Source organism: Aythya fuligula, chromosome 3 (genome assembly GCF_009819795.1).
Source record: "Aythya fuligula isolate bAytFul2 chromosome 3, bAytFul2.pri, whole genome shotgun sequence".
Taxonomy (NCBI): domain Eukaryota; kingdom Metazoa; phylum Chordata; class Aves; order Anseriformes; family Anatidae; genus Aythya; species Aythya fuligula.
In genome coordinates this window covers 42,035,305-42,106,154 of record NC_045561.1, presented here as the reverse complement: position 1 = coordinate 42,106,154, position 70,850 = coordinate 42,035,305, and the positions used below count along the sequence as shown (strand labels likewise).

Genomic DNA, 70,850 nt, shown 5'->3' with positions numbered 1-70,850 from the left:
ACAAAAAATGGCCACTGATTGCAGGCACAGCGGGAGAGGGGCTATTTTGTGTGAGGACGCAGGCGGCGGGGAGGCCTGCTGTCCGCTGCACACCCTGCACGGGTCCACGCAAACAAGATGGGGCCTGGCCCCATGGGGAGAGCAGAGACCCGCTTTGGGAAGGGGGGACAGCACTTGGGATCCGAGCTGTTGGGCTTGGAGGCCTGCTGCTCTGCGGGGAAGCCAGCAGGGGAAGAACGAAGGGCAAAACAAGGGTATTTGAGCACACAGAGCCCTCTTCTTGCTGCCTCCTGGGAAGCCACAGCGCTGGTGATTTATGGGCAGTACTGGTCCTGCTGGAGATGGGCTTTGTTTGGCACCACAAATTGTCACGCTGCAGGGGGGGGTGTCACAGAAATGCACACTTTGTTTGCTAGTGTGTGCTGCTGTTGCCCCAGTATTGCCCCATTATCACTTCTTCGCCAGTTGTTTTTGTGAAATTCAACAGAAATACACTGATATTCCAGGCAAGAAAAGCATTTTAACATCTAATTAACTCTGAGTGTAGGAGTGGGCCTGTCAGACTCAGGGGAACATGATATAGGTCTTTAAGCATGTGCTTAAGCACCTTGCTGAGGGGACAAAGATGACAGATCTTCTTTGTAAGCCCCTAGCCCCTCTCCTCCCCACATACATTGACATCAGTGAGTGCAGGCAGGGAGGTGTATGGCCTGAATTATGGAAGGCTAATGCACAGATCACAATTTAATATGCCATTAGGCCTGCCTCCTCCACGAAACCAATCTCTCACCTCTACAGAAGTTAGGTGGTGAGGAAGGGAAGCAAACAATCCTGCCAATTGTTAGTGGAAAAATGAATAAAGAGGAGAATGGGACCTGCTTATCAGAGACCCACATTTTGAGAGGAAAATTCCCTGAATCCTGAGGAAGGAAGGAAGGATGCCCTGCAGAGCTTCAAGTACCCATCTGACAGCCCTGTCCTGCAGGAGCTGTGGTAGGGTGCTGGGCCCCTTCCTCTTGTGAAAACTGGGCCCAGAGAGCTGCAAGTGGATGTAACAGGAGTCCCCGGGCTGCAGCAGGACTTTGAAGCTGTAATTAAACAGACTTGGTCTTAACAAATCTGACTGGCACAGAGCGCTGTGTATGAACTGTGATTTTAGAAAGGGGAGGAATGACTCCGAGACCAGAGAACCGAAGTTTGGAAGAGTCTGAGGCAAGGTTTTCTCTCAGCCCCCAGTCAGACTGGGGGCCATCTGAAGTTCAGATCTCACTTTTGCACAAGTGTGCAGGTGTTTAGATCTGCACACCTTATATACAGCAAAGGATTTGGCTAACTTGCTTTCACCTTCAGGAGAACTTTGATTTTGACTCATCTGGGGAACAGCTGTGTGATTTATTTAAATTTTTTTAATGACTGGAAATCATCATTAATTGAAGCACCTTCAAGGACTTCCCTAACACCAGTGAAATTAATTTGCCCTCTTGCCTCCCTGGTCCAGTTTCCTAACTCGGTAGGTCCAATAATCACATGCAACATATCAGCACCTTGGAACAAGGTTCCAAAGAGATGCAGGGCCAAATTATCTTTTGGGTAATCTAAGCTCCTGCCATTACATAAAGGGATTCATATCTCAGCTTTCATATGCGCTTTTAGCTCTTGTCCTGGCCTGTGAGAGCAAGCTGAACGCAATCCTACCTGCTTGTGTTTATGGTGAGGTGTCTGTTTTCCCTTCAAAGGTAGAGCTCGCCAGTGCAGAGCTCTTGTGGGACACCCACTGGTAACTGTGTGCTATCACAGCTCCTTCAAGTAATTTGGGAAGCAGGCTCTCTCCATCCTCCCATATAATCTGCTTGGGTGAGAAGTGGGATGCTCAGCCCATCGAAAGAAATGCAACCATGATCCAGCTACAGCATGGGGAGGGAGAGAGCATAAACAACACGGGGTCACAGAAGGGTGATCTAAATTGCCCTAAAGCTGTTCTGTCAGTCTTGTAAACCTCTGGGAAGGAGAGTTGCTAGTACTTAGTCTCTACTGTGTCAGACGAAGGACATCTGCAGCAAAGAGCCTGTAACCCTGAAGTCCAGGTCTGTATTATGGGGCACACTGAGGTCATTAAAGTTGCTTTAGCAAAGTTTCCTAAATACTCAGGAAGTAATTACTCTGTCTGTGCCTGTGGTGGCTCAAGCATAAACTGATCTATTACACTAGTTAGTGTCCATTGTAGTAATAAAGGGCATACACCTATTTTCATAAAAACAGTATACTACATGTGATTGGGAAACAATCTTCCCACAGTTTGTGGTGTTTCTCTCCAATGGGTTTCGGAGTTTATAAGCACTGAACATACACCATCACACTTGAACCTCCGAGGAAAAGGATTTTTCTGCAGGCTATGCTCACAAAATTTTTTGACAGATAGGCTACATGCTGGATTTGACTTTCTTCATAGAATGAGCTTGCAGAACTACTAATATTTTTAAGTAAAAGGTAGTCCAGTTAAAATATGAGTTGTGCAAGAGAAGTTTAAGGAGTGTGTAAAATATGAAGATTGGTGTTAGGGTCCTGCATGACTGTGTTAAGAGTACAAAGCTGCATTATGAATGAGACTGGTTAAGCTCTCATTAGGAATTTCAGTCCAATATTATAGTAAAATGACAAAAGGCCGTGCAGGCTTGGTGATGAGAAGTCACTAAAATGAACACCATTCACTTAGCTGTAAAGAATTATCAACCATGAGACAGCTGAAGCTAGGACAAGCAACTTTCCACACCCCTGCAGGGGGTTGCAGTCTAGCAGAAAGTCTGAGGCAGATCAGTAGTCACATACTGGTACACACTTCTAAAAAAAGCAGACAGATGAGAAATCAAGATCCTCCGCAGGATGCCTACTGATGGTGGAGAAACACTGCAGGAAAAGAAAACATGAAGAATTATGAGACTGATGGTACAAAGATCAGAAAGCACATAAGAAAAGCAGTACCAAGCAAGGAGTTGTGACATGTTGACGCTAAAATTCAAATCATTTGTTGCAGCACCTTCATTCCCAAAGGTACTACAAAAACGTCCCCAAGCAAGCTGCAAGGCAGTACAGATTTAACGCCCATACCTGCCCTGGCTTGCTGAGGATTCAACTGACAAAACTCCACCTAGCGAGAGGATGGGGCACACTGCACATTGAACATTCAGTTAAGTATGAACATATCTAAGGGCAAAATCAGCTCTGGAAAGTAATAAACTATATGACATTACGTTGTCCTGTTGTTGGTAAGGCCTCATATATTGAGCCCAGATCATAGTAGACTGCAGCCCCTTCTCAAATTTTAATCAGATACTATTTTGAGAAACATTATTTTTAAATTTCACTTTATTATGCTATGTGCTGGCTTTGTAAGAACATAACTGACAGTGTAACTAGCATCTCTTGGCTTTTTAGCACCTTGCTGCCTCATGTATCCACCTCACAAATATTAACTGACCTGAAGCTCTTCAACATCACTGGAGATTTATTAATGGACTTGGACTTTGAAAAAGGCCATCAACATTCTCCTTCTGATGATGATGTAGTAATAACGGAAATACACCACCGGTGTTGTATGTCCAAAAGGTTTTAATATATGGTCCTCACTGTTCAGAAAAGTTATTGCATTAAATTCTAATACATAAATTCATCTGAATTAAAAAAGAAATAAATCATATTACACATCATAATTTTGTCACAGCAGCTAAAGGAAACCAGATTTTATATGCAATTCTCTCAAAAGAAGCAGTAACTAGCAAAATTACAGCTAGCTCTTCCCCAAATCAACAGAACTGCTATTGTATTGTTCAGTAGTTACTGCAAATCCCAATTTGAGCCACACTACCTCCACAAGCGAGCAGCTCAGGAAAATAAAAGTGCCATTCCAAATTATTGTCTGCAAATCTGAAACGCATTTATTAAACAAAGACTTTCAGCATGTGTTGGCTTTATCTGTTAACTGAATTAACACACAGAGTGGGGCTAATGTAATTTACACACCATTTTCCTTAAGCCATTGTTTTTCTTTCCACATGACTTGAATAGATTTGCAAGTTAAAAATTATCAGTGCTCCTTACAGCAGCTTACACAATTCAAACGTGTGGATTTCTAACAGGCACGTGAAAATGACATTTGATCACTAAAGTGAAAGGTCAGATCCCCTGATCCATTAAAGCCAACATCCACATAAGCCTACTGCCCCATGGATAACAGCAGATACAAGATCAGGAAGACCTGCATGCCTTAAATAGATTAATGCCCTCCCTTCTCCCTGTCTTCCAAAATGCCCATCATCACACAGAGTTCTCACTCAAAATCCACTTGAAAATATTTCCCAAATTAAGTGAATCCAGATTGCTACCTTTGCCTATTTGAAACAGTTGATGGAAAATGTATTACTTTAATACAATTCACTAGGTTCTGGTATCAGAGAGTCCACTAGTAGAAAAAAAACACCTTTTTGGTGCTCTCTTGAAGCTCACATTCACACGAGTGCTAGCTCTCCCCAGCCCTGTACTTTAAATCAAAACTATAGTTATTACAGTGGTTTTCAAACAGTTTTAGCTCAGAGCAGTGAGATACACCTTACAAAACACTGTTTTTTGATTTTCTAGCAAAACACTCAGAACTTTGGAGAGCAAGCAAGCAGACACTTTGCAAAATCTGACAGCTCAAAAGGCATCCAAAGATCAAGAGAATTAAAACTAGTCACCAAAGCAAAGGCTGCATTAAACCAGAAGTGTGAAGACATGGCAAAATGACACACCTCCAGTATAAGCAATGACAGAGGCAGAATGTTTTACTAGTGGTTTCTTTTCTTTGCTCACACAGTCACAAGGTATTCATTATCATGATACAAATTGCAAAAGTGTTCATTTGAAAACAAGAGGAATAGGGTACTCAATTATTCCAGTTAAGACCGCTTATTGAGTCTAATATAACGTTAAACTGCTGCGATTTTCTCGCAGTTAAGGTCTGCACTAAAAGGGAAGAAGTTTATGCAGTTTAGAAGGTGATGCTGACAGCTTCCTAAAGGCAGGCTTTACATAAGACTTGGCCCATTTTATTTCATAATTTGCCACATACTGAACAAGACAGGCATCACCACTCAATCCCAACAAGAAAACATTCACATAAACTTCCCCCACCTACACTTGAGCTCACAGCCAGATATAGTCCTTGTGTTTTCTGTAAAAAGGATTGTTATTGCTGTATTACAGGAAACAGGAATATTTTCAGGAGAGTTAGGGTGTGTATTTTGAAGATGAAAGTCCTAAACCCAGGTTTTTTACCCCCTTTTTTTTTAATCCTCTGCTGCTTCTGTACAGCAAAACTAGAATCCCGTTTCTTCCAAACGGAGCAGCACCTTATGATCCTCTCCCTGCTCTGAGTGTATCAAGAGCATTTATGCCTCTTTGCTGTGGTTTCTATCAGCAGGTAATGGCCCATAAATTCATTTATGACAGCACCTTGAGCAAGAGTGCCTACCTCAACACATGGAGCTGGGAGGACCAAGGAGGTCCATGAAAAAAACAAGAAAAACAAGGGGAACGCAAAGGGGAAAGGAAGACAACTATCCTCATTTGTTCTCTGCACGGGTCATATGTTTCTGACAACAGCAGGTTTGTTTTCAAAGAGCTGTAATTTAAGTTGACAGGCAAGCTTATTAGAGGAAAAAACCCCTTCACCCAAACACAAAAATCTATCCAAATGAGTTTAATTTAGATCTGTCTCTGGAATGAATGAAGAGGTTTTGCATGTGGGAGAAACTGAAGAGTCTGCATTGCTACCAAAGGAATCACAATGTGCAAATCCACGTTATCTGTAGTGCTGAGTCACATCTAGATGGTGGATGTGCCTTACCAAATACCACACCCTGGGAGTGTTTCAGCACTTCCCCTTCCACCAGAACACTGCATTAAAAAAAGAACTCAGACAATGTGACAAGAAGTGATCTTTTCCTGCTGCACAGTTTACATACATTTAAGACTTTCACAAACATTTGGCCAAAAATTGTACACCACAGTATTTCCCAAGTCACAAACACTACACCAACCATTCTTACAGGATATGCAGTCCAAGCAACCCCAGCGCTACCTCTCACTCCCACACACCCTCCCAAAAGAAGTGTTGAGCCCTTTTAGGCTTTGACTATAATTTTGCTGCCTCTGTAAAGTTGCAGCTAGCCTTCTTCATTTCTCAGGGACTCAAAAAGCCATTTAGTTCATCTATTCATTGTACAACATTTTCAGTAAGCGCCTTCACACCCTGTTAATAAGAAGAGTTAGTTTGCTTCACACCACAGAGGTGGTACTTTCTGGGTTCACACGCATCAACCTTGAAGCATTTCTCAGATCCTGGAGCTGCTTGGCTGGCTTTCCAACTCCTTCCTCAAATCTTTTTTCCACAACAGGAAGGACAGTTTCATAAAGGAAGGACGCATTCTGCCTAATGAATGCTTTCTTCTCAGGGTCCTGTTCACATCGTAAACTGTAATCAACGTGCTGCACAGCCACTAGGATGATTTCCACAAGACTCTCCAAAAGAACCATGTGTAGCTCTGGAAAGTAAAGCTTTAACGCTTCCTCCAAGAAGGCCATAGTCTGCTTAGTGAAAGCCACCACAGTATAGCTGAGGTTGACCCAGCAGTCATCACCAGTGTACTGGTCGAAATTCCCCACCCCGCAGCTCCTCATCTCCTCTCTGAGCTTCCCCAGAGCCTCCGGGGTCATGAGGTTCATCCTTCTCCACATCTCCTCAGAGTTGCGGTGCTTCGTGGCCTCGATGATGATATCCTTGTAGCTCTGTAAAGCACCTTTGATATCCTTTACCAGGAGGGCGTGAATGATGAAGGTGAGATCCAGTCCAATCTCGCTGAGCTGCTTGCAGTGCTCTTTGGCGACCTTGGGTATTAATGAAAAGCAAAGCATTAGTAGTTTGCATGCCCCCTTTACACTCTAAATGTTTACTTCGTTTTTATTGTTCTCAGAAAACAGGGAAGCATTTGTCATCTTTCATTTACTTCTTGTGCCAAGAAAATCCTTATTAGTAAAGAAATCAATGAATGAAAGACAAGCCATGCATGTCAAAAATACTCTGGACAATTACTTTACAACTCCTTCCCTCCCCCATCAGTAGCTACTATAAGTAAAGACACCATAACCTGAGAGAGCTGGTCCCACAATAAGATTAAGGAAGCATAGTCCAGAGCAGGCTTGGAAAACAAACAAAAAGCCTTCAAAATACTCATCATTCAGATGTGTTTTTACAAATTTTAGGATCTCCTACTGGTCAAAGGCAAATTAAGAAAGAACACATTCTGTGTTTCTGATAAGGGCAGCATTTTTCTTGCTGTGCATTCTCATCGTAACATTTTCTTCTGATAAACTGAAAAAGGCACAAACCAACCCCACATGCCTATGAACCGTTCAATGCAGGAAACCTCTCCAGCAACACTCTGTCAAAACATTTCTAGGGTTAGAAATGAAGGCTTGCAAACCTTATAGCTTGCGTTCAGGCCAGCTCGTCACACCACCCTGTGTGGTCACACCTACCTTCACGCACTCCGCTGCAGTCGACAAGCTCTCTTTGCTGTCAAACACCTGCTTACTGAAGGCATCTACGAACATCCTCATGGAGGAGCGGGCCCACACAACGAAGGCAGAGTAGCAGCCGTTGTTGCCAGCGAAGTCCGTCTCGAACTCCCTCGCCGTCTCCAGAAGGCTGGTGAAGAAGACGTGGCAGAGTTTGTGGATGTAGAGCAGCGTGGCGCCCTCGATGCGCAGCTGCCGGATGGCCGTGTGCACCGCAGCCGCCCGGTTCTTCAGGAAGAGCTCGCACGCCTTGGTGGACTGGCCCAAGCGGATGAGCTGGGACACGGCTCGGCGGGTGGCCCGCGGCCCTCCTCGCAGCGAGCGGTCTGGGGACAGCTCGAACACCAGCACGTCCGTCAGCTGCCGGACCCGCTCGTCCACCTTGGCCCGCAGCTCCTTCACGGGCTGGCTCACGGGCTTGTCCGCCAGGTACTCGTTGAGTTTATCTAGCAGGTCCACCGCCCCCTCGAAGTCCCGCTGAGCGATGCAGACGTCCAGGTCCTCCGGCAGCTCCTGGATCCACTCGAGCGAGAGGTCGACCGCCTCTTCCTCGGCAGAGGGCTCTTCCTCCTCTTCCTCCTCCTCCTCCTCGAAGGGGTTGGTGGATTCAGGGGGCGTCGGGGCGGGCCGGGGCATGGCCTCCTGCTCCAGCCGCCGCTTCTCGCTGAGGGCCCGGTTGCGCTTGGTCTCCTCCAGCACCTCCAGCCACTCCTTCTTGATCTTGGCGTTCTCGGCCTGGAAGATGCGGCTCTCGGGGAACATGAGCAGCTTGAACATGTCCTTCATGGGCGGGTTGTCCTTGACGTTGACCACCGCCAGCCCGTCCAGCGGGTAGAGGGCATCGTAGCGGTAGGCGCCGCGGCGGTTGGGCAGGGCGGTGGCCACCAGCAAGCAGTCGTTCATCAGGAAGGCGTGCACCCGCTGGATCTGCGCCATGTGGTCGGCGTCGTACTCCAGCAGCTCGCCGTTGTACACCAGGAACTTGCCGGGGCTCTCGGGCAGCAGGTCGCGGCAGCCCTCCACCTTCTCCAGGAGGGTGGTGAGCGTCCGCTGCCGCCCCTCCTCACCGCCCCCCGCCGCCTCCTTGCCCGACAGCGGCAGGAACGGGTCGGAGGGCCCCAGGGCGGGGTCGTCGCGGTCTGCCTGGAGGAGCAGGGCCTGCGTGACGGCCTCCATGATGCCCTTCTGCTCGGTGAGGATGTGGCTGAGCTGGTACATCTCGCTCTCCAGGTAGCTGATCTCCCGCGCCGTCTCGATGAACTGCCGGTAGTTCTGGTAGACGTTGCGTTTCAGGCTCTGCGCCGTCTCCTCGCTCAGCGCCTGGATGCGCTGCCGGTGCTCCTGCAGGTCCCGGTCGCCGTCCGACTGCTGCGACAGCTGCTTCACGTACTCGCCCGCCACGAAGCCGCCCGACTCCAGCTGCCGCCGCAGCCGGCTGCCCCCCCCCCCGCCGCCGCCTTCCCCCAGCGCCATGGCCCCGCTCCGCTCCGCTCCCCTCCCCTCCGCTCCCCTCCGCCGCGCCTGCGCAACCAGCGCCGCGTACGCCACCTGCGCAGCGCCGCGGCCGCCCCTAGCGCTACGTAGCCCCGCCTACGCGCGCAGCGCTGCGGACGCTGCTTGCGCACGCTCCTTGCGCACGCACGCCGCCTGCGCCACAAGCGGGCGGGGGAGCCGGCAAGATGGCGGCGGCTGTGGCGGAGGGGGAGGACGGGGACGGGGACCTGGCGCTGGCGCTGCAGCTGCAGGAGCTGTGGGAGGCTGAGGACGGGGAGGGGGCGGCCTCCGCCCAGCCCCCGGCCGTCCCCGAGCCGCTCCGGCCGCTGTCGGTGGTGGATGAGGCGTGGGAGCTGCTGGACCCCAGCCCCGACGTGCGCGGCCTGTTCGTGCAGCTGAACGAGGCGCTCTTCTGGGGGCGCCTGGCCGCCGTGGAGGTGGCGTGGAGCCCCCGCATGACGCTGTACGGCCGGGAAGGGGACGGGGAGCGGGTGGGAGCCGCGGGCAGACCCGTGTCCTGCTGGCAGGGGCCGTGCCGGGCACCCCCCGGTCCCTGCCGCAGGGTTTGGGGGGTCCCGGGTGCGGGCGGCAGGTGTGCGGCGCAGGGTGCCGGAGTGCTGCCCCCGCTGCTCTTTAATTTGGGGTGTTGGGCTGCTAGACGCATAAATCGGTGCTGACGCCAAAGTTAGAAATGGTTTCTGAGCGATCAATCCACCGCGTAAAGGTTCAGGGAGAGTCGAAAGGAGAGGGAGGGTGAAATCGCAGCAGCCCCGAGTTCGAACCCACAACCCCTGCTTTAGATGTTTCTCTCCATCTGGAGTTTTAATGAAAGCAGTGCTTTACTTCCTCAGCGTGTTAGCTTGGAAAATTCTTTGTGTATATATATATATATATTTTTTTTTTTCAGGATTGCCAGCTTTGAATTAAGGGTTTGCGAGAGATCTAATAAATTATATGTTGTCTTGGTAGTTCCATCACAGCTTATTAAGAACAACTTGTGAGCTCTTATTCCTTGCTTAATGACGTCGAGTTCTTTGAGTAACTACCAAAAGTGTGTTTCATATTCAAAGTTACTTAGCGTGTGTTGGAAAGGGCCAGCATTTTAACTCCCAGTTCTCAACTTACTTCACGTAGAAAATCCTTATTAATAAAGAAATCGTAGAAAAGCACATAGCTTTCAATATCTTGTTTCTATGTCTCTTTCAGATGTGCTGGAGTGTGCAGATATGAAGGAAAAGGTGGAATGTGTTCTATTCGTTTAAGTGAGCCACTCCTTAAGCTAAGACCAAGAAAGGATCTTGTTGAGGTATTTGAAAATTGCTCATGAATATGCACATAGAATGCAGTGCGTGTCACACCCCACATTTTATATTTTGTAATGTAATTTTTATATACAAAGACTTACAGATCATAGAACAGTGGTCAGTATTGCTGTGTTTGTGTTGCTTGTGTGGGCAACGTCACTTTAGTTGCATGCTCCTAAATGAGCAGCTCTGAGTAGGAGTCTAAAGTCACTTTTTTTAAACTGATGGGAAAAAAAAAACACTTCTTTGCTTTTAAATTATTCTCTAATATTGAAAGCAGAATAGTCTTAAAGTGCAAGGAGGAAAATGGCTGTAGCTTCATTTTTTAGGCCAGTAGCATAAAACAAGGATGTAGAATATGACTGTAAATATAATTTTGTGCTGCTTGTTATGCATCTGTCAGACTGCTTATTTGAGTTGGCTTGACATTCAGATTTGCTCAATAAAATAGAGTTTCAACCTTTTTGTAAGCATCTCTTTGGTTGTGGAGGGGATGACCCCTTCAAGGATCTGACTGGGGCTTGAGGATAATTTCTCCTTTTTGGAATGTCCCTTATTAAATATTGTATGGAAATTGAGTTATTCTACCCATCGTATTATGTACTGTGTTTTTATGACCCAAACTTAACACACAGATGCGTGAAAATTAGATCAGTACCAATATAAACATAAAAGAGTAAAATACTTCAGCTTAATTCTGAAGCTGTATGTAATGCTTTTTAGTTAACAACTAATAATTTTCATCGTTTCAGACGCTGTTACATGAAATGATCCACGCCCTGCTTTTTGTAACTAATAATGACAGAGACCGTGAATCTCATGGGCCGGAGTTCTGCAAACACATGCGTCGCATTAATCGCTTGACTGGAGCCAATGTCACAGTAAGCCTAACCCACTTGATACAATACAATTTTTTTTCTGAATTTGGTAACAAGTTTTTCGATATTCCGGATGTGGTTTGAGTAATCTAGTTGTTTTTCCTTCACACTCTGCGGTTGACACCATGACAAATTTGCATTCAAGTCTGAAAATTTCATGGTTATTTTGTTGTTTGTTGTTGCGTGATGGAGGGAAGAAGTTGAGGAAGATGCAGTGAGTTTTGAGTCATGTAATTACCATACGTGCCCTTTGTACAAATTTCCCTTTAAAGTTTGTTTTAACCTTGAAACAACTTACGAGTTCAGAGACAGAGTAGCTCCACGCTCAGGACAGTATTTGTGGAAGAGCAGTCTGTTTTAGTTGGGATTTATATCAGTAGAGGCTGATGAGTGGATGATACTTAAAATTTGTGTCCCTGGTAAAATCAATTCAGATAATAGCTGGAGCGAGAATGCAACACTAGTATTGTTTACAATCCATTCTAAACAATATGTTGTTTAGGGTGAAATTATAGATACATATTTTTAAAGTGGTTTTATTGTAGTCCAAGCAAGATAGCCAGGACATGTTTCTATATGTCTTGTCATTTTTAAAACTCTGTTTTAATATTATCTAAAGATTCAGCAAGCTTCAGCTCTTTTAACCGATAAGGTTAAAATCACAACAGTAACATATCTTGGGGATTAGAATGTAAAACCAAGCAGTGGGGAGCAGGGAAAAGTTGTTTCTCACAGTAGTGGTTAGAATAATTTTTTTTCAGAGTGGGGCAGTAAACTTCAGTGGTACAATGCAAGGGCTTTTCAAATCACAGAGCACTTGTCAGTGTTCAGGTCCCCTAGGAGAAAAAATCACGTTTATTTTGTGAGGAAGGCACTTGGAGAAGGACTTTCTTTCTACTGTGTCTATTCCGTTAGCAGATATATTTTTCCTTCTGGACACATTACTGATGTGCAGAAGTACTTTATCCTTGACCCGTATTATGAAATAATGGAATGCTTGTGTGTGTATATGTGAAGTTTGTAGAGATAACGACTGATAAAATCAGAAATTTTTGTGTGACTGGTGCTCCTTTTTGTTTTTCTAAACCTAGATCTATCACAATTTTCATGATGAGGTAGATTTATACCGCCAGCACTGGTGGCGATGCAATGGCCCCTGTCAAAACAGAAAACCTTATTTTGGGTATGTGAAACGTTCAATGAATAGAGCACCCTCTGCGCGAGACTTCTGGTGGGCGGAGCATCAAGAGAAGTGTGGAGGTACATTCATAAAAGTGAAGGAGCCAGAGAACTTCTCTAAGAAATCCAAGGAAAAAAATGAGCCAGCAGAACTTCCAAATTCCAAGTCAACTAACAAAGGTATTTAAAATATCGTTTTCTTTTCCAAACTGTTTCTGTCTTAACAGTTCCTTGAACACATACAGGTCCACCCTTATGTGAACTTTGTTACTATTACATAGCAAAGAACAGAGCCTATTTTATATGTGCATTTCTAGGCTCTTTCTCAAGTGTTTGCAGAAGATTTATTTTGCTGCACTGTTTTCAAGCAGCGAACGTTTCACGTGAAGCACAAAATTCTAAGCCTGTGGTTTGTATATGAAAAAGTTACTAGCTTTTCTTTTTTGCAGACAAGAAACGCGTGGATGCTAAGAAAGATCTGGTTCCTTTTAGTGGAAATGGCTATCGGCTTGGAGGAAGAGAAGGTGGTCTCTCAGAAAAAAACATAAATTTCATCAGCAGCATTAAAAACAGTGAAAAATCCGATTGGCAGCATCGACCAGCAGGAAGCACAATACCAATCCCTAAAAATGAGATAAAATTTGAAAAATCACCCCGTAACGGTATCTCTTTTCCTTTCTGTGCTGATGATACCAGTAAGAAGGTGAACTTGGCTTCGAAGTGTGATTTCCCCAAACTCTCTGTTGCTGATACAAAAGCGTACAAGAATGTTGGCGGATCACCTGTTAAAGTTTCTCGTGTTGTGGAAGAGCAATCAAAGCAAGGCTCTGCAAAAGGCAAGAGGGCTTTGCCATGCTATAATAACAGGCCACCAAAACAAACTTGTTTTGAGCAGACAACAACGGGTCAGGTAGCATCTGAGAAGAAGGGCTTGGAAAATAGAGTGCAGCAGTGGCCAAAAAAGGAAGACAAAACTGCCTTTGAAAACTATTTCATAAAAAAAGAGAGTACTGATACTACTTTAAGCATAAATACACCCATGAAAACCAAAGCTGAATCTACAGTGTCCTCCTCTGCAAGTTCCAGTGCTACTGAACGGAGGGAAAAAACAGTCAGTTGTCCAGTTTGCCAGGCTGAGGTTTTAGAGCCTAAAATAAATGAACACCTTGATTCTTGTCTTGCATAAAGCCTCTCGGACAGCTACCTTGAAAAAAATAAACCAAGGCTGAAAACACTGCTTGAAAACTAGTTTGCTCAGGGTTTGCTTAGCTGTAGTTGTTTCTCTGTGTGCCTGTCCTGAACTGCAATTTGAACTACCATCAGCATGCTGAAGAGTAAGTTCTGCGGAGCTGCACATCTGCACTGACTAAAAAACTAGCTGCTAGCTGTGCTCCAAAAACTAATGCTCATATTTTAGTAGGTGGATGCTTGTGCTAATGTTCGTATTGCACAACCTGGGTATTGCAAGAGGAGGTGGATACTTGCTGAACTGCAAGTTTTCAAGGCAGTTTTTAAAATGAAGACATTTTAAATCCTGCTAGTTTCTTTGTTCCTAGGACCATTTTTAATGTATTTTTGGCTGTTCTTAAAGTTAACCACTTATAATAGATAAGCATTGTTTACTGTACACCGGATAGTTTTAGAACAGCAAGTATTTTGCTTAAGCCACTGTTAAACTCTCAGGTGGTCTTTCTCACCTCCTTCTCACCTGTGACCTTTTAGAGAAGATAGATGTGAATGAGAAACTCACAGGAAATCCAGAGGGGCAATAAAGATGCTAAGAAATCAAACACAGAATACTTGGTAGATTAGGAGGAGGCTCTAGGCTATAAGGGCTCAGTTAAATAAATAACGCAGCTTTGTTTTCAAGAGGATTCGAAAGCTGGTTATTCTGTTAGAAGTTGCAGTGGTCAAATGCAAGCTAATGAACTTCAATCTTCCGTGTATCTTTTGGCCAAGGATCAGCTATGTTCTCTGTCCACTTTTTTCTGATGTTTTGCACAAATTTGTTGAAACCTTACTACTTCTCAGCACACAGGTATTATGTACATGAGTAACTGCCCCACGTGGGCTGGCTCTGGTAAGTGAAAGTGAAGAATATTGGTAGCAATACTGGTAAAGACAGTTTCTGGCCATGCCATAACAGGCTTCACAATTTTTCATTTTTCAGTTAAGCTTCCAGTGCTTTACAGACCAAAATGGCATTGAATCGACATTACCTGACAGTCTTTGTTTTGCTGATTCAGTAAGTCAGCCAGTTTGGTGTTTAGTATTCATCAGGCCAGGCAGTTGAATGCTAAAGCCATTGTGCTGTAAAGTTCTGAATGCTGAGCAGATGTGTATTCTGTATAAACTTCCTGAAATGTTTACCGTTCTTCTTGCTGCTGAAAGTACTTAACTGGTTAAATAACTAACAGCTCGATTCCCTACTTGTAAAACTGGTTATAATTATTTTTGTTAGAAAAAAAAAAATGCTGTTTCATATGATATTGCTGCTACAACTTTAAATGGCTATATTAGCCTTAGATACAGATTTTATATACAATACTTGTAGTTCTTAGACTAATAAACAAACTGATGTGCAATAGAATTTGGTAAATTACCTTTACTCTTTTGAAATAGTGGTGTATTTTAAAATTTTGATGCTATGGATGTTTAATATGAATCAGTTTGTTCTTGCATATCGTGAATAAATTGTTAATTTTACATTTTCATTAATCCTGGTCTTCACATGACAGTCATGGCCATCTTACATTATCCATCAGTGCTCTCAATTGCCTATCCAGTAGCTGTCTGGTTTAATAGATCCTTTCTATATCGACACTTTCCCTTTTTATACTTCCCTGTATATTCACCAATACCCATTTTTAATTTGGATTGACCTCTGCCATCTCCACTGTATGTTTAGTCCAGTTTAACTTGTGTTGCATTTCATTGGAAAATGCTGATTTTTACACAAACTGCTTCTAAAACTTGATTTGGCACGTTCATTTTCCATACATCCTTCTTAAAACCACAGTGTCTATTCATATTTCCAGTGAAACTTGACACTCACAAGGACAATATTACTCAGAAGTATTTGGATGACTATTGTTTTTTTTTAAACAGCAAGTAGAAAACAAATGCGGGAATTGATCTGTAGTACTTGGTGAATAATATAGCCCATAAAGGGGAAAAATAGTATTAACCCATTGGAAAGTCCCGTTTCAAATACAAAATGTCTTAAAGGTGCCCTAAAATATCTTTAAAAAAAAAAAAAAATCAATTTTGAGTCAGAAAACAGTCTTCATATCCACCCAGCTTTTTCAGCTGTTAACAGTTCATAGCCTCATTTTGGGGTATGTTACTGTGAATGCTATTTCAATAAGATGTAGTTCTTGACTAGTTTCCATTCCAGCATTGTCATAATGAGCACCACACATGCTTTTTAGAATATGCTAGTAAATTTGGGTCAAAGGGAAGAAATCTTGCTTTGTGTATCAGTTGTCTTTGTCCTGAAGGAGTTTGAAAACTGCCTATAAAAACAGACTGGTAGAGTAATGAATATTGAACATATTGTGCTCTAAAGTTGCCTTGAAATTGGTTATTGAGCAAGAAATCCTGAAGGTCAAGTTTTTTTTTTTTTTTGTTTTTTGTTTTTTTGTTTTTTTACTCTTAATGGAAACATTATCTAGGAAGTTGGAGCTCCTGTTTCCACCTAAGTAGAATTTTTCTTCATGAGCGTTTTGCCAGAAGATGTGTAACCGGAATAGTCTGCTTTATAACATGTTTAGAAAGTGATAATGTGCCATTCTGTACTATATCCCATAGTACAGCCACTGTGTGTATTCACTTGGGATATCTAGGTGCCATAGGAAGTATAATCTTACAGCAAGTTCAACCCTAATTCCTCTGAGTAAGCTGATGAGCAGGCTATTCATGTCTAGGTGGAACTATGATTCTCAGGGGAGGTACTGCTGCTTGCCCTGCATAGGAATTAGGTACCTGAGCCGCCTTCTAGGAATGCTTTCAAGAGAGCTCAATGGTTGTGTAGAACAACCTTCAGCAGGGCTTATGCTATCGTGTGCCACCTGCTGCTGTACCGTGTGATGATGTGCTCTAAAAAAAACAAGAGGCAGGGAGGGCTTAGTTGTAACTGGGCAATTCGTGAATAATCCCAGAAATGCAAAGTGGCTTTTCAAACTTCAAGCTTCTCTTCTCGCAGCAGCAAGATGTACTCTGGAGTAAAATTCTAACGAGGATTTTCTTCCTCGTGTGTTCTGAAGCCCCTTGGTTCTGTTGCACTTTTCCCTCCACGCGGAGCATGCAAGCCAGCACTCATTAATTTTTTGCTCTCAAATACTCAAGTTCTGACTTGCGTCTCAACTACTACAGCTGCTTTGAAGTCTGAAGATTGATTAAACAATTTGTTTGTATATGAACTCGAAGACTCTGCATTAAATTGCTGTTAAAATTTAAATTACAGGTAGACAGCCGTGGAAGTGTCTTGCACTTCAGTATGTTGTGTACTCCGATATACTAAAAAGCACCAAGATGCCAGGCTGTGTAGGACTCCATGGGATTCTCCGGTGGGCCATTAGATGGCACTCCTTACACTTAAGCACTCCTTATTCCTCCTTTCCAGCCTGTACAGAGGAAGAGCAGGAAGTGTGGAATTAGCACCTTCTTGTTCCACCTATACCGGCACTCCAGGCTGAAGGTGGGTCAGGGCCCCAGGCTGCACCACAGCTGAGGTAGAGGAGGGGGAAAGGCAGGGTGAGGAAGGGAAGGGAGGTCTGCAGCCTGCTGGGAGCTGAGAAGCAAAGTGTACAGCTATGTGGCTTTCATCTGAGCGTTCAACTTCTATGTGAGAGGGACTTGGAAGATGAAAGAGGAGCTCCTTTTCAGCAGCTCAGTGAATAATGCAAAAGGCATCCTTCTGTGCTGCATGTACACCATGCCTCTTGCTGTGATTTTTTTTTTTTTTGGTCAGAATTTGGCATCAATCCAGCTCTACAAGAGAGGCGGAACTGAGCTGTAAGGAGCCAGAGAGGGTCACAAAATAAAAAAGCTTACCTCCTGCTCCTTGGCTAAGCTTGGGAGCCAAACGGGTGTGAGAGGCTCAGGACAGGGTAGGGTGTTGTAGGTGTGTAAAAGCTTTTTTTTTTTTTTTTTTTTTTTTTTTTAAAAAAAAAAAAAAAAAAAAAGGAAGAAGGTCATGCCCTTAATCCCTCACTTCCCTTTTAGATTCTGCCAGCCCGTTTAAGACTAGATTAAGTTTCTAAGAAGGTGCAGCAGCTTGGCCTGAATATCTCGCCTTGTCTCTGTCCCAGCTATCCCCTATTGCTTGCATCATTTCATCCACATTTTTTTTTGTCTTAGACTTGTCATTTCAAAAACTGTGAGGCAATGAGTGTTTGTGCTGGAAAGATGTGCAGAAGAAAAGGATCTTGGGCTGCTGGTCAAAGCTCACCTGAACATAAACCAGCTGTGTGCCCAGGTGGCCAGGAAGGCCGATGGCATCCTGGCTCGTATCAGGAACGGTGTAGCCAGTGGGACCAGGGAGGTGATCGTCCCCCTGTGCTCTGCTCTGGTGAGGCCGCACCTCGAGTGCTCTGTTCAGCTTTGGGCCCCTCACTACAAGAAGGACATCGAGGCCCTGGAGCGTGTCCAGAGAAGGGCTACGAAGCTGGTGAAGGGCCTGGAGCACAAGTCCTGTGAGGAGCGGCTGAGGGAACTGGGGGTGTTTAGTCTGGAGAATAAGAGGCTCAGGGCAGACCTCATTGCTCTCTGCAACTGCCTGAAAGGAAGGTGTGAGGAGCTGGGGGCCGGCCTCTTCTCACAGATAACTAGTGACAGGACTAGAGCGAATGGCCTCAGGTTGTGCCAGGGGAGGTTCAGGTTGAAGTGAGGAGACATTTCTTCTCAGAAAGAGTAGTCAGGCACTGGGACGGGTTGCCCAGGGAGGTGGTGGCATCACGAACCCTCTGGCGGGTTTTAAGGAAAGGTTGGACGTGGTGCTTAGGGACACGGTTTAGTGGGTGACAGTGGTTTTATGGGGGTGGTTGGAGCAGATCATCTTGGAGACATTTTCCAACTTTAATGATTCTACAATTTTATTCAACCAACAGCCATTTTGGGGCTTTCTTCTTGATAGGGGCTTCCGCTCTGCCCCCAAGAGGGTTTTGAGGAGAACCGTGCCACGGCTGCCCAGCTTGGATGTGGCTCTGCCCACGGCTCCCTCTCACTGAGAAATCCAGGGCACAGTCCCAGACACGGGGGGGCTCAGGCCCACCGCCCCGCTGGTCAGACAGACCCCCTCTGCAGACTGCAGTGGCAGCAGCAGGCTTCGAAGCCCAGCTGCCCGCGTCCTCCCCGGCCTCGCCAAGGCCTTTGTTGCCTGCCCGTCTCCAGGCGACAGGCCCTGTGACCTCAGACAGGGCTGGGTATAAAAGCAGGCTGCGGCTGGGCACCGCTGCTAGTGCTGTTGGTCACTGCCGCTAGTGCTGCTGGTGATTGCCACTGGTGCTGTTGGTCACTGCCTCTCGTGCTGTTGGTCACTGCTACTAGTGCTGGTAGTCACTGCCGCTAGTGCTGTTGGTCTCTGCTGCTAGCGCTGGTGGTCACTGCTGGAGCTCTGCTCAGCGTGACAGCCATCCCTGCGTTGCTTTGTGTTCATCAGGAGAGAGCAGCATGAAGTTCATCCTGGCTCTCCTCCTGGTCACGGCTCTGGCCGTGGCTGTGTTCCAGGCATGTGGCCTTGGCCTCTGCGGCCACCACTGCTGGGAAAGGGTCAGGGTCAGCCGGAGCCTAGGCGCCAAGCACCAGGTCTCCAACTGGCCCTGCAGCCTCGGCCTTTCCAGCTGCCCCAGCTGGATCCGGCTCAGGCTGAACTCCGTGGACCCTTCAGAGGGCGCAAAGCTACGTCCCGTCGGCACCGAGCGCCAGCCCTCCGACCTGCCCTACCCCCTGCTCCACTTCTGGGAACACCTTGCCCTGGGCAGGAGGGTCTGGCTGCTGTGCACTCACTGGGACACCATCTGCTTCCTTGGCGTGGGGCTGCTTGCCCACAGCCTCTGGAGAAGAGTAAAGAGACGCCTCAGACAGGTGAGTGCTGGAGACGCCGCGTGCAGGAAAGGGCCAGCTGTGGCGAGCCCCCACGGCTGCCCGGAGCAGTCCTACGAGGCTGAAAGCTCCGGAGGAAGCCGAGCCCAGCAGGACAATTCGCCACCTCGTGAGCCCTCGTCCCTGCCCTTCACTGTGCCGCTTCTCTTGTTGCTTCCAGGGCACGGGCCGGCGGGCCTCAGCTTCCTTTTGGACAGACCGCCGGGGAAAGGACGCTCTGGATGATGGCGCCTTGCTCTGCCGGATGGAGGCCAACGCTGCCATCATGGTGAGGTGCCTGAAGCACCTCTACCAGCTCCGCCTGCAACAGCTTGGGCTGCCACGTCGGAGGAAGAAGGCGCAAAACAAGCACGGGAGAAGAACAGCCCCCATGCGTCCCCTCCGCAAATTCATCTAGAGCGTGTGTCCCGTGTACCGGTGACAGGAAAGGCAGCGCGGCGAGTGAGTGCTGCTGGCCATGGGTTTGGGGAGGCTGATGCTCCAGGAGAAGGGGGGAGAGGAGCTCAGGACCCGTGGCTGGGGGTTGCCCCATAGGAGGAGCCCATGACCCAGGGAAAGGGGCGCGTGGCCCGGCCACCACCCACGGCCCTGTAAGATGGCAGTGGCCAGGGAATGCCCATGACCTGCTGGGGTAGCCCTTGGGCTTAGGACCTTCAGGCCCGTGAGAGGGTAGGCATCGCACTGGGAAAAGGGGCAGGTGGAAGGAAGTGCCTGGCTAATAATTGTGGCACAGCATTTTCAGCCACCTGACAGTCAATTCTCTTCAGATTGACAGTGAGCCGGTGAGGCAGGACACACCTCAGCCCTCCGAAGGCTCTCGCTGCGCTGAAGGCATCTCCCCTGACAACTGGATGCCAACATCGCCCTGAACACCTCCTCCCTGCGTGGGCACCACCGACAATGCCAGCTGTCCCCTGCTGGGCTGCCCACGCCCTGCCAGAACAACAGCCAGCGGGGACTCGCCATTCATCTCATGAGGACCTCTGAGGAGAAGTCTCCTTTTCCATCCTCCCTGAGGTGCCGCTGGGACCGCTGGCATCCCAAAGGACGTGGCTCTGCTTTGTTGCTCCACAGAGGACAGCAGGAGCACGCGTGTGCAGCAGAGCTGGCTGGGAGACTCTGGAAAATTTCTGTTGGTAGCAGACCACTTCTCCCAGCTCAATAAAGATCATCCCTACACAACCTGTGTGCGTCCTTTTGGTACCAAGGGGCTTGGGGCAGCAGCCACATGGGAGGCAGTGGGGCAAGTGAGGGCTGCTGTGTGTGGGGTGTAGAGAACACACCTGCAGAGGAATGAGGGAGCTGGGCCGGGAGAGAAGAGCTGTGAGGTGTTGCCCAGGCGCCCATGCCCCAGGAGGAGAGACCACATCCTGGCAGGGTGCCCGTGTCCCACTGAGGTTTCCTGGGGGTGCCCATGGCCCTGGGAGGTGGCAGTGGCTGGTGAGTGCCCAGGACCCCGAGAGTCATGGCCCTGGGGACTAATTCCAGACTAACTCCACTCCTACTTCACAACACTTTACATTTGGAGGCTCTGCACAGGGACCTGGAAAGTTTGGATCAATGGCAGAGGCCAAGGGGATGAGGTTCAACATGGCTAAGGGCTGGGTCCTCTGCTTTGGCCACAACAACCCCATGCAGCGCTACAGGCTTGGGACAGAGTGACTCGAAAGCTGAGCAGAGGAAAGGGATCAGGGAGGGTCGATGCTCATCTGAACATGAGCCGGCAGTGAGCCCAGGTAGCCAGAAAGACATCCAGCATGCCTGGCCTGTATCAGGAACGGTGCAGCCAGCAGGAGCAGGGAGGTGATCGTCCCCCTGTGCTCTGCTCTGGTGAGGCCACACCTCAAGTGCTCTGTTCAGTTTTGGGCCCCTCGCTACAAGAAGGACATTGAGGCCCTGGAGCGTGTCCAGAGAAGGGGTACGGAGCTGGCAAAGGGCCTGGAGCACAAGTCCTGTGAGGAGCGGCTGAGGGAACTGGGGTTGTTTAGTCTGGAGAATAAGAGGCTCAGGGGAGACCTCATTGCTCTCTGCAACTGCCTGAAAGGAAGGTGTGAGGAGCTGGGGGCCGGCCTCTGTTGTCGACGGAAGGAAGACAGGGACACTCAATATGAGTCATCAGCAAGCTTCATTTTATTGCCCAAATAGCCTAACTTTTATAGTGAACTTAGCAGGGGTGGACAGTGTTTCACACAAAATTATTGGTCAAAAACACTCAGACAAACAACTACAAGAAAACAAGCCCACCTGCAAGAAAACAACCCCCTTGTGATTAGCAGTCACATAGACCTTGTCCTTGAAGCCAGCTACTGGTAACAATATTTTTCTGAATTCCTCAATTGGGCGATGTGGGAGCACTGTCATGGGAACTTCTCGTAGTTGCCCTGGTAGCTTGGTTTGCTCAGCTATAACAAGACATGGGATTCTTGCTGTTTCAAAAATCCCTCAACAATTCCCCCCCTTTTTTTTTTTTTCTTTTTTGAGCAAACCACGCCCAATATAACATTTTTGCAAGTAACCCTTTAACCACATTTATCATAATACCACATGCAATGATGATTGACACCACAGCAAACAGAATCCTTAATCCCTCTTTGACTAATCCCAGTAACCATCTATGCATTGTTTCAAACAAATCAGTGAACCATTGATTGAAAGGATTGATACCATATTGAATCTTTCTCATGTGGTCTTTCAGGAAAGTAATGGATTTGTGAATTGACTCATTATGATCAAAAAGGTTTAAACAGTACATTCCCTTAAAGTCCTCACACCCATTCCTTTGAGCCAAAAACAAGTAGTCAATAGCAGCTTGATCCTGTAAAAGCACATGTTGCAGACTATTTTGATCTGGTAACATCTCCTCAAGTATCTCTGTCGTGGCATAGGCTTGCTTCTCGGCCCAGCATACCAATTTTTCTAAGTTGTTACGTGTGGCCGCAGATGCCACTCCAGGCACTAAAATTGCCAATGCTGCTCTAGCTGCAACCCCACACAATTCAGCATTATCATTGCAATCCGGTGCGAGCAATGCCCATTTATGTCTGGTGATCTCCCGCAACTGTAACAAGCTAGGAGCAAATACAATGAGTTTATCTAAGTAACACGGACATCTGATAGCATTTGCAGGGATACCTTGCCAGGCCCCATCCCCACAAATCAGAAGCACATCAGGAGGTAAGGCCAAAGCTGTACAATTGTTCCAAACACTGTAGTTGTTACCCCTTGTCTCCATGCCATAAACCCCTAAACCCTGCTTAGCAGCGTCATTGTAATCACAGGTGTTATTTGTATTTCTATACCCGTATGGCCCTTTCCAGGTTCCTGTAGCAGGATCCATCTGATAGCCACGGCTACATTCACATTTGTAGCCACCCTTCAGGTTGATACAGATTTGACTACAGATACCAGGGTTTTGGCATTCATCGATATCTCCACAGTTTCTCTTGTCTACAAACTCAAACCCAGCTCGACAGTCACATTCATTTATGATGCATTCCTTCAGGGGCTCATCACCCCAGTCCTTGCAGTCTCTCTGCTGGTTACACACTTTATTGATATCTATGCATTCTCCACTTCTGCACTTGAATTTGCCAGGTCCAGAGCACTGAATAACATTGTTACAGTTTGCTTCATCAGTGCCGTCCAGACAGTCTCTCACACCACTGCACTGCCTACTCCTATGGACACAGTTCCCATCTTCACATCTGAACTGGTCTGGCCTGCAGGTCCAAGAAGGGCAGTTAATTTCATCACTTCCATCCTTGCAATCAGGATCTCTGTCACAGTCTTTTCCACCATCCCATTTCCAGGACACTGGGATACACTGGGTTGACTGAGGACCACAGCTGATTTCATTTACCCGGCATGTTCTCATATGACACAGCTCAGCACTCTCATCAGACCCATCTTCACAGTCCGGATCCCCATCACACTGCCGTCTGTTTGGCACACACTGACCACTGTTGCACACAAAGTCAGATTCAGCACACGTCTTCTTCACACAAGCACTCTCATCACTGCCATCTGAGCAGTCTTCACATTTTGCTCTAGCACCATCGGCAGCAGTGCACAGGCCGGCGAGGGCGAGCAGCAGGCAGAGTGCCCCGCAGCGCGGCAGCGCCCACCGCCGCCCCGCACCCGTGTCACTTATACTACTCCTATTACCCGTGCTGTTAGTGTCAGTGGCATCCTCCTGGTACCGTTTCTGTCTTTGTCACCCCTTACTCTCCCCATTTTCTTTTTGCCACTGACCATTCACCACGAATGGATGAGACACATGATTACTAGTTAGGAAAGAGAGTGTAACGTCTGCTATACGGCTGCAGGCAGTGCCGGCTGCAACCTTAGAAGCTGTTTGTGAAAGAGCCTGCCGGTGGTCATTTGGCAGTGTAATCTGTGTCTCTGCACTCCTGCCCTGCAATAGAGCTAAGTCGTCATTAGTAATCCATAGAATGTGGCAACCCCACGGAATCTTATCCAGAAACATAGTTATAACACTGATCTGGGGACGAATAGTCTTTTTTGCAGTGCAAGATAAACCTCTTATGAAGAGAATGCCAGAGAGAAGCAGCACAGCCGCCGCTGCCTCCATGGTTACGTCAGACAGGCTGCAGGGTCCTGATGTCCGTCCCTCTGCTCTGTGCCGACTCGCCACACGGTGAGGGTCAGCTGCTGTTGTCCACTGACGCCTCTGGTCTCCTGTAGCAACTCGATCTCGGATGTCCCGCATCGCACCGCGATTACTTCAATTTCCCGCGTTTTCCGCGGCTCCGTTTCCCGCGTCTCTCCGCAATTCCTTTTTCCGCATCTCTCCGCGATTCCCTTTTCCACGTCCCTCCGCGATTCCTTTTTCCGTGTCTCTCCACGATTCCTTTTTGCAGTCTATACACTACGTGCTCCACTTTTCTAAAAAGCACTTGAGCAGATCATACGCCGCTTGTCTCTCCATACCTTTGTTTACGTCAGCACTGTTGCAGCCTTTGCAAGACCTTGGCGACGCGTGGCCGGCGGGACCCTCTATAGGTACTCCCGGGTGCGGGGATTCAGCGTTTTCATCCCTTTCACCTCCTGAGCTGTGTTGCAGGACCGGTTCCCATATTCTGTCGATCCGTGGCTCGCAGGTTCAACCCCAGCAGGATCCCTGTTCGGGCACCATTTGTTGTCGACGGAAGGAAGACAGGGACACTCAATATGAGTCATCATCAAGCTTCATTTTATTGCCCGAATAGCCTAACTTTTATAGTGAACTTAACAGGGGTGGACAGTGTTTCACACAAGATTATTGGTCAAAAGCACTCAGACAAGCAACTACAAGAAAACAAGCCCACCTGCAAGAAAACAACCCCCTTGTGATTAGCAGTCACATAGACCTTGTCCTTGAAGCCAGCTACTGGTAACAATATTTTTCTGAATTCCTCAATTGGGCGATGTGGGAACACTGTCATGGGAACTTCTCATAGTTGCCCTGGTAGCTTGGTTTGCTCAGCTATAGCAAGCCATGGGATTCTTGCTGTTTCAAAAATCCCTCAACAGGCCTCTTCTCACAGATAACTAGTGACAGGACTAGAGGGAATGGCCTCAAGTTGCACCAGGGGAGGTTCAGGTTGAAGTAAGGAGACATTTCTTCTCAGAAAGAGCAGTCAGGCACTGGGACGGGTTGCCCAGGGAGGTGGTGGCGTCACGAACCCTCTGGCGGGTTTTAAGGAAAGGTTGGACGTGGTGCTTAGGGACATGATGTAGTGGGTGACAGTGGTTTTATGGGGGTGGTTGGAGCAGATCATCTTGGAGACATTTTCCAACTTTAATGATTCTACAATTTTATTCAACCAACAGCCATTTTGGGGCTTTCTTCTTGATAGGGGCTTCCGCTCTGCCCCCAAGAGGGTTTTGAGAAGAACCGTGCCACAGCTGCCCAGCCTGGATGTGGCTCTGCCCACGGCTCCCTCTCACTGAGAAATCCAGGGCACAGTCCCAAACACAGGGGGGCTCAGGCCCACCGCCCCGCTGGTCAGACAGACCCCCTCTGCAGACTGCAGTGGCAGCAGCAGGCTTCGAAGCCCAGCTGCCCGCGTCCTCCCCGGCCTCGCCAAGGCCTTTGTTGCCTGCCCGTCTCCAGGCGACAGGCCCTGTGACCTCAGACAGGGCTGGGTATAAAAGCAGGCTGCGGCTGGGCACCGCTGCTAGTGCTGTTGGTCACTGCCGCTAGTGCTGCTGGTGATTGCCACTGGTGCTGTTGGTCACTGCCTCTCGTGCTGTTGGTCACTGCTACTAGTGCTGGTAGTCACTGCCGCTAGTGCTGTTGGTCTCTGCTGCTAGCGCTGGTGGTCACTGCTGGAGCTCTGCTCAGCGTGACAGCCATCCCTGCGTTGCTTTGTGTTCATCAGGAGAGAGCAGCATGAAGTTCATCCTGGCTCTCCTCCTGGTCACGGCTCTGGCCGTGGCTGTGTTCCAGGCATGTGGCCTTGGCCTCTGCGGCCACCACTGCTGGGAAAGGGTCAGGGTCAGCCGGAGCCTAGGCGCCAAGCACCAGGTCTCCAACTGGCCCTGCAGCCTCGGCCTTTCCAGCTGCCCCAGCTGGATCCGGCTCAGGCTGAACTCCGTGGACCCTTCAGAGGGCCCAAAGCTACGTCCCGTCGGCACCGAGCGCCAGCCCTCCGACCTGCCCTACCCCCTGCTCCACTTCTGGGAACACCTTGCCCTGGGCAGGAGGGTCTGGCTGCTGTGCACTCACTGGGACACCATCTGCTTCCTTGGCGTGGGGCTGCTTGCCCACAGCCTCTGGAGAAGAGTAAAGAGACGCCTCAGACAGGTGAGTGCTGGAGACGCCGCGTGCAGGAAAGGGCCAGCCTGTGGCGAGCCCCCACGGCTGCCCGGAGCAGTCCTACGAGGCTGGAAGCTCCGGAGGAAGCCGAGCCCAGCAGGACAATTCGCCACCTCGTGAGCCCTCGTCCCTGCCCTTCACTGTGCCGCTTCTCTTGTTGCTTCCAGGGCACGGGCCGGCGGGCCTCAGCTTCCTTTTGGACAGACCGCCGGGGAAAGGACGCTCTGGATGATGGCGCCTTGCTCTGCCGGATGGAGGCCAACACTGCCATCATGGTGAGGTGCCTGAAGCACCTCTACCAGCTCCGCCTGCAACAGCTTGGGCTGCCACGTCGGAGGAAGAAGGCGCAAAACAAGCACGGGAGAAGAACAGCCCCCATGCGTCCCCTCCGCAAATTCATCTAGAGCGTGTGTCCCGTGTACCGGTGACAGGAAAGGCAGCGCGGCGAGTGAGTGCTGCTGGCCATGGGTTTGGGGAGGCTGATGCTCCAGGAGAAGGGGGGAGAGGAGCTCAGGACCCGTGGCTGGGGGTTGCCCCATAGGAGGAGCCCATGACCCAGGGAAAGGGGCGCGTGGCCCGGCCACCACCCACGGCCCTGTAAGATGGCAGTGGCCAGGGAATGCCCATGACCTGCTGGGGTAGCCCTTGGGCTTAGGACCTTCAGGCCCGTGAGAGGGTAGGCATCGCACTGGGAAAAGGGGCAGGTGGAAGGAAGTGCCTGGCTAATAATTGTGGCACAGCATTTTCAGCCACCTGACAGTCAATTCTCTTCAGATTGACAGTGAGCCGGTGAGGCAGGACACACCTCAGCCCTCCGAAGGCTCTCGCTGCGCTGAAGGCATCTCCCCTGACAACTGGATGCCAACATCGCCCTGAACACCTCCTCCCTGCGTGGGCACCACCGACAATGCCAGCTGTCCCCTGCTGGGCTGCCCACGCCCTGCCAGAACAACAGCCAGCGGGGACTCGCCATTCATCTCATGAGGACCTCTGAGGAGAAGTCTCCTTTTCCATCCTCCCTGAGGTGCCGCTGGGACCGCTGGCATCCCAAAGGACGTGGCTCTGCTTTGTTGCTCCACAGAGGACAGCAGGAGCACGCGTGTGCAGCAGAGCTGGCTGGGAGACTCTGGAAAATTTCTGTTGGTAGCAGACCACTTCTCCCAGCTCAATAAAGATCATCCCTACACAACCTGTGTGCGTCCTTTTGGTACCAAGGGGCTTGGGGCAGCAGCCACATGGGAGGCAGTGGGGCAAGTGAGGGCTGCTGTGTGTGGGGTGTAGAGGACACACCTGCAGAGGAACATTCGTTGTATCAGGAAGGGTGTAGCCAGCAGGACCAGAGAGGTGATCATCCCTGTAGGGAGATGGTTGGACCTTATGATCTTGTAGGGCTTTTCCAGCCTTAATGATTCTGATTCAGAGTTTGCCCAGAGGTGTTGGAGTCTCCCTCCTCGAAGACAAACCCTGACTGAGCAGCTGGGTCAGGGTGACTGCTCAGGAGTAGGGATCTGTACCAGACCTTCTCCAGGAGCCACTTCCCACCTTCACAGTCCTGATATTCTGTCTTACAACCCCGTGAGCACTTCGGGATGGACGGAAATCACAGCTGAATGCAGTTAAGATCCATCTTGCCCTCACAGTGGAACAGCCTAGCAGTGCTCACACCATCTCCAGCCATCGGCTTTTTTCCAGCTGCTGCTTTTGTTTTGCTGCTTTTTTTCTCTGACTGCAAGGTTCAGCACAGGCAGCTCTCCTCACCGCCCCCACCCTGGCCACATCCAGGAGGGACAAAACTCCAGCCTGAGCATCAGAGACCTCAGGAGGAGCCGGGCACGTGGCATGACACACAGGAAAAAAAGGTGAAAGGAAGCTGTGCCCTGCCAAGCCTGGCAAAGGAGTGGGCAGCTGCATCACTGCTCCTCACTGCCTGGCTGGAAAGGCAAATTTTTAATTGTTGCTTCTTCAGTGAGCCGTGGAGGGGGAGCCAGGATTATCGGTGCTTCAGATGACGTGAATTAAAGCTTAGATGTAACCAACTTGGAATGTACCTAGAAGAGACTTAGGAGGCAGGAAAAGCATCTGATGGCAGGAAGTGGGAGGGACTTCAGGCACCGCAAATCCCCAAAAGACTTTTCAAGCTATCTGGCAGCACTTCCCCGGCAATTTCACAGAGTTAAGAGGACACCACCCAAGAGGTTTTACTGCTAACATTTGTGCAGGCACTTGCTTCTTGAAATGCAGTTTTGTCAAAGCAGACGCATGTCCCAAGTAGTAAGTAATGGCATTGGAGCTTTTTGCAAGGCATTTTGGATGCCAGCATTCGCCAGAAACAACGAGGACACCTGAGGTTGGAGGAAGATGCCTAAAATGGCCTTAATCCAGACTTCCTCCTCATTCCTTTACATGCTCTAGAAATGTTGAATTTCCTCAGGGAATCAACAGAAGTCCCTCAGGACTCTGCTGTAGCTGAACTCTCCCCCACTAAAAGTAAGGCTTTGCACTGCTAGTAGTGCAGGCACTGAACCATTTGTAGGGTCATGGTCAGTCTGTGCCCACCCTGGAGCAGAAACCGAGAGAAATGGGCATTAACTTCTTCAGAAAGGGCAGAGGGAGCCGAAGTCTCTGCTGTTGGGCAAGCATCCCCAGCACTGGGTTGTTGTATGATGTGTCGATCCCAGCCCACGCTAGGACATGTGGGCACAGGCACTTGTTTCTGTGTTGAAGTGTTGCCATTTTCAGATTTGCAGCTAGATGCTCTGCTTGTGGATCCTGCACCAGTTTCCAGTCTCCTGGAGTCGGTCCCTACCCAAGCTTCATGTGAAATTGCTCCTGGGTGTCCAACAGCAGGGACGTGGGGCTCGCAGCAGCAGCCGGAGGCAATGCTCCTGGCTAGGACGTGTCACAGGCTCTTCTCTAGGCATTTTTGTGTTCTCCTCGCTCAAGGGCTTAGCTACCACTTGACCTCCTGGAATCGCCCAGCAACCTCAAATATTTCCCTCAGCCAAGTATTTTATGATTCAATCCACTGCCCACATGAGGGTAGAGTGGAAACGCCTGCAGGTCAGCTGACAGTGCTTGGGACAACGCTTCGGGACTCAACGCCGCCTGGAAACCAGGGCTCTCCTTGGACAAAGACAAGGATCCAAAAGCGTGCAGGGCACCCCAGGCAAGTGCACGGGCAGAAATGGCACCGGGCACGCTGGGCAGGGCTGCTGTTCTCCATGCACTCTTGCCCAAGGATGCTGGAACAAACTTTCAAGCCTCCTGTTAGTGCTGGAGGTGCGACCACTGCCTCCTCTGCTCCCTGCTCCTTCATCCCCAGCCGCAGTGGATGTAAGGCTGCAGGTAACATCAAGGTGAAAGCAGCCTCACAAGGACCTAAAGAAGAGCTTGCAACAACAAAAGCCTCCCAGCCCAAACGCCCCCCCTGTGGCTGCTGCAAGCTCAAGCAGCAGCGCGGGCCCCCTCGTGGCGGCGGCAGCACTAGGGGGACCCCGCTGCTCGCTGTTGCTTCCCTCTAACTCGCTCCGAGGTTCCCGACGTGTTCCTGCATTCCTGCTACGTGCCCTACAGATAGCAGCTAATGCGGGCAGGTTTGCTGAGTCATAAGTGAAAATGATCACGCAAAAAAAAAAAAAAAAAAAGAGGTTTTGTAGAAGCCTAATTTTTACTGTAAATACACTCCCTTGCAGATTATTTCATACAAAATTGTGGCTCTTAGCTACGTAAAGTTGCTTCCTACTCGTGCTATTTAAAATAAAGCTTTAAAAAGAAAAAAATATATATTCTCACAGTGCACACGAGGAAAAAAAAATAACGTAAGAAGTTTAGAAATTGTTACCTACATCCCTTTAGAGTTCTACACAGAACAAAACTTAAGGTCCAAAGAGAGTTAAGCTACTACTACACTTCTTGCTTGTGCTTTAAAATGTGACTGTGCAGAACATGTGCCCATTATTATATTGCGGCTGGGGAAGGGGAAGTAAAGGGAAAATAAATATGCCCACGCTGGCAGCTGAAACTTGTTGTGTTTTGTTGTTGGCACACCATCTTCGCTGAAAGGAGCAGTGTCAGCTGGGTTCTCATCTCAGAAAACAGATCCAGTTATTACACGTGGCCCTGTGTCTCTTTACCAAATGTTAGTGGTTTCCAGAACCACATTTTCCTTGGAGAAATGGTTACTCCTTGATGTCCGAAGATGCTGCCAAGTGCTCAAATAAAAACAGTTCTGAAATACCTTTCAGCTCCAGGAACTCAAGGCACTGCAGTCACCAACAGTTGAGATTGTATTTGTCAGGTTTGGGGCTGGTTGTGTTTAGTTTGTTCTAAAACTAGTGGTTTTTGTTTGTTTTTTAATGAAAAACCTTCTCTAGATTGCAGCAGCAATTAATCAGGGTCCAAAATTCTAGTTTTCTTACATTTTTAGCCTTATGTTTCACCATGTCATCTACATCTACTACAATGTAATCCTTATTACTTTTAAAACTTCATTATTTTTAAAGCTTGCTTACATGTACTAATGCAAGCAAGGTATATTTATAACACACAAGATTTATGCTAGTTTTGAGTTTTTTTTTTCTTTAATTTTTTCTCACCTCATTTCATCTCACATTCTGAGATGAAATTTTGTTTCCCGTGTCCAACCAAATTTGAAGACAAAAATGGGTTTCCAGTTTGGGCTCTGCCCCAGAGCAGCCCACCCGTGTATTTTACAACCCTCAGCACCCACGTGAGAGCTGTGCCCTGCAAACCTTCAGCCACACAAAGATGCTGGCTTATAAGCTAAACTACCTGGTCACCTTTTCCAGCATTTATTGCCATGTTGTTCACAAGATAGTTATATTAATCCTTCCTGAAAAATGCACAAACTGTTACCAGTCCAAATATAACATTTGTGCTTGGTTATGTTCCATATTCCTCTCACCCACTCCACGTGCCTCTTATTTTGGGCTCAGGCATCAGTCTCTTCCTGTCCTACTTTACTATTTCTATTAAACTCTTCCTTCCTCCCTGTCATGCTAAGTAAGGACTTCAGTTTATCCCCAGTGGGTTGGTGATTTGTATCTCATGTGCTCCTTCCACTTTTTTACTTCCACTTCCATGGGGGGCGGGGGAGCTATGGGCTTTTTTTTTCCTTTCTTGTCTTTTTTTGGGAAATGGATAAATGTGCTTACATTCAGTCATCTTCAAAGCTACAGGGAAAAACTCGATGGAACGGAGTAAGTGGTTGCAAAAGTCAACAGAGCAAATTCTCTGGAACGGGTTTTGTCTGGTAGGGCAGAGGACCTCGAACCCCATTCTCTCAGCTGCTGTCTGCTCCCACCTGGCAGGTCTGATTGAGCAGGCACCTCGCAGAGCTCCTGCAGCGGTGTAATGGCACAAACAGGCTTCAGTGCATTTGCAGCAATCATTCGCATTGAAGTTTTACTTCACATTCACGAAAAAAAGGCTAAATTGTTATTTCATATGAAAGCCGATTGTCAGAGCCCCAAAGTTTCTGCAGATTCGTACCCACCTCCCAAAAATGCAGATGAGATCCAAATCCAAGCAAGTCCCATGAATGTCTTCAAAGTCTTTGCTGCTGAGTACTCATAAATTCCCACTACGCGTTTGCAAGTCCATGCAGCTATCTGCATGCCTACAGGCAAAGTACATGTGCTAGACTTCCGGATTTTTCAGATTTTGAGTTTGCTTTTGTCATTTAGCAATCTCCCCTCTTCTTCAAAGGATTCAGCAGGCACAAAAGCGGTACTTTCCAGGCTGATTATACTTATCAGCATGACTTAGAGATGTGGTCTTTCCACTCCTGACCTTAAGAGTGGCCAGCACAGCCAGATGTTTTACATACGATACTTGCCTCCCGTGCTCGGGCTGTCAGCTAGCTTCCTGTCAGATTCGCAAGTGGCTTTCTTTAGAGCAACAGCCAAAAGACTGACTTCATCGTTCCCTGGTGCGGCGTTGGACTTTGCAATGCAAACTGATCCCCCTGCACGCTGTGCGAAACAATGTGGTAATTAAAAATCGCATCTGCACGGGATGGTTGTGAGTGCTATTAGACTCGTAACTTGTTCAACGTAAGAGAAAGATGGGGAAGAGAGTATTTCAAGAGAACCTAAGCTATGTCTCTGAAGCATGGAAAAGCCTCAATCCACGCTGGACCAGATGAGTGAGTGCTGCTGCACACAGGCATGAGCCTAGCACACTGACAAAAACCACCACCTTAGAGCAGAGCTGAGCCCAGCAGGTATCGATTGGCGTCCCAAAAGGTGCACTATGGCTGGCAGATTCACCCAGAGATCCAGGCAGCTCTTCCTGGGCCTGCAAAGACAAACAAGGGCACATAGGAGTGCTTTATAGGAGCTGGAGCAATGGCACTGCACTCAGATGCTTCCTTGATTATCTGACAGCCCTTTGAGACTCAATGGAAAACCACAGGGAAGTGGTGTGGCATCCTGTATGGGCTGTCTTCTGCACACTACTGCTCTCCGGCCATCCTCAGAGGGCTCACTATTCACTAGGAGCCATTTAAAATTGAAGAGCTCCCATTAAACCTTACTAAAGCCTATCTGAAGGGGACTTTCAATTTGTACCTCTTGCACACATCAGAAAGTGGTGAAAACCAAGAACTGCCTCTCTGTAGGTCATTACTCCAGCCGGTCAAAACCTGATGCTGTTTTTGATGGAGAAAGTCCATCACATGAAAAATGATCGCCACACCCACATAATTAGGACAGTTCAAAAAAGAAACAGACCCTCCTCTAGAGTAAAACCAGCTCTGATGTAAAGCACAAAAATCCACCTGCCCCCTTTCTCAGGGGCAGTTATAAATTAGTTACTACGGAGCAGTTTTTAAAAGTCACATAGATCACAAATAACCACATTGTTTTCAAGAACCTTTATACATCATCTTTTTTTTTAATTAGATTAGCTTTACAAGCAACTTGAGAGCTCTTTCATAATGAACACTGCTTTTCAAATTACACAACTTTATAGGCAACCTGTAAATGAATCCTGAATTTCTTTGCCTGCTATAGATAAAGGTCTCATATTTTACAGCTGGCTAATATCATGAATAAAAATAGCATTATGAAGCTTTATCTTTAACCAGGACTAGACACATACAGATCATAAGACAGTTTAAAAAATATTTTTAAAACAAGGACCTGCTTGGTGATGCTCAAGACTGAATATTCAACCGACATGAAATGAACAGTTCCTAAAGGACACTGAAGAAATGGCTGACCTGATTTGTTGACCCTATTGCAATGACTTACATGGAGTGAAAAGTTAAGCACTTTTTAAACCTGTCTGGCAAGCACAAACCTACAGTGTGATTAGAATTTGATACGTTGTGTAACTGCAAAAGTTTGAATTACAGAGGGACTGAAAAGAGTTTAAAGGCTTATGCTGTACATTTCTAAATCAAAACCAACCAAACCTCCATTGAAGTAGTATCAAAGAAGATGAAGTAGAAGAGGTGGCTTTTTTGCTTGTCTCATTGATAGCCTAAATGCACGGCAGACAAGACAGTAACGAAGATTTGCACTCCTTGGCCAGGTTGGCAGAGGCACTTACAGTAAAGGAATCCTGTATTTTTTTTTTAGTTTTTTCTTTTTTTTTTTTTCTCTCTCTCTGGGAAGAAATGAGGAAAGAGGAAGAGTACTGTAAAGGGCAAGAACTTATTAAAGAAAAGGAAAAGCAAAATCAAAACAAAACTGGGATTTCTGTTGGTTCTCCTAAATGATATACCATTACTGAATTTTTCCCCTTTCTGTCAGTTTGTTATTAAACAATTAGCTTTTTCATGTTTTACATGAACAATAGTAATCTTTTTAATAAAAAATTACTGAGCTTTCCATAGAAAAGGTCTCTAATTGAATACAAACTATACAGATGCTAAAATTGTCACAAGTTGTAATATATACAGAAATATTTCTGTACACTCACATTGTTTTGGCTAAGTAAGGAAATAAGGGACAGATAGAAAACTGCAGTGGGTAAGTTGATGAACCCCCAAACTCCTGTAAATATGAATGCTGTCTTTTATAGGTTTGCTTTTGTTTTCTGAAGCTTTTAAAGCTCAGGAAAAAGAAGAAAAAAAAACAGTGTCCAAAACATCTATTTCTTAAAATTAAGAGTATCAAAGTTTCTCACGTCATTTTTATTCTGTGATGTCCCCTTCTCCTTCAAAAGAATGAAAACAATGTAAAAGAAAGTAAAGGTTTTCTTACTAAATATATATCTCAGTATTGATCAAAGGCCAGCGCCTTTTAGGGGAAATCCTTCAGCACAGTGAAAATCTACAGGTGTATTGCACAAGGAGCCTACAGTGATGCACTTCAGCTTCAGTGTGCCAACCATTTCCTTGATACTATATAATAGATCAAGGTGTCAACTTAAAGACTGCACGGGACACCAACATTTGGAAAGGAAATTTTTTAAAAAGCAAATTTTAGATATTCTATTAACTTATATACAAAGGAAAAGGGGATGGCAAGCATTCTTTAGAAAGGGGAGAAAGCTCAAAGTTTTCTGTCAAGTACATAAGGAGGTTCTGGGTACCTCTAATAGCCTAGGAAAGCCCTTGTATGTTCTTGTAACTTGATGGTATTTACCAGGTCCCCATAGCCAATGACAGCAACCGATAGTGTCAAGTTCACTTAGTGCCAGTCACTTAAAAACAAAACAAAACCCAAAAACCCCAACCCAACAACAACAAAACAAAACCAAAAAAAACAGAGACTGAAACTTCCCCTCTGTGGAATCAACATACAAAACCACAAACTGAATGTTACTAATAGCAAGATACTGATTTGCTTCTGTTAATAATGTTCAAGAGGACATAGTCAAAAAACAATACAGCAGCAATTTTTAAAAGTTAAGATTAGTGTGAGATATGATATAAAACAATCAGGTTTTTAGCTGGTAATTAAAGTGCTCCTTTTCTGACTTAAGGTGTAAAGAAAATTAAAGTGATTATCAGTTACTGGCAACCCTTATATTAAATTAGGTCTTTCATGGCAGAGGAGAACAGTATGAACAGTTTTACAAAAATAGATTCATGTTATTTTGGAGAATACTGTATTTTTTTTTTCTTTTTTTCCCTGTTTTTCTTTTTTTTTCTTTTTTTTTTCTTTAAGACTCAATTTTGATAAACTGTACCTGGTCATACAAAAATTACCCAAAATTCAAACTTTTACCATATAAAAAAAGGGAGAGATGAATTGGATTCAGCTGGATGACAGGTCTGGCAAAATATAAGGATGAACAAATTCTATGTAGGGCACTTGTTTATGTCCAGATGCATATGCTGTTTCATACTGATTGCTTATCTTCTTCACATAAGCAGTCACAGGCCTGGAGTCACAATCACATAGTACAATGCTTCAGCAGTCAAAAAATCTTCTATTTGATGCAACATTGAAACACTGTTTGCTTCTTTATTAAAATGTTGGTTTGTTGTTGATTTTCCTTTATCTTGTTATTCACATTCAAAAGTTAATAGATAGCATCAAGATATATCAGGGAGAATAGCAAGGGGAGTTGCTAAATCAAAGGCTTATAAAACGTCTTTCCCAACCGAGTCAGAAGGTTTATTAAGTTCAACCCTCACACCTTTTTCACCTGCAGAAACATGAAAAAGAAATCAGCATTATTTTTCAGCATTTATCAAAGTACAGTCTACAGAATTGCTACACCACTTTCCAGATTAGTTCTACAAAATTATCTTCAAGGTTTATCTAGCACACATGATCTATCCAGATACAAATTTTTGTACATATGCTCTGTATGCTCATTGGCCTGTGATTACTCATCACCTCTGAAAATAGGCATTTATTTGGTTGCTCAAATAGAAAGCTGGATACGTCACATCTTATGTGCAGTTAGGAATTCACTATCTCAACCATTACAAAGGTGAACTTTAAGAACAGCCATGTGAGAATCTGAGGATTTGGTCGATTATTCTGGATCACCACATCCAGAGTTTCTGGGTATTTATCCTTTTAAAGAAACTCTGAGGGATTTTTAAATGGCAAAGTAGCATTTGACTTGCTGCTAAAGAAAAAATACACCTCTTCTGTCCATTTTTTCCTTAATAACTTCAGGTACACACAAAAAGTTCAGCTATCAAAACATTAACAGACAATGTTCCATATCCATGAAAAATTCATATGTACTATGCATGGCCTTGGTAAGACTGACACTAAGCCAGAAAATGAATAGCTTTCAATTTTTTATTTTATAACTTTATCCTTTCCTATCAGTAGAAAATAAAAAGATTCTTGTACAACTCTTGCTACGGACACAGAGTAAAGAACACAATTTTAATTGCCAATGATACTGGAACCACAAAAATATGATAACAGGTATCAGTTACAGAGCAAACCAGTACCAAAACTTCTATTTCTTCCTTCCTTCCTGAAGTGCCTGCAGTGCAGGGGGACACTAGAGAGGGAGGGGAGCAGCAGATACCAGCTCACCCGAGCCATTTCTCTGTATTTCTCCAACAGTAGCAGCTGAAGCTACGTGGAGACGACCAAAACAGCTCCGGCCGTGCTCCAGCTGGCTCAAAAAGCTGCAGGGTCACACGCGGGTGACGCGAAGCCTGACTTACAAACGCCGACACACTTCCTGTGGGGCCAGGTAGGCGTCACCCGGCATTCCCCCTGGCCTGCAAAGTGCCACTGCCACCCCAAACACATGCAGGCCTAGGGGCCAGGGACTCACTAACAAAGTGCTTCAGGCACCGAAAAGCCATGAACAGGAATCCGATTTGGAAGCGACTGGCCTAAAGTGTCCAAAATCATCATTTTCAGAACATTTGATGAAACTGTCGAGAAACTGGCCATGTGTGCATGTGCACCTGCAGTACACCTGATTGTGGTTTATTTTTAAACTATCGCAGCAAATGCAAAATCATGATGCATTTACAAGTATGACAGAAGTCCCAGACCATTTCTACTTATAATGCTAATTTGAACAGGAAAATTAGATCAACTTCCTCTTGAGGGAGAAGCCAGAAAAGGAAAACAGATGCTAGATATGTGGAATTGGAAATAGAGGAAGTCACTCCATTCTTTGATTCCAGACTTTAATTTTAGGCTTTTGTTTTTCCAGTGCAGAGATTCTAGTCAAGTTCAGTTGCACTCACTTGTCAGATCACTGTATCCTACCACAAGTATTTACATGGCTGTCAGTTCTGCAATGCCTCACAATCTCTGGTGTATTTGTTGTGTTCCACACCTACTAGAGAGACACGAGTAAGGAGAAGCTGTATCCCCCGTAAGAAAAGCCTGAGCAGCCTCAGGTCCCACAGGAAGTGTGTGCAGAACAAGGAGTTGACCTGGATTTCCCAAGTCACGGGCTAGCAGCTTAACCACTGGATCACCTCCCCTGTAAAGCCTATATGAGTTAAGTCTTGCTTTTTCCTCCTGCTTTTTTTGCATAAGGGAGATGAGGTTGGAGTGCTATTATTCCAGGAAAAAAAGAAAAAAGAAAAAAAAAAAGAAAAAAGAAGAGGAGATATTAATGAGAGATTACCTGTTAGATATTTTACTTTAGCTCGTGCTCTTTCATCTGCATCAAAATACCACACTGTTATTGCGTACCTAAGGAAGGGGATGAAAAAAGAACTCCTGAACTAGGAAGGAAAGCAGACATACTACTGTGAAGCACTTGACATACAATTCAGACTAAATGAGACAAGATTTCTGCAGTTCAACAGATACAACAGATGAAAGCTTTCATAAAGCAAGCAATTTTTATTTTTTTTCCTACTCGTAGGCATTGTCTGACCAGTCATTGAAAAGGTGACACTGATGCTTTAAGTATACAGTGTTTTTTTGTTTGTTTGTTTGTTTGTTTGTTTGTTTCTCTCCCCAGTGAGTTGTCATTATGGTTCTTGCTCAGGAACTGTAATACAGTCTCTGCCTTATGACCACATCTCTTCGACTTTACGCAACTTTTGCTTTACCTCAGCTTTTACTTTACTTTGTCAAGTCCATCAGTGAGTCACACAAAGCTTTTCTGGACATTTGCCATAAGGGAAAATTAACTACCCCCATCTTACACAGCTCCTCTGGTTTTCCATGGTCCACAGAGGATTTAAATATGAAATGCCAGCTATTGAGAAAAGACTTTAAGGAGCTTTAGTAAATGGCATTTCACCCTCTGACTCTGCCCAGAGCATGCAAGGGGGAAGGGAGAGTGGGGCAGCCTTGGGAAAAGGCTCTGAGTGCTGACTGCAGTTTCAAATTACTTCTTGCAAAGGTACTTGTGTTATCTAACAGCCCCAGTTAATGTTCAGTGCTCTGAGCATCAAAACGTGTTGCAACATGTGCAACAGGAAGTTTGGATTAACGACTCCAATGATTTACCTATTAACACTATCTGGTAGCATTACTTAAAATGTCAGGCAGTGAATGCATTCACATTTAGCATCATCCTCTCCCCAAAACAGGGACAAAAGAGGTTTCAGGTTCCATCTGTGACTCAGACTGGAACGAATTCTTGCAATACTCCAAAGAAAGAGTTTTGTTTATCAATGGTCATTACCACCCCGCAGCCCTCTCCCAGTTCCCAAACTAAGTCACCTGTAGAGCAAAGAAAAGGGAGAGTGAACCTAACTATTGGCTAACAACTCCCTTCCTCCCAATGAAAACAAGCATAAAACTGAAGCACCTGGTCAATCTTTACAAAACACAGAACTGTGCTAACGACAATGGGAAGGGACCACAGTATAAAGCCATTACACAGCAACAACGCAATCAATACCTTTTGGCTGTGGTTGGGGCCTGCTTAAGGCTGTGAATGGTGCCTTCCAGCTCTGTGAAGTACACTCTCAGGAATTTCTGAGGATTCATGTACCTCACCCTACCCATCCTGGCTGAGAGAATATTCTCTCCAAAATAAGCGATCAGACATTGGTACCAACTCAGCAGCACAGCTGAAGCCTATCCAACCATCAGGAAAACCAAACCAAACCAAACCCTTTGCCATAGTGTAACTGGAATTTGGGATGGAAAGACCTAGGATCAGGTTCATAATTCACAGTTTAATTCATTTCTTGTTAGGAATCCCTCACCTTTTGATAAAAGAAGCATCATGCAATGTATCTGAGTCCGTGAGTCCTACCTTGTAGCAAATGCTGGCTGTACTTCATGAGGGTTGCGGCGATCAGACCAGAAGAATAGCAGTCTATCAAATTTGGGTTCAATATCTGCAAATTGGGCTTTACCTTCTGGAAATATCCGGAGGATGCCTCCACTTACCTACAAGTTAAGTATTTAAAACCAGTGCGTTAAATATAATGAAATAGTATTTTCAAAGTACTGAATATCATATTTAAAAATACTTCAGATGCATTGAGCTGAACTAAAAGCCTTTATCTTTATACATGCTACAGAAATAATGATTCTGTGGCTCTTCTGTAAATGCACTTCATGTAGCAAGTTTTACATATCTTTCAGCAAGTAATTTCAAAATGTTTGCAAATATTAAACCTCCATTCATGTTTAAATAAAAGGCATGGTGTTAGATTGGTTGGATTTTAGTTGTATCACCTACTTGCAAAAAATAAACGAACAAAACTGAATGATATGATGGAGGTGGCTAAAAATATGGCCATACAGTACAGAAATGTATTTCACATCCGAGTATCACCTGTTCCCATTAATGGGATCAATTCATTTAACAGCAGCAGAAGCAATAGTTTCATGTCGTATTTCTATAACTAAGATGAGGAAAGACTAAGGAACTACAATTTAAAGCTGAGACCTGTATTACTCCAATTTAGATCACTTACAGGCTTTGAAAAACAGTTGGAGCTACCTATACACACCTAGAAAGTATCATGAGATCAGGTTGTTTTTAAGTCGCATTAACTTCTTCTTACTGACGGTACTGATGTCGTTAAATGAAAACGAGGTTTTGCAGGAAATCACATACCTTTGATCATAAATTAAATACCCAGCTAGTAAATTTTTAAAGTTATTGGGAAAATGCAGTCTGTTTTAATTCTAGAGTTTGAAATGCATCCAATTGTTCCAGGAGAGAAATTGTAATCCATGCATGTTAAGCTGTTCTGTCCAGCCAGTACACTTGTGAAGTGTACAGGGGAAGTACACGTCAAGATGCTGTCATAGCAAAGAAGGTTAATAATTTATTTCCTAATTGAAGGATGAAATTTAACATTTCAAAGAGCAGTCAGAAAGATTCAAGTGCACCCATTTCTCACTCAGCTTTCTGATCAGCAAGTTTTGCGTGAGCATGGACGTGGTCTCGTTGTCTCATCCAACTCTTGTAAGAAATCGATTGTACCCATAAGGAAAAAAAAGAAAACCTCCTAGCTGCAACTTACCTATATTTGGTGCCCCTGATTCACACAAAAACTGACTGCTCAAGTGCTCTTCCACTTTCTGTTTCTTAAGTATTATGACAGAAGTATCACTTGTTTTATCTTTTTTTCTCCATATACAATGAGAATAAACTTCTGTACAGCTGACTGCACGGGAGTCACAGAATAAACAAAGGTATCTGTGCATTACACTCTCATGCTATCAACACACCCAGTTAATTATATCCCTTCTTCAAATCTATCTAAACCACTGGATTGCAAGGATAATCCTTATTAAAAAGTTAGTCATCACATCTATGGAGAGTTTTAAACCGATGGCAGTAAATTCTTAGGCCACTCTTAACTGTTATAAATGCTCATCTATTCTACACCTCGCACCCATAATAATATTAAGACTTATGCTGATTTGGATTATACTGATACCTTGAAAAAAAATGCCTCATCTATAGAGTGCCTCAATATCTGCTCAATCAACAAGGCAAAGGACATCCACAAATACCATAATGTACGAGCAGAACTAAGCACAGATGTTGGGAAGGACGTGAACAATAACCTACAGCAAAGATGCATTAGCAAGTAGATGTAAAAAAGTATAGAAAGAAGTTGCATACCTTGGCATCCCAGTCTTTATTAAGATAATATATACATGTAACACATCTTCCATCTCCGTTTGGGTTATCAACATGGCGCACATATCCTGTTCCATTGCCTGGATAACAAGCCACCATAGCCTAGAGTCAAGGAAGCAAAAGTGATAATTACTTTTCCTGTGTTGGTGGAAAAGTCTATAATTTATCTGCATTGGCTCCTACATAATCCATACATAAGCAACACAAAATTTAGATTAAAAATATTTTACCGCTATTTCTAATGAAGTTCTCTTTGTAGTTAAGAATAGCTTTTGAACATGAGCAGATGTCTACAACAAAGGCGTGAAACACATTGTGAGGAACACTGTTAAGGTACTGAAGGTGAGGCTGCCTCCATGCTGCTCAGACTTCCCTCCCTTGACTGAGATATAGGAGAAGAAAAACGTCTTGTTTATAATTTAGTAGCACACACTTCTTGTGGTAGAGGTACTAGTTCTCCAGACTCAAGTTCACAGCTATCCTTTTTTTTTTTTTTCTTCATTTCCAGTGTAGAGTTCCTCCTCAAAAACTGGTGCCAAACTTTATTGTAGGAGACTTGTTAGACAACACAATTAGCCCTTCTTACTCAATCACTCCAAGTGCGATCTTTGGCTTGCCTTTTGTCCTGTACATAGGAGGTCTTTGAACCTTTGTTGGAACAAGTCTACATGTACAACAAAAACATATTTTACAGTCAAGTGAGAAACTGAAAATAGACACTGAACAGTAATATCCAATAACCTTAGAACATCAAACCATTTTCAGTACAGTAGCATATTTAGCTTCCTATGCCGCAGTTATCCAAGCCAATTAAAAGACCCTGGTTTAGTTCGTTAGGACTCAGACACGCAGATGTGCGTGTGCAACAAACTGGCCATCTTGCTCACTCATGGTCTGATTCGCATGATTAGCTGCCACTTCACGAGCATGGCCAGTTGTGAACAGCACATCTGCACATCTTTATAAATTTCCTGGAAAAAGTAATCATTTCAGGCTTTTGAAAGAGATCAGAACAAACTTTTCCAAGCCAAGTTATTTCATGTATTATTATTCATGTTATTTCACTGCCACAATACCCAAATGTCTACAGAGACAATGCAACTTCTGCAAAAAGTCATAACATGAATTTCAGAGAAACGCAAAAAAAAAAAAAAAAAAAAAAAAAATTGGGTTTCTACCAACAATCCAATACACTACAAACCTCAACGAATGTCTGCTGCCAAAAGTAAGTTTTAGCACAATCATTACAGTACAAATTTGGCCTGGTTAACTTAGAATTTAAAGTCAGACCCCCAGATGTTCAAAATTCAGCCACACCACTCTTACATAAAATATCAAAAATAATTTTCCCATTAGAATGTTAACTGTGAAAATATAACACACCAGATTAAAATAATCTCAAATAAAATGTTTCAGTGCATTTTTTGCTTCTTTATACTGATAATATTACTTTTTTTTTCCCCTTTTAAAAATTATAATAAGTGAAGCTTTCCACAGTTTCTAATACTTGCAAGAAACTTCTTTGAGCAAGCTGAGAAATAGTTTAAAGTACTTGTGTTTTAATCAGGAAAATATCTGTATATGATACGGAAGTAGAATGTATTTTGCTATAGCAGTAAACCTCTATAATCTTTTATTTCCAGATATACTCTAGTAAGGCAAGAAGCAATTTTTTTTACTAAATCCTTCTAGGATCTATGAGAACCTGTTTTTTCTAAAGAACAGCATAGTGGCTATAAATAACAGTAAAAAAAATAGGCCAAACTATTCACATGAAATGGAAATAACTACCCTGATTGGGCCTTGCACAAAAATTACTCAAAAGCATAAAATCGAAATATACTTGTAATTTTGAGATTAGGCATTTCAGCTTCCAAGCCCCTTTACTGTAATCATAGCGCAGTCATCATTACAGGTCTCCCATTATGTAAACATATTACATAGATCAAATAATGTGACCTAATATTTGGCAAATCTACTACTTATCAGTTTTGCAGGAAGATAAACCCACAAAAATCAAAACAGTGAGTTAAAGATACCAAATAATGTAATAAGGGTTCTGTAATTTCCTTTCTTAGGGAGAAAAAGGGAAGAAAACAAAAGCGAAGCTGGCCTGGAAGAGGAAGATATTTGGTTTCCACTGTAAGCCAAACCTCTTGAAGAAAGGCCCATGTACCGCAGAGCTTGTGCCGGGCTCCCATGGCACGAATGCAGTGCAGAACACAGATCCTGAGCTTTGCTGGATCCAAGCCTGTACCAGCATTCCTAATAACGTGAAAACGTAAATTTAAAAGTTCTGCTGTGAAGTATCATGAAAACAAAACCCTGACATTCGCTGCTCCTCAGCACCCATGTGAAGCTGCTGCTTAACCTCCTTCAGAACAAGGAAAAGATTGAGGCCAAGCAGCCACAGCAACTTCAGCTTTCACTGACATCACGAGTTAGACTCAGATATGAAAACATCTCCAGGCATGTAAGCGACATCAATATCTGTCCGTGCGTTAAAAGACCCTACAGTTACAAGCTCAGGAAGCACTGTTCCCAGGTCACCCTACTCAACACCATATTTTTTCCAAAGGGCACAATTGCCTGCCTTCTGTTTCTCAAGAAAGTTAATTTTGCAGCTAGTTGAGCATAAATTTGCATTCTGTTTTTCTCATCTCCTTTCCAAGCAAGGCACTGTTTTCTTCACTTAAGGGAAGTCCCCACCTGCATCCCCCAAAGCTGAGCTCTGCCCAGGAAAGCAAAAGAGGATCCTTTAACCTCAAACCTGCTGAAGGCAGAGGACTAGCAGCTCTTGTCAGAAAGTTTGGGGGCAATGTCAGCTGCTGTCAGCTTAACATCAAGATCAGCCACAAAGGTCGGTGTTAGAAACGTTTCGTGCCATTTGAGTCTAAAATACAGTCACTGGAAGGAAAAAAAAAAAAAAAAAAAAAAAAAAGACCATTTGTTTTTGACTTTGGAGCCTGAAACTTCTGCTATCGTTAACTGCAAGAGCGGAGAAGCAGTGTTGCCGCGATAAGTTAACTATATGTGTTTGTTATAACAGTAACAATGACTCAGCCTTTAGCCAGAAACTGGAAAGCAAACACATTTGCACATCAGGCAGTGCAGCACAATATACACGGCGTTCTCCAGCTAGCGCGGCAACTGCCTTTCCCCAGTTGAACTGTGATAAAAGAAGCTACAAGCTTAACAATTTGCAGGACATGAGAAACACACTGCTTTGGGGAACGATGCAAACTGAGCTTGTGTCAAACTGTCACGGACTGCAAGATTAGTCACGATTCTGCTCTGTGGGAAAGCACAGAAAAGTTACCCATGTAAATAATGACATATTTTTTTAAAACCATTTTACAATACACATAAGCGTGCAAATATGTATGTCGGGCAGGGAGAAAATTTTGGTTTTGTGGCCTTTTTTAAAAAAGACTTTATTAATGGCAGCCAAAAGAAACAGGCATCTGAGACCAGAATGTCCAAAATTCCTTAACATTTCAGACTACGAGCAATAGAGTTGTTAGCTCTCCGAAACAAAGCTACCTGTCTCATCCGTTCTCTCATAAAAATAATTAGCAAATTTAACATAAGACATTACTTCCAGTTTTATAATTGACAAGGTCTCCCCTTTTGTGCTTCTCAGGCGTTGCAGCTTTTAATCGTTCAGCAATCCTAACTTCTGCACAGAATGTGTTTAAGTCACACACTGGATTTGTTCACCCTCTGCAAAACACTTCCAGTGTTAACCTTCTTTAATCCAGCAGCAGCATTCCCTCTGCCCGAGCACTCATGCCTAGCACATGAGCGCTGTCCTAAGATACCCTCTGGAATTCATGAGTAATTGAAAAAGTATGAAAGCGCCCTAGCTGCTCTGCAATCAGCACAACTCGGGTCTGTCAAACGAAATTAATCACACACTTAAGCAGCTGCTGATCGCTCATTCACACACACGTTCTGCTTCCAACTGTTCAGCTCTGGAAAATTAACTTTAGGTTTTTACCCCAAACAAGCAACACTAAGTTGCTGTTACTAGCAGAATTAATTGAAACCACAGATTTTTTTTTTTGCAAAGCATCTTCATCCTTACTGTGTCAACCCTTATTGTAATTAGGGATTAAATGAAGGTAACAGAGGGAATAACCCACACTCCATACAGTTTTTGTTCACTACATGAAGAGGCATCAGCTAAGACACCTGACCTGGCAGGCACAGCACATCAATTCAGCAGAGCTGTGATGAAAAAATGAAAGAAATGTGAAGCTGAGTTCAAGGGGAAGCAGTCTCAACCACCTTCACAGAGAAGAATGAGAGCCTAACCCATAAAATAAAGAAGGAAGAGCTGCAGGTAAACAAAATGAAGCTTTTTCTCTCTCCTCTCCCACCCCTCTCACAGCTGGACACTGACAAGTTTAGATACTTGCTATTCCTTCCTTCTATTAAGGAACAGTATCAAATTCTTAGGAAAGGGAGGAAAATACCATTTACATGACGACATAAAATTCTTCCAGGAAAACAAACAAACAACAACAACAACAAAATAACCCACAATAAAATGGAGAGAGGATGTGTGTTATGTCACATTAATTTATTAATATAAAATAACTTTATTGTTTAGCTCAGATTAAAGAAAGCTGCATCAGTCAAGGAGATGTCACTTTTGCTGTTTGCTGGAGGAACTGCAAATCCCAGTGAGCAAAACAAGATGTCTAAATGTAAGACCGATGACTTCCTAGCAAAATTTATCAGACGCTCTCACAAAGACTTCACTGGAAATCCTTGGCGTGGGTAATTTGACAGATTATTCGAAGAAAAAAAAAAAAAACAAAAAAAAAAACCACCACTGGAATGAAGAACCAAAGTAAAGAATAAAACATCTGACTTGTCTCTTTGTGGTCGATCTAATGCATCTCTAGTTCAAGTACGTGTTCATCCTGGACAAACAGCAGTCCCAAAGAAAGACGTTTCAGTTTGAGCACTCGTCAGTCTGAGATTTTTCACAAGGTGTACAAAATAACAACTGACTGAAAGAAAAAAGACTGCATTGGTACTACCTGGTGTGAGCACAGTCAAGATTACTGTTTTAGCATGCTAATGTGGTACAAATTGGCTTGCATTCATGTGTCTTCTACTGCAGGTTCTTCACAATCAGAGACGGAAGCTTTCAACAAAGACAATATCAACTGGAGAGAAACTCCTACCAGTTCTGCCCAAAACAGAGGAAGTCAAAAGTGGTAAAATAAACTCTTTGGGTCACAGCTAATCCGAGTATTTCAATACTGACTTTCATCCGAGTAAGACTTTATGCTGATATACTCCATGTATAGCAAGTACTCCTGGCAAGCAAGGCCGGGGCACCAGGCGTTTACAGAAGTCAGAACTGCGAAACTAGAAAAGCCAGAGAGAAATACCAACATTGGCAAAGATTCCCTCAGTAAAGATCTACACCTTTCAATCACTGTCAGCCGAAGAACCTGAAAGAAGAAAGCAACCTTACTTGTTACGGGCTTAAAAATTAAATAATGGTGGTTCACGTATCCACAAGTGAGAATGGGAATCTCTAAGTTTGAGTTAGGAACTAACAAAAATAGGAGACTCGCCCACTGCAGCAGCTCTGAGGCCCTCACTGCCTAAACCACCAGCTATCTGGATCCTACTCTGGCAAGCGCAGAGCAAGCTGCTCTTCTAGGAAAAACCAGCTGAGGGTAAGGATGAGAAGCAGGGGTCACCCCAGGCCACAGGGATGGCTCTCGGGTGGCTGCAGAAGGCGGCGGCGGCAGCAGTTTTATCAGGAAAGCAGGCTTGGAAAAGCTGCCAGCCCTCCAGCTGGCACACCGAAGGCAAACCGAACGGAGAACAAAGTTGAAAAACAAACTCAGATAGGTGGGGAGAGAGGGAAAACAAGAGCTGAAATAGCTTCTTGCTCTATAAATAGAGTCAGGCACACAGCTATGTGGGAGGTTTGTATTTTCCATGAACTTCCAGGCAGTCCAGAAAGTAATGGCAAGCTGACCTGTCTCACCCTTCCCCAGGCCTCTTTCGGTGCAACGCCCACTGCAAGCTTTCTAACTGCTCTGACAGAAGCATGCTTGTAAGTAACTTTGGCACAGCAGCTAAATGATTTTACCACTTCACTTCTTTCTCGCTTTCTAGTCATATTACAAAGACACATGAGGAATCATATGATTTCTCAGCTCAGAGAAAGCTTTGTCCGGTTAGCAGTGTGTCTCTTCAGCCGCAGACTTCTCAGTTTCTCCTCAGGTTAACTCAAAAATATCCACTTCACCCATCCTAGAAATGTTCATGCTGCTTAACCGGCCATGTTCAACCCCCCATCTATTCTGAATTTACACCAAACGCCTTCAGTGTAACCAAGATGCTGCTCAGCAAACAGGCTCAGGCATCCTTTGGGGTAGCTTCATGAAGGTCAGTGGTACCCCCCCTTCACCATTCAATTCAAATCACACAAAGCTCATTTCCAAATATCATCCCTTTCATTCATGCCTGTATACAGGCTCTAAGAAACTTTCATGGGCTCTTAAACTGATGAATAAATTTCCATACAAATTTGTATAACTCGGCATTTATTCCAAACGGCACAGGAAGAACTGATGCTGCTGATGTCTGTTATTCAGGAGTCGAGTGTGAACATGGGACGAGCTCACATTTTAACAAATAAATCTAAAATGAATAATAATAAAAAAGCATACCTAGAAAAGAGAAGCTCCCTTAAAACAATCAAGCAGGGGCCATTAACCTGGGGGAGATCTTGAAGGTGCTTGGAAGCTTGGACAGAGAGCACTTGGACGGAGCCCTGAGGAAAGCAGGGCAATCAGAGAAACGTATCTCCAAAGGCGAACCGATAAGCGACTGAAACCCACGTTATAGACAGAAATAACAGGAAGACCTAAAATACGCTTCCTACCTCCCAGACAAGCATTGTAATGTTTTACAGCCGCCAACTAGTCTACTCCTTCACTGAGATAACAGCATTTAAACATTAACAAGGTTCTCTCTGCTCTCGCACACCTGAGCTCGTAAAGTTACTAGTCTCAGATCTCCAAATGCAAAGAGAAGAGATCACCAAGCCAGCTTACAAGCTTCAGGGGAAAAAATACAGATGGTATCTTCCTTAATAGTTAACACGCTGGCATTTTCCAGGCTGCTAGCCAAGTTAGGTAAGAGTTGCCTTTTCTCAAAGTTATGCCAGTTTAACCAAAAGGCGTTGCTTTAAAACCAAATCAGTGAAATGAATGCAAATACCCCTGCAGTCCTTCAATTTGATTAAGATCTGGCTTCCATTAGCTTAATCTAACTCCTTATTGGAAAAATAAAACTGGGTTCAAATCTAATTAAGAAAGTCTACTAATAATTGTGCATTGACTTAAACAGGATTTTAAAAAAATAAAATAAAAATGTTTATCTAATGCAACTCTGAACATAAACAATGTCTTCAAGCTTAAAATGCCCATATCCCCTTAAAAAAAAGTAATACATCTGAGTTGTTATTTACTGATGTGCTTCAAAACACTAGTAGTTTCCTTGATGTTCAACATACACATTCTGAGTTTTAATACTGGTCTATTACAAACATAAAATTCAACAACCTAGAACAGACAAAGAAAAACTAATTGAAGCTTCCCAAAGAAGGTAGACGGAAATTGCTGTCACCAAGGGCAGAATGTTCTCTTTAACATCCTAGGCTCGAACACAACACTCTACTTTGCAGCTGAGAAAGGTGTTTAAAGCATACTCTGAATGGTAGTAGCCCAAATCTCTTTACAATATGGTTAAATAAGTTGACCAACAGACTTCAGATTCAAACAGCTGGTGAAAAATGTAAAATGTGTTTCTTCAGTTGGCTGGCCTCCATGGATAACTCCCCATTCTCTCCAAGAGAAGCAGACTAGTGAGTCAGTGTTTTGGCGCTATGTAAAAATTTGACAGAGAAGTCAATCAACACAAATGTTAAGAGTCTGCTTTTAATTTAACATCATAATTGCTTTGAAAAGAATAATACCATCCAAAAAAAAAAAGAAAGAAACTTTTGAAACCACTTTTTTTTTCCAAGAAGAGGCAGAACGTTCTGCTCTTGCATGACTCCAGTCAACTTAATTCATCGCTAACCATTCAGAAAAAGTGCAGGAAAGCAGCATCTTTACGAACTAAAAATAACACAACACTAAAACCAATTATGATAGTGCACTAAAATAGAAAGAGGTTGTCTCATTCAACTACATCACTTAAAATATATTCTTGCAGAGTTTTGTGCAGACCAGATTCTCTGATCTAACCACATGACACCAGCAGACACACTGATGACTTCATGTCTTACTTGAAACTATCAATTTGTTTCCACTTTAAGGAGAAAAATAACCATGGAACAGGCACTCGGCTTGTATGAAAGATTTCTTTATATATGTTGATGAAAAATTATTTTTAAAATATTTTTCAGTGACACTTGCAAGGAGCCATACAGTATTCAGCAACACCCACAGCATCCCAGCTTGACAAAGTACACTAAAGCATTCACTTCTACCTTTAAGAGTTCTGGCTTATTCTTATAAATTATGTATTAAAAGCAAACAAACAAACAAAATAGCTATGCAGTGAAATGTTAATAGACAAAGTTCTGCTTTAATTCATATTAATCTTCAATAGAAGCCTTACTGAGGTTTACAGCCAAATAACAACAAACAGCCCGTAGCATGCTCTCAAACCACCTACAATTGAAACCCAAGAAATGCTGACTCTGTCCATACTGGTTTTTATGGGCTTTCACACACAAACTGTCTTTACCCAAGCTCTTCTTTACAGTCCCTGCATCACAGCGTAAGAGGGCCTCTCTCACAACTGGTATAAACAACACTTAGGGTTTTTTTGGTTTTAACCAGATGACCCAGCATATGCAGCTCAAACACAAGCAGGCATCATACAGACCTACTCCTACTAGTGCTGGTAGAGAGTCTTGAGAAATAGCCATGGCCAAACAGAATTAAAGGCTGATCACAAAGGCCACGAGCAGGACTTCTGATGTTGACACACAAGTCATTATTTCAGCTTCAAGAAGCACGCTGCGGTAGTAAACCCAGCCCTGACTACCTGAGAGATGATTTCCCCATGAGAAATCAAAACAAAAGGTAGAAACACGCCGGCCACAGACACCAAGACATGCAACTTGTTTTTCAGTGCCAGTTTTGGACATGGAGCCAAATGCCGTGAAGCCACACCAGGCCCACCAGGCCTCATGTTCATTCACGGCGTTTGCTTGCTGCCCTACCACCAAGTCCACGTAAGCGTGTGCTGCAACGAGAAAGTTAGGCAGGCACAATGCAACTCCCGGACAAGACTGTCTCAGGAATGTGATTTATTTGCTTTACGAGTACGTGTCCATGTGCACGAGAAAGATCTGAATGTACCAAGCACCGACTCCAGGCAGCCAGAAAAACTTGAGAGAATTGCCTGCCCTGGCCTGGGTGATACAAAAGCCCCACCATTTCCTTAAACGCCAATTCAGCTGACTCTACAGTAAATTTAAGTTCACAGCAACAATAGCATCCCTACTTTAGGAACTGGTGCTGCTCGGACAGGATTTCCCAGTCCCCCTGAAAGTCACCTCCCCAGCCGCCACAACCACTTCTGCCCCAAGAGAGCAAACAAGCAGCGTGGTGAAAAAACACATCACCCTCGTGCCTTGGGAGAAACAAAATGTGTTGTATTGCCCACTATCCATTGATTAGAAGGAACCCATCTGGCTTGTTCTTTGTCCATTTATAGATAGCACTATGAAACTGCTAGGGAAAAAAAAATCCATGAAAAAAAAAAAAAAAAAAAAGATGACTTTCCTCCTTCCCACTATAATGATAATGAAAATAATATTTTATATCATCATCAAACTGAGTAATTTGTCCTCCCTAAAAGGCAAGAAGACTCCTCCACAGATCTGTCTGTAAACAGCTAAAAAAACCCCTGCTGATTCTGTCAAGGTTCCTGTCAATCACCATTGCTCTGACTGGATCTCCACAAGCACCGTGGGCAGAAGCAGGGTGCTTACCTCAAGCTCAGACTGCATTTTCCACTCTAATACTCAGAAAGTAGCTGAACTGAAACTCTGCATGAGTAACAATGTAAGAAGTAAAGCTATGGTGCACAAAACCCAAACCTGACAGGAACAACAAAAAGCCTCCCTAAAACAAATTATCCCTGAGATTTTTTTCCCCTTTTTCAAGGCATTCAGAAGAACCCAGAACCAGAACCTCTCTCCCTTTCTGCCCCGTATTACCACACAAAATGTTAGAAAAGCTAACACCTGGCTGAGTTAACACATAGCCACTCTTACTTTACATTTCTTAAAAGCATCGCATTTACTAAAAAAAAATGGGAAATACATTGTTCCAGGTTGCACCCATAAATGATGGATTTAAAGACAGAACACACACCTCTATCCATTCAAGATGTGTGCTTCTGCAGAAAAGTTTTCGTGTATGTCCCCAAAAATCCTACGAGTGATAATAAACTTTTTGGTTAACCAAGTGAGAATTATGGTTTTACAATATCCTGTACTTGCTGGGGAAAGGTTGCAGGGACTAGCGGTAATAGCCTAGATAGAGGTATCACGTCAGCCCACCAGAACTGATCTGTAAGATGTATTTATGCAACCTAAACACTAGATCTGCAAAGCACAAGTTTTATTTTTCAAAGCCTCTTCCCAACTTTAAGTTGTAACCAAGAAAAGAAACTAAAGCTGTATTTAAGAATATAAATCTGGAAACATCTTGAAATAACTCCCAAACTCCCCATCATCTTAAGCAACAGCAGTGGAAATTATGGCTGTAAAGATGTACAGTGAAGCAAAAAGATGAAGAAAGAGCTACCAGAAGTAACAGCAGCACTGCCACAAGCATTACCAGAAGGGTGAAAATAATGCTGAGTACCACAGGAGCTAAGGAACAAGTGAACCAACAATCAGTTCTGCAGAATGCTGGATTCCAGATTTCTATACGAGAAACAAATTTCCTGTCCAAGTCAGCAGGCAACCAACACGGATTTTGGGGTTGGCAGAAGTGAACCCTTCAGCCATGGACCATATTTTACAAGGAAGTTTCTCCATCATTGCTGAAAAAGAGCAACAGCTCTTTAAAAACGTGAACCTATTATTTTGCACCACTGGTGATTAATAGTTTCTGAGTAGGAGAAAACACTTCAGGAAATTTCCTGCAGACAGCCAGGTGATTTACGAACTTTGGTAACATGTAGCGATGGCCCCATATTTTTATAACAATGGTAATACAGCTCCCAGAACGTCACTTTGCATCCTCTACAGGTCTTTGTTTGATCCAGGGTATACAACCAAAGAAGAGCAAAAGCAATTTTGAAACTAGAGCATGACGGAAGGGAAAGACGAGGAGGAGAAGGAGGAGCGGGGCAAGAACTCGTGGAACGCGGTGGCGCTTGCCAAACATGCGCTGAGATAACGAAGGGGAGCAACTTCCAAAGCACGGGGTTTAATTGTGACTGCCCTGCTACTAACCCCATGAAATCGAGTTGCCGCTAACCACTGAGATACCCCAGAAAGCCTCAGCTGCAATTGCTTCGCTGTGTCCCCCAGCCCCTTAATCAATGGCACTACAACGCATCTTGGATGCTGGAGGTTACTATTAACATACAGAAATGCAAATGAAAAAAGAAGAAAAGGCACCACACACACAGCAAATCGCTGTCATGCTCATACCCACCCCCTGCATGCAGAAGGCTGTTCACATAACCTGCCTCCCAGATAAAATGTTCGCACAGAGTGGCCTTGCAGAAAGCTAACTAGAAACAAAAAAAAAAAAATCAATTCAAGTGGCAGGTGCTGTAACAGCAGATAACTGCAGTGTTCCTAACAAACCTCTTCCATTAGTTGTAGCCGAAGCTGACTTGCTTCATGTTCTAAATAATTAATTAGCTCTTGCTGGAGGCTGGGTACACACAGAACTGCTGTATGTAAAGACTGAACTAACACTGAATTACAAATTCTTCAGGGAAGCCGTTGCTTTTGTAGGGCAAAATAAGCAAAATGGGATTCAGGCCTATAGGCAGTAACACATAAAATGTTTTTTAGAAACCAGTTAGCATTGCTAGAACTAAATTCTCAAGTAGGAAAACAGAGCTTGGGATGCCATGTGAAAATGACACGGCCCAGGGTGCTGACCAGGAGCCAGCAGCAGCCATGGCAGCGGGGAAGGGCAGCATTGTATTTTGTTCCCAGAACCAGCAAGCAGTGCTACGCAGTTACCAGAAAGACTGCTAAAAGTTGCTCCAGAAAACAAGGATTTTCTTCCTCTGTAAAGACAACCTCAATTTCGGGTTCCAAAGCCAAGATAACCCTTTCCTGGAAATCGAGGAGACTGGAGGGTGGGGAAGGAAGTATCAGATTTTTTCAAGGGGGAAAATCTCCCAGGGACTGCATCTTCCTATCACCGGCCAATTCTGTTCCCCGCTGAGTCCCTGAAGAATTCCATCACTTCCTCTGGAAAGCTGTACCCAAATGGAGAAAAAAATGTGCTTCGGATTTTTCACTCCCTCAAAGGCTATTTTTTCCTCTGGCGTTTTTACCATGCAGCTATTACTAATTGAACTGGAGGAGCTGAAGCCTTAATGCCGAGGAAGGGCCGTGTGTTTCTAGCATTGTCTTGCCGTGGGTGTATCTTCCAAGTAGCAGGATGTGTGTTCAGAAAGAGAAAAAGACACAGCAATAAGTAAAACCCAGAAACAGCACATCTGCAACATTCCTGTGGAGATGGGATAAGATTAAGCTGAAGATAAAGCCAGTTGATGGTATCTTCATCTACGCTTCTTGATCTGCAGAAGTGCATTTATTTCCCAGGTTTGCAAGGCTCCCTTATAAAATTATAGCTCTAGATGGGTAAAAAATAACAATAAAACCATCTTAACTCATTAATACCAACATAACTTACAATGCAATTTGGGCCTAGCCTTTGGCTCATGAGAAATTACCGCTCCTGTTTTCTGTTTTCTCCGAGGAAAATGACAAAGTCAGGACTCCAGTCTAGGAACTCCTGTGTTGTTCTTGAGCCGGTGCCAAGTGTTAGGAGGCCTCAGGGAGTCACTACTTGTCATTTTCCCCAAGCTATAATGGAGATTTACTCAAGGCATTAGCTTTAATGCAAAAATTAGAAAATTTTAGTTATAAAGCACTTTAAGTATGGCCCTTAGTCCCAAGGCATTCCAAAATCCTGGAACAGGCAAATGCAAATAGCAATAAAACAGTAAATTTCAGTAGCAATTTCATCACAGCAAACTAACCTCCATTAAGTGAAAAAAAATGACAGCTGCCACCAGGATCCCTAAGGGGGCTGAACTGTTCACATGACCTGGGAAGAGGGGGGCGAGTGGCGGGCTGACAGTGTTCACATGCAATACAGAAAAGAAAATACATTGCAGAGTCCTTTCTACCACCGACTGCAGAAAGGTGCACAGAACAGAACGACACCAAGCCCCAGGATGACAAAATGGCAGGTAACATTCAGTAAAGAGTAAGTGCAAGTCAATGCCCCCAAAAGGGAAAAAAAAAAAAAAAAAAAAAAGCCTTATACGCAGTGTTATCTTGTAAGCTGGATACTATCACTTTAGAAAAAAATGTAGTGAATATGGGCAGAATATAACCTCAGCACAGTGGCAGAGGCAACTAGTGTCACAAAACAGAATACATTATTATGCTACTATGCAAATTCATGCTTTATTTGTACATTAACAATGCAATCCTGGTTGCCTTACCTTAAGGGGGGATTAGCAGAACCAAAAAAGCTGCATAAAAGAGCAATAGCAACATTCAGACTGCACGAAGCAGTACCCAAGTGAAGAAATCCTAAAAAGAATCCTACAGTTCTTCGGTTTAGGAGGGAAAAAGTGTCAGCTGAAAAATGCATGGAAGCAAGTGTCAGACTTCTTAAAACCATGAAAGACAAAACGACTGGGAAACGAGTTCTCACAATAAAGAATCTCTAGGACATGGAAATCATCAGGCTGTAGGCTTTAAACAAAAGGAAGTTCCTTCCCCATCTAATCAAACGGTGGGACTCATTGTTACAGGATGTCGCAGAGGCCAAAAGTACAAATGGCTCTTAAAACAAGATTACATAAATTTAGAGCAAGTATGTCCATCCATCTGTGCGCACTAAGAGCAGTGGTCCAGATGCAACCTCTGGCTCGGAGAGTTCCTGAATTGCTGGAAACTGGACATATATAGGAGCATCGTTTTGTCAGTGTTTTGAAGCTTTATCTACACACTGATTACTGATTAATTACAATAAATGCATAATGGTACGATGAGCTCACATACTTATGTGGAAAGGAGACATCTGATAAGGAAGAACACGAGAAGGCACTAGAACCTGAAACGAGATTACTCAGCCCATGAGAGGGGGTTAGATCTGAGCAGAAGGGACTGCCAGCATCTGAACGCTAACAACGGCTGTTTTTAACCACTTCACAGGAAATTTTGTAGCTTCAACCTACAGCTCAGGGACGGTCTAGCATCGACTGCATATAAACAGTTCCTTCAGATGAGCACAACTCCATCTGGCTTCAATTTACGGATAGAGATAGGACACGGATGGTCAAGTGGCACCTCACAAGAGGCACGCAGCCCTTATCTCCCCGATGCAGTCCTTGTGGAGGACAGCTGGCAGGGTGTCTGCGACTGCTGAACACCCAGCAGAGCCCAGGAACTGAGCACAGCCTCGTCCTCTGCACCCGGGCCGGGCAGCCCCGCTCTCGGCGCCTGCTCCTTCTCCACCCGTTCACCAGGCAGGGGCTCCATCCTGGCTGCCCTGGGCCTTGAGGGGATCACGGGCGGCAGCAGCATGCGTGGGGAATACAGGAGGCCAAAAAATGGCTAGAAGTTACAAGGGGGAAGAGTGAAGGACTGTAGCTTACAGTGGCTATGAAGCAGTGTTAACACAGAGAAAACCACGAAGAAGCAGCAGCAGAGGCTACAGCACAAGTGACCACCTCCATAACTAAAAGGATCCAAGGCAGGAATATTTCAGACTGATACACTACTTGGACATCCAGCAATGTTTCTTTAAGAAGCAAATGACAGCAGGAAGGCAGGCTCCTGGACACTTCACTCCAGCAGAGGTGGCCTGGTTCAGCCCCTGCTTGGAAAGCCACTGGGGCAGGTCGTCCTGGGTTTTGAAGACCTCCAAGGAGGCAGACTCCACAACCTCTCTGGAGCCCATCTCTCTGTTGGATCACCCTCCCATCAAATAAGTTTCTTGTATACAACCATAATTTCCTGCATGTCAGCGTGTGCCCTTTTCCTCTTGCCCTGTCACTGGGTGCAACTGAGAAAAGCCGGGCTCCATCTTCTGTACTGGCCACCTCAGGTACCTATACGTACTGATTTGGTCCCCCCAAGACTTCTTTTCACCCCAACTCTCTCAGCCTTTCTCCATATGACCTGAAACAGTGACTCCACTATCACAAAAGTACTTTTGACTGGATGATGCCCACTAAAGGAGTCACTAACAAGGTTAAGCCCCAAAGAGGCACGATTAGCTGACATCAATTCTGCGGGGCATCGTATCATATCACATGCCTGCTGAAACTGAACCAGTTTGAGATGCCCTTATCAACCGGCCGCAGTTTCCTTTCTCACAGTGGCAAGGCTGCGTGCCAGCTGCTCGAACAACAATGCAGCAACCAGCAGCAACCAGGAGGGCCTGACGCCTTCAGCTGAGCGCCGACCGAGCGCCCCTCACACACGGCAGAAGCTGTTCGCACAGGCTGGAGCCCACGGCAAAAGTTTGCTGAGCAGATGTCTGAACAGGACAGAAAGCAGCAACAGGAAAAGTACCTTATTAGTCAACTAAAAACTGCTCTGAAATCCTTTCGTGTGCTACATCACTTTTTCTCTTCCACAGTGTACAGCTGCAGAGAACTTTAATATATGAGGATTTCTGCCTCAGACTGGGTATGGACCAAGTTTTTGATCTACAGCAATTTAAAGTCCACATTGTCATACCACTCAGGTTATTCTATTATTATATTTTTTTGGTTTAATTTGATCAGTAACTTCAGGACGATTCTAGCTACCTATCTGCTGCTTTCTGGATGATGTAAGCACAAAGATAACAGACCCTAGCACACCAAAAGGTCAGCAAGTCACAGGAAGAGTATGCCCAACACAGAAGCCTCCATCCTGACACTTCACCAAGACTTTGGGGCTACCAACAAAATGATGTGAATTGACCATACAAACTCTTCCTGTAAAGAAATTTTAAATATATTCATATAAGAAGAAAAGCAAACAAACAACAAGAACAACCACAACAACATTAAAAAAAAAAAACACAAACCTTCCGCTGGTCCATTGCATCTTAAAACCTCATACAGTCGTCTGACAATCATATCACCAATTCCTCCACCCTATTACAACCAAAACAGAGACCAGCTTCCTGAACCCTCTCAGTGCATTCACCTTTGTATTCTTTCCAACATGACGCCTGGTTTTGCTGCAACAAGGCAAGGCAGTTCCAGGTTCACACAGTGCACTGGGGCCTCACGGCACCATCTCCTCAAAATCTAAGTCATCTGTAGAGTTCAGAAGGTCCTCGTGGTCAAACTATGTGCTCCAAGCTGGCCTAACACTAAATTAATGTGTAAAATTAATCCTTGGGTAGAAAATTATCTTTTTTTTTTTGGAAGACCCCATTAATTACCTGACAGGTATGGCGTTTGCGTATGTGTTAGGGCGCTGTGCACACAGCACATCCATCACTGCCCTGCATTCACACACAATGACCATACAGACAGGCAGGCACTCGCATTCCTACCCAATTCCTATTTATAACATTATACACGAACAAAAATACTCTTGAGTAATTTCAAGTTAAATACCAAAGAACAAGAAAGTCTTCAAGTGCAAGCAGCTGTTACGTGCATGAAAGCATTGCTCTATTTTTGACAGATGCTGTTCTGGAACAGCGAGTGAATTAGCTTTCAACCTGACGCTTATGACTGCAGCTTACCAACCAGCTCTGGCACAAGCCTGCACTGAAAATGTGCTTGATCAGCCATGGCTAACCAGTAATCTCTGGAAACAGTTTACAAGGACTTAAAGAGCACCAACTGACTTTTGAAAAAGGCCACATAGATCAGCACTGGTATTTCTTACACCCTTCAGAAGGAAGAAGTCACGAGTTTGAAAGACAAAAAGGATATCATAAATAATGCTTACTGCATTTAGTAGTGGCTGGGAAGTCAAACAACCCCACTGCTCTGTTCACTAAAAATACTGCTTTCATTCTCTGATTTCATTAATGCAGTGTGAAAAAACATGCCAGTGGTTAAAAAAATTAGATTAATAAATTCAAAATAAACTTATAAAAAAAAAACAACAGGCAAAAAACACACCAAAAAATCACTTTCACAGTCCTTAGATTGTCTGCAGTCACTCCCTTACTGTACAAGAACAAAATACAGTGGTACAAGAGAAAGGCACCCCCCCAGCATCCCACTGAAGAACTAACTAACCAACCCACTCCGACAATCCAAAAACCAGTTTTGAAACAAAAAATAAAACCTGATTTGTAATAGAGCTCTTCAAGTAGCTTAAGGGAAAAGAAATGATCTAGTTTCTGGGTGAGCAAGAAGCCGATTGCTCTGTACAGCTTACCTGTTTGCCTTTATCAAACAAGTTCCTTTCTAGTGCTGCAGAAAAGCCTTCCTCTCAGCTGTAAGGTTAACTGTAGCTTCATCGGCAGATACAAGTACGTACATATATACATGCTGACACTCAGTAGAGGGCAACAAGTAGCAAATTCCAGCAGCAACTAGGCTGATTAAACCAAAAGCTGTCAGAGATTAACTGCAAAACACCGCAGTTTAATCACAAGCCTCACGAATGCAGGTAACCACCATGAAAGAGAATAATATGCTGTTGATTTATTTGCAGGAAACAGCTGGCGAACTATTCAGAAATTAAGCGTGAGCTGGAAAATGGAAAAACATCTCCCAGACACGCAGTCAAGGTCACAGACGCAACTGACCAAGCAGTTTGAGGAGAGCTGCACTCGGCCGGCCCCGCGGCTTGGCAGGACACGACTTTCAAAGAATTCCAGCCCCGGAGGCCGCTGGCAAGGGAAGGCAGCTCTTCCTCTCGAGCTGCAGAGCTGAGATGGAGAGCAGCCCGCTTGATTTTGGGGTGGAACTGCACCGAGCTCCTTGTGGCTAGGACGGGCAGCAAGGCACATCAAAGTAGCAGCGCTGTCAGAAAACAGTGATGCCGCTGAGAGGAACAAATGCTGTGCACAGAAAGCACCGATGTGCCCAAACCTCAAGGCTACAGGTGCTCTGAAACAGCAACAACTCGAAATCGAACTGCAGCTGCACGGCCCCAGGCAGCTGCTGATGGAAGCAGGGTGCTCACAGCACAGGGGATGCCAGCCCAGCTCCGTCCCGAAACAGGGAAACCAGGACCTTCCTCGGTGCTAATAAAACTCCAGGATAAAGGAGAGGGGCAAACGCTGAGCACAAGGAGCATGGCTAGCAGGTTGGCTGGCTTGGAAGCTTTGCGTGTGTGTGTTTGTGTGTGGCAGAGATGGGGGGGATCACGTGGAGAAAATACGTTTCCTTCTGCAGGTTCCATGGGGTAGGCCAGCAGAGCTGCTGCATAAAACTGTCACAAGGAAGATGCTGGAGGACAGAACAACACGTCTCTGCTGGCAAAAACAGCCTCACGCTGAGCACGGGAGAACAAAGAGAAGAAAGCTTAAGAAAGAAAAAAAAATACATAGCAAACAAAGATCTCTTAACTGTTATTCAAATCTTCACAAACAAATTTTGGGATAATCAGTCCCTAAGTGTTAAACTAAGGCTGTAGTTTGGCAAATCCTTTAAGCTGGCATAAATTTGCATTGCCGCTGAAAGAAAGTCTCACCATCTGCTAGTCCCCCATGCCAGCACAAACATCCGAGCTCTGAACCAGGAGCACTTCTTTTGCCAGTTCACTTTTTCAGATGGATCGGTTCCCCAAACCAGTTCACAGGCTGGCCATGTAAATACTTGTACTGGCAAAGAAGCGGGACTACTTCTCCGGCAGCACCAGCCTGAATTATTCCCTGGGCTACAGCCTAAATCATGTCGATCCCGAAACGCTGAGAGGAGTCCCAGGTAGCACTCCCCACCCTCAGACACATTGTATTTGTGCCACGCTTCACAGTTACAATCACCAAAGTGAAGTATGGGAACTTCCCAGAGCCTCAGAAATGCCCATCTTTTAATTTTCACCAGCCATAAACAAGCATCTTTTCTGGATACTCTATGCTCCTCAGTCAGAACACCATTTGTGTTTAGAAATAACAGGCTGCTGCTGATCATTTGCTCACGTTGGGCCCCAGAACACTGGTACATGACTGGAAAACGAAACTGGACTCAGCTCAGAGCTCTACCCCAGCAGGAATGTAAGATCTGTGGGCTGCCCTGAGTATCCGTGAGTCACCACACAATCCTTTGCTGAAGAGCACATGCGTCTAGAAGAAAATGCCACTGCCAACAAAAACACCGTCAGGAAAAATCCTTAAGCGTAACTACCTGTAAAACTCTATCTGGTTCGAGCAATTCAAGCAAATACTGAGAGATGAGACTGAGAGCTAGCTGCTCTTTCCTGCAACTCAGGGACAAACTCTAGCCAAGGCAAGCATGCACGATGAACCAGTTACATCAGCAAGTTGTAGTGCTCCTGCACTGAATTTATTTCTGGGTACGGAGCGATCTCTACAAATGGGCATGCCATAGGCAAACAGAGGGGAAGGGAAGCTCCTCTGCTCCACAGCTGCTCCTCAGCCTGAATCCCAGCTGAAGCTCTAGGCTTCCCCAGGGCTCACACAAGCAGCATCCGAGCCCCGTGCCCATCTCTGCCCTTACTCCACGCTGTCAGCACTTTTCGGTACCAGCATGGTTGCAGAGCCCTCAATCTCCACTTCTTTGCCTGTCACCTTACTACTGCACAGATACTCACAGAACACAGATACTGCAGAACAAGATCTAGTGGAAAGAACATCCAGAAGTCCTGCTCAGGTTTCCTGTACACTGTTTTAAACAGCATCTGCAGAACTCAGAGCTGTGCCTCCTGGTGCCTATTCAGTGCTTCATCAGCTGCTGGCAGCTTCAGCTGTACCAGCTCATTACCTCTTCCTGGTTAAATTTCTACATCCTTGGCAACATTAAGCCAGCACGTCTGTAGGAAAGCTGCTACACAAGTGTCCAGAGCACAGACCCTCTTCTCTATGGTTTCTAGAAAAGCTGACTGCTGGATGTGAGAAATCCTTACGCTGTTAGAGGATTATTTTCTAAAGGAGCATTACTAACTCTGAAAGAAGCTAATTTAACAGGACACAGTCAGATCAGTCCAAATCCACAGCACTCCGGGTCTTCAGAAAACTCCAGGACACGCTAGTATGCGGCATCACATTGAAAATTTATTAGTACCCAGGAAATCACATGCAGCAGTTAAGGTAGTTATAACCAGGTCAGTTTATTTTGAGATCAGAGGAGAGGAGAGAATAAGAGAGAAGCAGTTGGGTAATTCAACCATTTCAAGAAAAAGCACGGGTGCAGGTTTGCACCACATGCAGCCTGTAGAGCAAATTTTTAAGCCACCGGTGGCTGAGAAGCAGTGGGTGCCACTGGCCTACGGGTAGAGACAGGAGAGCATTAAAATCGAGCCCTCTGAGTTGCAGCTCTTCTGCTGGGTTACAAAGGGGTGGGAATGACACAAAGCCTCCAGGAATGTAACAGAGACTGTCAAACCATCTGTGTGCTCTCTTCTCAATAAAAGGCACGGGGTAGGGTTAGGAGACGTGGTGTTGGGAGGAGCTGAAGCACGAACAGTAGATGGATCAGATGCCTGCTTATACGGTGATTATTGGGTCCCTGTCTGTGGGTACGATCTCCCTATATTACTGCAGCACCAGTAAAGGAAGCAAGCTTCTGATTTATAAAAGGCTTGAAGTTTTAGATAATAAGCAGAGTTCACACGAGAGAAGACAGACACGTAACAAAAAACAACAACAACAAAAAAAAACACATAAAATAATGAAGCTTCCTCCCTCCTCAGCCTCTGCTTGGGACGGAGGAAAAACCTTCTCACCTGGGAGAGATTCAGGAGTAGTTCACTCCCTGACTCTGGTGAGCAGGTTTCTATCTCCAGTGGCTATCTAGGACAGGACAGGCAGGAAACAGAACTATGTGCACGTACGAGTGCGATAACTGATAAGAGAAAGGAAAGAGAGAGTTAACATTTTGGGAGAAGATGGAAGAAGTAAAACCAGTAATAACAGGAAGTGGGAGAAAGACAGTGCAGCTCATGTATGCTGCTCCGTGCCATGTGCTGCTAGGGGAAAAAAAAAGCCGCACAATCTGGAAAGAAAGAGAACAGCAGAACAAAAGCAAGGAATGTAGTAAATCAGGCCTCCTGAGATGAGCAAATAGTTAGCCATTGTGTTATATCTGCGACTGCACTGTATACTCATGCCAAAAGTAGTTCATACCTATTGCTATGCAGATACCTTTCAGCCTGGAGAGTAATCTGCTGATGGTCTGGTCTAGGCTGAGCCACATCCCTTGAAGCAGACCAATTTCGGGTAGCCCAGTTAGTCCAGAGAAAATCCCTAACAAGATGTTTGCAAATGTATAATTTCAGATTTCTCACACTTAACCTTTCTTGGTGTCCTCTACCTTAAGGACTAGCACTGGAGAACGTGGATCAGTTTAAAATAAAATAAACGTCATTGAAACAAGTAGCTTTTCCCCCCACGGACGGTTTTACAGGCTGAGAGTGGAGGGTGTGGACTAAGAGCCGCTTCTTTTCCCCTTTCATATACAACATACCTAGAATCAGTATAAGCAATGGCAAGTTCAAGGCCCTAACGCTCACAGGTACAGAAGCCGAGCCTTAGCTAAAGGTGCAATTATAACCTACATATCATCTCTTGCACTTTATCCACAGCTATTTTCCCCCACAGTCAAAAACAACCCATGATCAACAGCGTCATTAAAACCTTCGGCCAACAATCCATCCATTCCTGTGAAAGTGCCCAGCTGCCAGCTGAAGCTCGGAGAACAGAACTCTTCACAGGTTTATTTAGTTAACAGAAATGCTTTTGAATGCTCAGTCCAGAAAGAGGCTAGGAATTTCAGCGCACTGTGGCGTGGATGTATTTCTGATTCATTCCCTCTGATAGGGTATGCTTGTTCACAGAGCTCAAACTAGGTCTGGTAAAGGCTGAAGATTCACTCTTGTGACTCCTAGGACATAATGCCAACCCTTGCACAACACCCAAAAACAAAGCTAGTTTTCCAAGACACTGCAGTGAACACAAAAAAAGTATTTTAAAAAGCAGGCTGCAAGCGTGTTTTGTTTTTGCTTGTTTTACATACAAAAGTCTAATAAAATAATTACAAAAAAAAAAGTTACACTTAAAAAAAAATGCATGTCCCCAACTGCACGAGGCACCCAACCACAGAGGGCTTGCACCATGCCGCCCCCAAACCCCTACTGCCCTAACTCCAGCCTTTGGAGACAGCAGGGGGGCCCCAGGGGCTAGATTTCTGCTGGTTTGGGTGCTCGTGAATTACCAGTCTCACCAGTGACACTGCCAACTGGCTTATTTAGTGCCCTCAGTGAAACAGTACGCTAAGTTCTCCACGCACCAGCTCAGTGAACCACAGGGTTATTGCAATATTTACGTGCAGGAGCAGTAAATTATTGGGTAGAGCTTAGTCAGTGCGTGCTACGTTTCTGTCCATTTTGGTCCTATCACTTGAAGTAACACCAGTAAGAATAAAGATTACACATGGACCACTCATTTTTAAAAAAAAATGTTGCTGTGAGCGGCAAAATCCCACATATTCATAAAAATTTAGAAATGGGCTGTCTTTGGCTAAATGAACCGAGCAGCTCACCATGCAAAGCGCACCAACGGAAAAGGTCCAGAGTAACCTGTTGTGGCTATTACAGCATCTCCACGGTGTACTCCTCTGTACTGCCAAGAATAACACCCACGTACACTGCAGCTCCTGCAGGAACGCAATCAAACCCAGATCCAGAAAAAGCAGGAGTGAGGTGAGAAGCAAAGACAAAAAATTGACTTCATGTAACCCACAGGTGTCTCCACTTTCACTCCGCTTCCTCCAGCCCCCTACAGAGGGCCAGGAGCTCTGAAGGGACACGTGGAAGAAGTTTGGGCTGACAGACTGCTGCCCCCTGCCACAGCCCTTGGCCTAAACGTGCAGTGACAGCAAGGGCAGAGGGAAGGCACAGCAGAAGGAGAGAAGGTGAAGGCCACCACATTGCTGCTGTCCTTGCGGACTTGATGAACCAACGCTGACAAACCCAGCAGCATGCTACAAGCTCTGGCTTTGCTGGGAGAAGATCAAGGGAACAAGAGAAGACAAAGTGAAGCATTTCTGTACCGCTGAGCAAAGGACTGCACCTGTTCTGATCCCTGAAATACATGGGAATTTCAGCAGTGTCCGAAAGCCAAGCAGTGCTAAACAACCTTCATCACTTTACTGTCACTCCAGAAAAACGTAGAGCTGTCTGTACGGAGGGATTCATCCCCGTCCACAGACATTCTTTGACAATTAGCAAAAGCATCAGTCACCACTGAGAAAGGCAAGATGCAGCAGCTCAGGAATCACACGCGTGATCCGGCATTACAATGCCAAAAGCCCTTTTGTAAAGCCCTGGCACGTATCATTTACAGAAGCATACCGCTGCAGATGGAAACAGAAGCTGTATTCCTCTTTCCTGCACAAAACTGAAACCCAGTAAAGCCACAGATATTTTTAGAGCGCAAGTTTCAAGCGCTGGGGCCTTAAAGAGATTTAGAGCCGTCTGCAAGATAAATTGGCTTAAAAAAAATCCAAGCTAACGGGGGTGTGGGGGGGAAATCCAGACCACGTCCCTGCTGAGAGCTTTAGCACAGTACCGGTTCAACCAGAGGTACACAAAGCCCTCATTTCAAAAAGGAAAAAAAAAAAAAAAAAAAAAAAAGCACAAGAAAGAGGAAATTCCCACCCACTTTCTGTATCGGAGGAGCTGGGATTTAGCGCACCCGGCACAAACCCGGGGCTGTTCCTTCTCTCCTCCCTGCCAGGCTCCCCAGCAGCTGAGGTCCTGCAGCTGCAGCAACAACAGCCTGTCTGTGGCTGGCCCCGGCGCTGGGACGCTGCTGGGCAGCTCACTGCCTCCCTTATGCTGCACCGGGGGCAGCAGCAAAGCATGCAGGGCTTCCTTCTCCCCCCCCCCCCCCCTCCCTTCCCCGTCCCCTTTTTTAAAAAGTGAAAAGCTCCTGATGAATATTCATCGCCCGGCCTTTCTACCCGGGGTGTGAATTTCATTTTCAAGGGCTCGGGGAGAATTGCAAATCAGCCCGGCACAATGGGCGAGCTTGACTGGCTTTCTCCGGCCTCAAGACACGGCGACAGAGAGGAAAAAAAAAAAATGATTTGGGCAGGGAAAAATAAATAAATAAATAAATGAAATGACATGAAAAGCGTGCGAAGATCTTGGGAACAGCCAGCACGGCTCCAGCGCCGGCTGGGCCGCGTTTTCGGGACTCTGTGGGTTTGCTACTTTGGGGTTTGTGTCATTTGCGTTGTCTTCCTAACCCCAAATTTCAGGGGGAGGCCCCCTGCCCCCCGCGCCCCACTCACTTTCGTCCTGCCGTTGATGTGGTAGTTGCCCAGCTTGCCGTTGCAGTGGCGGATCAGATCGTCCATGCTGTTCATCAGCAGGCGGATGGTCTGGCAGCCCGGCTCCTTGCCCTCCACCCAGGTGATCTTGTCGCCGCGGATGTCCTTGGACGAGTCGCTCTTCTGGCTCACCAGCTGCCCGTCGGTGAAGCGGCCGGTGTGGTGCAGCGCCCGCACCTCCTGGGCCACCAGCCCGCCCAGCTCCTTGCCCAGGAAGTCGTCCACCACGCAGATGCCGTGCTTGTTCATGCAGGGCACGATGTACTCCAGCGCCAGCCGCTGCGGCACCAGCGACTTGGTCTGCCCGTTGGGGCGCAGCGCGGCCCCGCCGGGCCCCGCCTGCCCGCCGCCCGGGCACAGGTTCGACTTGTCCCGGTACAGCAGCACCGCCTCCCCGCACGGCACCACCGACGCCGCCTCCGCCTCCCCCCCGCCGGCAGCGGCAGCGGCAGCGCCGGCCCCGGCGACGTGGTTGTGGCTGAGCGGGGCGGCCTCGCCGGGAGCCTCGCTGCTGGGGGCCGCCGCCGCCGCCGCTGCCCCCCCCGGCCGGCCGCCGCCCCCCGCGCCGTGAGCCCGCTGCGGCGGGGGGAGCCCCGCGCGGGGCTCGGCGGCGCCCCCTGCTGCTGCTGCTGCCGCTGCTGCCGCTGCTGCTGCTGCCGCCGCCGTGCCCCCGCCGCGGCAGATGAGCTTGTGCTTCTTCCAGTCCTGGCGCTGGTGCTCCTTGCTGCAGTAGAAGGAGCTGCGGCAGCGCCCGCAGCGCAGCAGGTTCTCCATCTTCCCGCACAGCTCGCAGTACTGCCGGTCCCTCTCGCTGCTGCTGCTGCTGCTGCTGCTGCTCCCGCTGCTGCTCTCGCCGCCGCCGCCGCCACCGCCACCACCGCCGCCGCCCTGTCCGGCCCCGCCGCCGCTGTCATTCGCCATGGCGCTGCGCTGCGCTGCTCGGGGTTATGTAAGGAGGCGGGCGGCCGCGGCGCTAAGGCGGGCCCCCGGCCGGCCGCGCGGGGAGGCAGCGCTCACTGCATCATGGCCGCCCGGCGCCGCCGCGGCCCCCGCCGGCCCGCGGCCTCCTTCGGGGCGGCCGAGGCGCGGGGCTGCCGCGGGGGCCCCCCCCCGGCGCCTGCCTCCTCCTCCTCCTCCTCCCTCCCGTGCGGCGCGATCGCCGCTAGCGCCGCCTCATCGCCGGCCGGGCGGGTGGCGCGGTGCGGGGCGGGGGGCGCCGCTCGCTGCCCGCCGGCTGCCGCCTCCTCCTCCTCCTCCTCCTCCTCCTCCTTCTCCTCCCTCCTCCTCCTTCTCCTCCGGCCGCCCGGCGCTGTGTCGGGGCGAGGAGGAGGCGCCACACTCGCAGCCCGCTCCGCACGTACGCCACTTCCAGCCCCACAGCGCCGCCGGCGCGTCAGGCGGGCGGGGTCGCGGCGGGCGGAGCCGGGCAGGGCGGTGGAGGCCGCGCTGAGGGGAGCCCGGCGCTGAGGAGGGGTGATGTAGGGCGGGAGGGGGTTGTCGCGCCTCTCCGCCCCAAAGTGTCCCCGCCTGGTGCCCGCCACGACGCCTCCTGGGCGGCTGGGGTGGCCGTGGTGCCCCTCAGAGGCAGCTGGTGAGCAGCCCAGAAGCGCCCCTTCCATGGGTTTGGCTGGGCTGCGGCTGCTGAGGGAGAGGCGGCAGCTCCCAGGTGGTGCACACCGCCTTTCTGGTCAGAAATCCATCCTAAAATCCAAAAAGAGTCAAAGAAATGAGCCGATATCTAGATTCGGAGGGAGAAAGGTGAGATGAGCCCTCTGGTTGGTAACCCAAGATGAGTGGCTTGGGCTTTCTACCTCTACGTTGCCACAGGCTTTCACGTGATTTTGGCCAATTCAGTTTTCCTTCACCTCTCAAACAGAAATACCAACACTTTCCCTACTCACAGGCTGTCGTGAGGCCTAAGACTGTAATATAGTCCCGTAAGATGGCTACATTCACGCTATCGATATGGCTCGTTCTCACCATCTCTCTATAGAGAACCAGGTTTAACATGAACTGACGTATCAGTAGGCCTTCGAGGGGCGTTGGACACTGCGTGTGCTACGTGAAGGATGTCAAAGCAGAAGCAAAGTGTGCCAAGGCTACAAATGCCTGTGGTACATACACAGAAAAAGGGAAGGAAAAACAGGGTGAATTATGAGGAAGGCAAAAGGAGGACTGAGAGGACAAGGTCGTGTCATGGCCATGAAATCTCCTGAATGCGATCAGCAAGTGCCAAGGCTGAATTGAAAATAAAGAAAAGCTGAGAGAACTGGAAAAGCTGGGAACTGAAAACAGAGTCACAGGTTAGTAATTTCTGTGTTCATGGCTCTTAAAGGGAGGAAAGTGTAATGGTAGAGGCAGAAGGAAGTGGTTTAAAAACACATTTTAAGTCCAGAGCATAAAGGGGACAGATTTTTAATCTAGGCTTAATGGCAGTTGTTCACTGACTACAGCAATGTGAGGTAGGTCAGAAATACGAGGCATTCCTCTAGCGTGCTTTAAGCTGAGATTAATACAGCTGAATTCTTTGGACGTAGAGCATCGTTAAACCAGGCTAAATGAGGAAAGAGTCAAGCCTGTTATTTTCAAAAACTTCAGAAATGCAAACAATGCCAGGGAGAAACTGAAGAGTTAAAGACCTTTTGTGTTTGTTGTGTACTCCTTTGGCAAACATAATGGAGATGAAAGTCACAGGCTCAGAGCCCGGTAGTCCAACCATGAAACAAATAAGAAAAGGACCAAGGTACGAATATGGTATCTGGCTAAAACCAAATGATGGTTATTAATTCGTGGGCAAATTTGACTTAAAAACTCCTTTGTTCTTTCCCTCTTTCCCACATGTCTTTTGGGATGCAATTAAAGGTCTTGGTCTTAATTTTTACGGTTACTAATGTGCTGAACTACTTCAGGCTGTCTTGATGTACTACTGTGTTCCCAGCGTGGTCAACAGAAAAAAAACAAAACAAGATCAACAAAATCCATTTTCAAATACACAAAACATTTGCCATATTTTATGGTTATAGCACTTCACCAGGGGCACAAAACAATTCCATGGAGGTTGTGCTCCAGTGACAAAACTGAAGAAAAGAGCGGTGGTAGGGAAATTCTGAAAACAATGACTATTTATATCACAATTGTGTCTACAACGTGCTAGAAATGTTTTCCAAGCATATAAAGACTCTATTCATTGCCAGAGAGCTTGTTCCTTAAAAGACAGCATAAGGGCAGAGCATGACAGAAAGGAACATACAGTATACAAAGCAAAATGACCAACACGATGGTTGCCAAAACGGAGGGGGAGGGTACTGCCTCCTCTCTTTCCTGTGAGTTGCTCTCCACTGGCTCCGTAGCTTGGCGTTTCCAAGAGAGTTAATTTCTTGTGTGTGCCAGTGGGTGCTGGAAAAGAGCTTGAAGGGTGACTGGACGGTGATGAGACACGATCGATTTGCAGAGAATGCAGATAAAAAGTCTCTAACGTTGTACCAGTCATGAGGAGGAGGATGTGGGATAAACTTAATGCAAGGTCAGAGTTGTTTTTTTTTTTTTTATCACCACTTAGATACAGATCTGATGTGTTTATTAGAAATGCCTAAAAAAAATAGGCTGGTCAATGAATAACTTTCCTGTTTTCGTTAAGTGGTAATAATAGGTGCATTTATCTATCCTTACATGTGCTTTATATAGTTGGAGTACTGCAGTGGTAAGGCTGTACAAGCAACCAAAAAGAATCTTTGAAGCCCAGGGGAAGGGGGGAATGCAAAACAGCAAGATTACAGGCGTTGGATTCACAGAACAAAAGCAGCTTAGAAATAAAGTAAAATACATCCCATTTTCAGATAGTTTTGCTGAGACGGTGTCACAGTTCGTATTTAGGACTGGTGGACCTATAGCATTTGCTCTTTCCCCCCCAGACCACTCCACTGTGTTCTTCAGCCTGGCTGCCCTTATTCCACGTAAGCCATTATTCATTGATCTCGGCAGTGGCATTTTTCAAGCTAGCTTTCATACTAGCAAATGAACTGTAACAGGTTTGCAGCTTTTCCAAATAAAACCAGAGAACTGTTTGTCTCAGTTGGATTCTCCGCTAAGCTCGCTTCCTTTCTAATCAGGACACGCTGTACAAAGAACATCCACGAGGCCATGCAGGTGCTCCTCTGCTGAACGCACGCTCTTTTTCCGAGGCACTCAAAGGGTTAGCGTGGTTTATTCACCTCTCAAACATCGCTCCCGTTTCTGCAGAGCCGGGAAGGGTTCATCCAGTCGTGCTGATGCGGAGCACATAGGGTGCTGCCTGGCTCTGACCCCTGCAGAAGACACCTGGTTTCCTTCTGTGACAGCTGGGACACGTCAAGGCGCTCTGTGGCCAGCCCAGGCTCTGATACACCGAGGGCTCGATGCTCTGCTCTTGCAGGTACTGTCCCCTACATGCGGAGTACCAGGTGCTCCTGCACTGTCCTGCACCGTACACATGCTGCTCAGCACCGTGTAAGGTGGCACACGGCCCCTAGGACAACACAAGGTCGGGCTCACAGCCCTGGGATTAATCCTCAGTACTCTGGGCCACGTTGCACCCTGCCTTTTGCTTGTTGACACCATCGCAGAGTCTCCCTCAATTTTTTTTTTTTTGCTGAAATTAATGAAATAATTTGGTTGTTTATCACTGAATATCATAATGTTGTAATGTTGAAAGGAAAAAAAAAAACACCTTTCATT

The 70,850-nt window shown here is 45.8% G+C and overlaps 3 protein-coding genes across 3 annotated transcripts; 1 reads left to right on the top strand and 2 right to left on the bottom strand.

Moving 5' to 3' along the window:
• Positions 1-3,588: 3,588 nt before the first annotated feature.
• On the bottom strand, positions 3,589-9,084 carry EXOC8 (exocyst complex component 8). Its single transcript, XM_032185315.1, has 2 exons — positions 7,573-9,084; positions 3,589-6,921 (listed from the first exon to the last, which is right to left on the bottom strand). The coding sequence occupies exons 1-2, from the start codon at positions 9,082-9,084 to the stop codon at positions 6,313-6,315; spliced, it is 2,121 nt and encodes a 706-aa protein (XP_032041206.1). The 3' UTR covers positions 3,589-6,312.
• Positions 9,085-9,290: 206 nt separating this feature from the next.
• SPRTN (SprT-like N-terminal domain) lies at positions 9,291-15,112 on the top strand. The gene is made up of 5 exons (XM_032183851.1): positions 9,291-9,568; positions 10,312-10,411; positions 11,162-11,290; positions 12,379-12,646; positions 12,916-15,112. The coding sequence occupies exons 1-5, from the start codon at positions 9,291-9,293 to the stop codon at positions 13,650-13,652; spliced, it is 1,512 nt and encodes a 503-aa protein (XP_032039742.1). The 3' UTR covers positions 13,653-15,112.
• Positions 15,113-33,285: 18,173 nt separating this feature from the next.
• Positions 33,286-67,058, bottom strand: EGLN1 (egl-9 family hypoxia inducible factor 1). The gene is made up of 5 exons (XM_032184708.1): positions 66,099-67,058; positions 41,358-41,477; positions 39,525-39,661; positions 37,932-37,999; positions 33,286-36,014 (listed from the first exon to the last, which is right to left on the bottom strand). The coding sequence occupies exons 1-5, from the start codon at positions 67,056-67,058 to the stop codon at positions 35,950-35,952; spliced, it is 1,350 nt and encodes a 449-aa protein (XP_032040599.1). The 3' UTR covers positions 33,286-35,949.
• Between the last annotated feature and the right edge of the window lie 3,792 nt (positions 67,059-70,850).

What these genes read in the sequence shown, in the direction of transcription:
- EXOC8 (XM_032185315.1), bottom strand. Translation starts at nt 9,084, where the DNA reads ATGGCGCTGGGGGAAGGCGGCGGCGGGGGGGGGGGCAGCCGGCTGCGG. An exon ending in CTGCAGCGGAGTGCGTGAAG is followed by an intron (nt 6,922 to 7,572) that starts GTAGGTGTGACC and finishes TTAATACCCAAG; the next exon opens with GTCGCCAAAGAGCACTGCAA.
- SPRTN (XM_032183851.1), top strand. Translation starts at nt 9,291, where the DNA reads ATGGCGGCGGCTGTGGCGGAGGGGGAGGACGGGGACGGGGACCTGGCG. An exon ending in TGGAGCCCCCGCATGACGCT is followed by an intron (nt 9,569 to 10,311) that starts GTACGGCCGGGA and finishes TGTCTCTTTCAG; the next exon opens with ATGTGCTGGAGTGTGCAGAT. An exon ending in CAAGAAAGGATCTTGTTGAG is followed by an intron (nt 10,412 to 11,161) that starts GTATTTGAAAAT and finishes TCATCGTTTCAG; the next exon opens with ACGCTGTTACATGAAATGAT.
- EGLN1 (XM_032184708.1), bottom strand. Translation starts at nt 67,058, where the DNA reads ATGGCGAATGACAGCGGCGGCGGGGCCGGACAGGGCGGCGGCGGTGGT. An exon ending in ACATCAACGGCAGGACGAAA is followed by an intron (nt 41,478 to 66,098) that starts GTGAGTGGGGCG and finishes CCTTGACTCTAG; the next exon opens with GCTATGGTGGCTTGTTATCC. An exon ending in TAAAGTAAAATATCTAACAG is followed by an intron (nt 36,015 to 37,931) that starts GTAATCTCTCAT and finishes ATGTTTCTGCAG; the next exon opens with GTGAAAAAGGTGTGAGGGTT.